The sequence below is a fragment of the Nomascus leucogenys genome, chromosome 17 (genome assembly GCF_006542625.1).
Source record: "Nomascus leucogenys isolate Asia chromosome 17, Asia_NLE_v1, whole genome shotgun sequence".
Lineage (NCBI taxonomy): Eukaryota > Metazoa > Chordata > Mammalia > Primates > Hylobatidae > Nomascus > Nomascus leucogenys.
The window spans coordinates 91,234,859-91,301,604 of NC_044397.1; the positions used below are offsets into that span (position 1 = coordinate 91,234,859).

The window sequence follows — 66,746 nt, forward strand, 5'->3', positions numbered from 1 at the left end:
TCCCCGGGCCTCCTCGGACCCGGGGCCGCAGCCCGGGCCGCACTGGGAAGAAGGTGTTGGTGGCCGCGGGCGCCCGCAAAACCCGCACTGGAATCCACCCGGTCGGAGCAGGACGGGAGCGCTGCGCTGCCAACGCGCCCGCCCAGGCCGGGGAAACTGAGGCCCAGCGGAGCGGGGCTTTGCTCAGAATCCCACGGCTGGGAGGGCGCTGCTGGCTCTGGTAACCTCGGGCGAGGCCCTGCCCCTCCCCGGGCCTCCCTGGCCCATCCTGCCACTGTCCTCCAGGTCAGGGCTCAGACAGCCAGGAGCCCTGGGCGGGAGGAGGGAGAGGCCTGGCCTGACCTTGCCCCGGTCCAGGACATGAAAGACCCATTCATGGTCGCAGAAGCCTCGGTGGCAGCTGAGCCACCGGTGGGGGTGGGGCCTCCCTCAAGGCCTTTGTCCCCGAGGTCTCTCTGCCTAGAACGCCCTCCCTGCACACCCCTACCCCCACCCCCCTGCTTGGATCTATGGTCCCTCTAAGGCCTCCATGTCACCTCCTCGAGGTCCTCCTGGACCTCCAGCCGGTCTGTCTCAGCCTGCAGTTCTGTGCCCACTGGTTTCTGTATCCCCAGGCTAGACAAAAGGCACAGGGCAGATTTGTCTTGTTGACAGTTCAGTCCAGTATCTGGTACACAGTGGGTGCTCAATAAATGTTTGCTGAATGACTAGTGTGTAGAACTGCCCAGCTGGGCACAGCCAAGAAGGCAGGAGAGGGAGGGGATGCCAGGGGCTGGGCACAGCGCAGGGAAGGGAGTGTGGGTGGGAGGATGCAGATTCTAGACCCCAAGCCTCGGAGCTGGGGCTCAGCCCCCTCCCTTGTGGAGCAGGCCTCAGTGGCCCCCAGTGGGCAGGACACAGGGCGGGGTGGGGGCTGGACACCAGCAGGTGCCTTGGCTGATTTGCCTGGGGTGCTAGGGCGGCCGGAAGGCGGGAAGGGCAAAACCACGAGCAGGAAGGGCTGGCTGCTCCCGGAGGTTTGTGGTCACCAGGATGGCCCTGGGAACATGCCCAGGAATTGGAAGACCCGGGCTGTCTCCATGGGTGCCAGGGAGCCTGCAGATTGCCATGGGTGGCCTGGGGAGCAGGGTTCAAGTCCTGATACCCAGTCCCCACTGAGTGGCTGCTGGAAGCCAGTGCACAACCTGTCTGGACCCCCTGGATGGCGCGGAGCCAGGGATGGGGCATAGTGGCCCCAGCACTCAGTAAGTGTGCAAGAAAAGTCACAAGCTACATAACAACAAAGTGCTGGCTGGGCTCAGTGGCTCATGCCTGTAATCCCAGCACTTTGGGAGGCCAAGGTGGGAGGATCGCTTGAGGCCAGTAGTTCAAGACCAGCCTGGGCAATGTAGCAAGACCGCGGTCTCTACAAATAATAATAACAAATTTTTTTAAAAAATCATCTATCCTCTCTCTCCCCCATTTCTCTATCATCTATCTAAATTATAGAAAAACAGAAAAGAGGCCGGGCACGGTGACTCATGTCTGTAATCCCAGCACTTTGGGAGGCCAAGGTGGGCGGATCACCTGAGGTCAGGAGTTCGAGACCAGCCTGGCCAACATGATGAAACCTCATCTCTACCAAAAATACAAAAATTAGCCAGGCATGGTGGCAGGCGCCTGTAATCCCCACTACTTAGGAGGCTGAGGCAGGAGAACTGCTTGAACCCGGGAGGCGGAGGCTACAGTGAGTCAAGATCATGCCACTGCACTGTAGCCTGGGTGACAGAGCAAGACTCCATCTCAAAGAAAGAAAGAAAGAAAAAGATAAGAAAAACAGAAGAGACAAGAAAATATAAGTGTTTACAGAGCATCTACTGTATTGAGAGAGGCCAGAGCGACCAGGACAGCACTCAGTCCAGTGGGGGAGACATATAGGATCACATCCACATGGAAAGGTACTTTGGACAGGAAGGGGCACTGAGGCACGGAGAGCAGCCCCTGCTGTCCTGAACTCATTCGAAGGGTCGGGAAGGTTACAGGAAGGTCTCTGAAACCTCCAGGCTCTGTCCTGGGGTCTCAAATTCATGGGGGAACCTGCAGTCCTCGAAGAACTCCTTTCTGGGCCAGGTCCCACAGGGCGCTGGCGACAGAGGGGCAGGTCTGGGAGTCGTGAAACATGGAGATCTCTGCAGCCAGTTTGCTCAGGTTCAAAACCCCCTGACGCTCTCTAACTGGGTGACCTTGGACAAGACCTCCCTGTGCCTCAGTTTCCTGAAGTGTCGAGTGAGTGTTGCTAAATGGAATACTTGTGGATTGAAGAAATGATCTCGTCTATGAAAGGGGCCACCCAGACTGCAGGGTTCCTGACAGCCTCATTGACCCCATGGGCTGGGTGTGATTGGGGCTGGATCCTGGGGATGCGAGTTTGAACAGAGGGGACCAGGAGAGGAAGTTGGGGCGGCTCAATTAATAAGTCCACCACCTGGACCAAAGCAGGGTGACCCCCTTGGGTCTCCCCCCACAACTCACCCAAACGCCACCCACCGGCTCCGCCCTCCGCTCCGCTCCGCGCCGCGGTCGCTCCGGGCCGGGTTTTGCGCGGCTCCAGCCCGGCTTTGGGGAGGTGGGGGGTTGCTGGAAAGGGGGGGCGGAGGTGGCAGAGCCGCGAGTCGCAGCGGCGGCCGCGGCGGGCGGAGGAGATGCGGCCGCGGCGCGCCCCCGGTCCGGCCGCCGCACAGCGCCCCCCCCGGAGCCGACGCCAGCGCGCGGGGGGCCGGGGCTGAGCCCCCTCCCCCAGCGCAACGCCGCTGGCCCGGGGGCGGGGAGAGCGCGCCCCCCCAGCACCCCTCCCCAGCCGGGGATGCCGGGCTGAGCGGCCCGGCCGGGACAGGTGCGCGCACGGACCCCCCCAGCCCGCGCCCTCCCGCCCTCGCGCCTCCCGCCCGCGCACTCGCGGCGGCCGCGGCTCCGAGGTAAGCGCCCCGGGGCGTCTGCGGAGGGGGTTGGGGGAGGCGCGGGGATGGGGGCGTCTGTCGGCACGCAGCTGGGGGGGCCGAAAGGCTGGCTGGGGTGGCCGGGTCAGGCGCTAGGATTGGGGGGCCTGCGGGCCCTGCCACTGGAGGGGACGGATTTGGGGCCAGGGAGGGGGTTTGGGGAGCGCTAGAACGAGGGGGGGAATCTCTCAGCCACACCACTGGGGAGGGGACCAGATTGGAGAGGGGGTCGCTGGCCGTATGGAGGGGTCCGGTGGGGGTCCGGTGGCATCACTTTGGAGGGGCTGGATTTTGGCCTGGGGCGCTCCCTGAGGCTCCATTATGGGGGTGTCTAATGGCACCGCAACGTGGGGGGGGGCGCTTGGATTGTTGACTGGGGGCCTGTATGTGCAGCTAGGTTGGGGGTTCTGTCGGCACCGCAGCGGGTGGAGATTTTGTCCTGGGGGGGCCCGGAGGAGATACAATAATGAGGTTCGCGGCTGCGCCGCTGGGGAGCTGGATTGGGGCCCAGGTGGGGGGTTCGGGGCAGGCAGGGGGCCTGTTGGTCGGGGATTGGGGGTGGCGTTGGGGGGCGGGGTCCTGAGAGCCGAGTCGAGGCGACCCGGAGCTGGGGTGGGGGTCCTGGCGGCGGGAGGCCCCTCCGCCCCACTTCGCTTCCGGCAGCCGCACCTTGGGCGCCCGAGTCCTCTCCGGCCTCCTGTGCAGCCCAGAACAGGACAAGTCCCGGGTCCAGGCCGCAGGGCAGGGGTCGCAGTGGTGTTGGAAGGGAGGGCCGGCCGGTCCGGATCCCCCCCGCTGCAGTGGGGGCCTTGGGGTTCGGGGACCCCCAAGAGCTGACAAAAGGACAAAGAAAACGTCTATCTCCAAGCGCGCCGGGATGGGTGGGGGGCGCCGAGTGTGGCCCCCTCCCGCGGGCGCTGATTGGTCCCCGGGGCGAGGGTCACGTGCCCTCCTCTCCTGCTCTCCGCCTCTGGGCGCTCTCCGAGTTTGGGGCATCTCCCAGAGGGGGCGCTACCGTCATGAACCCCCACCTCTGCCCGGGCCGGGTTAATGCTGGAGCTAGGAGCGTTTGCGGGAGTCCTGGGGTTGGGGGAGGGATTCGCAGACCCTCGCCCCCGCCCCCAGGTGGCCCTCTCTCTCTCGCTGAGATCTTTGACATCCTCTACCTGAGGCTGTCATCTTTGACCCCTAGACTGGAGCGGAACGGGGGCTTGGAGTTATTGGGGTGCTCTGAGGCTTTGGGGTTCTGGGTTTGAGTTTAAGGAGGGAGAGAGGGACTCATGGCTGCGGTGGCTGAAGGGGGTCCCTGCCCCATTTGCAAAATTGCATTTCGGTCTGTTTTTCTGTGTTCCTTCAGCTTGTCAGAAGGTCCAAATTCCCTCTCCAAAATAAAAATTCAGGACCCCTGGGGCATCCCCCTTGCCCTGAAACCCCTTTCCCACATCCCAGGAGACCGGTTTCTTTCAGGGGCGGGACTTCAGGATGTACCTGAACAATTGCTTTAAACTCTACTTATGAAGAGTACAGGTTGTGGGGTGACGGAGGGGATGGCTGGGGCCAAGGCTGAGTTGGAACCCATCTGGGAGAGGGTCTTAAACTCTCCGGGAAGTTGTCTGGGAGTCACTGCCACCCACACAGAGATGCCTCGGATATTGGGTAGGTGGCAGCCTGGCGTCAGCCTCTTGTCTGTTCTGAACCGGCCCATTCCCAACAGCAGGTGGGGAAACTGAGGCCCGAGGAAGCCGCTGAAACCCAAGAGCCCTCCTGCATCCCAGCTCCTCGCCGAGGGTTGCCCTGAATGAAGCTCTGCTCCTCCCTTCTTCCCCTTGACTCTGGGCTATGTAGGATTCAGACCTGGAGCTTTGAGAGGAGGCGCTTCGCTGTGTGGCCTCAGGCTGGTCCCTAGTCCTCTCTGGGCTTTAGTCACCCCAGGAGATGCGCTTTGGTTTTGGACTGGAGTGGGGGTAGGTGAGGAAGAGAGGGATCACTTGAGACTGTCTTGATCTGTGCCTGCCCCACTTTGACTCTGGTTCCCTCACCAGGCTCCGCTGGGGCTGAGCCCCGACAGGATCTTAGGGTCCGTGTCGCCTCTTCTGCTTTGAAGTGAGTTGTCTCCAAGCCTAGGTGTCCAGTCCCCCCAGGAGGGGCCTTTCCCCCTGAGAACTCAGTCCTCGCCTCTGTCCGATGGGCATAGAAGGGGCTGGAGATGTGGCATGTCTTCTGCAGTGGCCACACCGGGCTGGCGGCCAGTGTTTGCTGGGGTTACCCAGACTGGGCCTGGAAGATAGAAATCAAACTGCCCTTGGAAAGGTGACCATGACGTCAGCCTGCAGGACAGGTGAGCTGGATCCCTGGGGACTGAAGGATTTTGCTGGTCACCGCCCGTCTCCCGGGAAGGAAGGTGTCCCGAGCTGATCCTGGGCGTGGCCCTGTCCTGTGGGCCCAGAAAGGGAGATGCTGGAAGGAGAAACTTCCAGGGCAGTGGTCAGGACAGGTGGGACCAGGGAAGGCTGCCTGGAGGAGGGAGTACTGGGACTGGGCTTGAAGGAGAAGGATTCTGCCAGGAGGAGAGGGGACAGGCATTGCAGGCAGAGGGAACAGCAAGGATCATCACAGTGGGGTATGTTGGAGGAGCCCTGAGTGGCTGGACTGTTTAAGAGGACCGTGAGGTAGGCAGTAGCCTTGAATGCCAAGCCGAGGAGCGAACTTTATCCTAAGGGCAATGGGGAGCCATGGAAGGTTATGGAGCAGGGGAGGGGCATGAGTCACATTTCAGATCTTGAGGAAGGGTAGCTACGAGGAGACAGGCTCCTTGGAAACCAAATGCGTTGCTGGAAGGAGTGGTGAGCCGCCCCCCGTGGGAGGCAGGCCAGAGGGGTTGGACGGCTGTCTTTCCAGAACCCTGGATTAATAATCCTGATATTGGTCAGGCCCAAGTGATCTCCTGGATTTTTTTTTTTTTTTCAGTTTCCAGGTACTGTGGGTTTTCTGAACTGCTGTGGTATTTAAGATACCAGGGTTCTGAGATTCTCGGTATTTAAGGGGTTGTGGGCTCTCAGGCTGTGACTCCTCCAAAACCCAGCTGTGATTTGGTTGGGCTGTGGCTTTCTCTTGGCCATGGTGGTGCGTTTCTTCCCTCCCTGTCTTCATGTAGCAGCAGTAGGGAAACTGAGGCTCAAAGCAGCCCAGGACTCAGGTACCAGCCACCAGCCCCACGTCCTCTGGCTGAATTATCCCAAAACAGACCCTTCACCCTAGAGACCCTCACCATCATGAACGGTGGTGCTGGCCACGGATGTGTGGCCATAGCAACCCAGGCACGCAGTCCTCTTTCGTTATCACAGTCCTTCATCACCTCTCTTCCAGGGACATCCAGATGAAGTGGCAGACATTAGGACAAGTAAGAAAGTGGTGGTGGCTCATGCCTGTAATCCCAGCACTTTGGGAGGCCGAGGAGGGAGGATCACCTGAGGTCAGGAGTTCAAGACCAGCCTGGCCAACATGGTGAAACCCCGTCTCTACTAAAAAAAAAAAAAAAAAAAAAAAAAAAAAAAAATTAGCTGAGCATGGTGGCAGGTGCCTGTAATCCCAGCTACTCGGGAGGCTGAGACAGGAGAATCACTTGAACCCTGGAGGCGGAGGTTGCAGTGAGCCGAGATCATGCCATTGCACTCCGACCTGGGCAACAAGAGCAAAACTCTGTCTCAAAAAAAAAAAAAACAAGAAAGTTACATGAGGCCGGGTGCAGTGGCTGACGCCTGTAATCCCAACACTTTGGGAGGCCGAGGCAGGAGGATCACTTAAGGCCAGGAGTTCAAGACCCGCCTGGTCAACATGGTGAAACCCCGTCTCTACTAAAAATACAAAAATTAGCTGGGCATGGTGGTGCACGCCTGTAATCGCAGCTACCCAGGAGGCTGAGGCAGGAGAGTCGCTTGAACCCAGCAGGCAGACGTCGAAAGGAGCCGAGATCGTGCCACTACACTCCAGCCTGGAGAACAGAGCGAGACTCCGTCTCAAAAAAAAAAAAAAAAGGAAAAGAAAAAGTAAGAGACTTAGGAGGCTGGGGACCACCTTTATGACTCTTTGGCAGGGACACGGGGCCCCACTACTTGCCACCCTCGATGCCCCTTCTCCATCTGGCCCCAGGGTCCAAAGGTGGCCACCCCAGGACCCCACTGGGAGGTAAGGCCCGCTCTAGACTACATTTCCCAGGATGCACCATGGCCCGGCTAAGCCAGCCTTCTAAGGGCGGACCTAGGAGGGAGCTTCCCAAATACAGGAGCCCAGAGGAGGATTGTGGGTTCTCAGGTGGGCCTGGTTCCAGTCAATTAGGTCAATCAGTTAGTTAACAAATGCTGCCAGTGGCCCCCATGTGCTGTGTCCTGTGCTGGGTGATGCTAGGATCCCAGAGGGGTAACCTTAACTCCGCTGTCTATTTGGAGGGCTTCCAGGCCAGAGGAAGAGAAACAGGGGCAGGCACTGGCCCCCTGTGCTATGTGGGTTTGGGGCTAGGAAAGAGGGAGCAACTGGGGCTAGGGAAAGCTGTACTCTGCCTCATGGATGAGGGAAGATGTACCAGGAAGGGGCATTGTAGCTAGGGCCATGATGGATGTTTAGGAGTTCAATAGGGGGTGGCCACATGTTTTCTGATGATTGCAGAAGAACCTCCCTCCCTTGAAGGCCATGGACTCAGAGTCCCTGGGGAAGTTGAGGTAGCCATTCTGAATTATCGCCCTTATAGGCAGCCGTAGCATTTGGATCAGACTGACTTGAGATTGAATCAATTTCTTCTCACTTACTTGTGCCCCCTCTCTGAGCCTCAGTTTCCCCATCTGTAAAACAGAGGTTGCTATTCTGCCTCCCTTAGGGTTGACCATGTAAACAAGAGGATGCAGGCAAAATGCCAAATATAGTTCTGTTGGGTTTCTGACTCCAGAAAAAGGAACATCCTTGCAAAGCAGAAACGTGGGGCTTCTGGCCATGATCTCATTTGGAGCTGTGGAAGCATTGCTTGCATTTAACAAGTGGACTGATGTTTAGTGAGCACCTATTAAGTGCCAGGTACCTCGGACCCAGTAATGACCAAGGCAGACTACTGCGTCCAGCCCTTGTCGAATTCCCAGCTGGGCAGGGGGCAGGGGGCAGGGGAGCACAGACACTAACTAGAGAAAGGGCAAGGTCAATCAGGTATAGTCAGTGCCCTGAAGGCAATTATCTTGCAAGTGGCTGAGAAGGGCAGGGCTGTGTTCACTGAGGCTGTCGGTTAGGGTGTCTCTGAGGAGGTGACATTTGAGCTGAGACCTGGAAGATGAGAAGGAGCTGGTCATGCAGAGATTTTGGGAAGCAGCACTCCAGGCAGAGGGCACGGCCGGTGCAAAGGCCCTGGGGCAGGACCTCACCTGGCATGTTGGAGGAACACCAAGTAGGCCAGTATGGCTGGAGCAGAGCGCGGAGGGGAGAGTGGGAGGAGGGAAGGGCAAGGAGAGTACGGGGCCAGTCATGCAGGGCCTTGTGGGCTGCAGTGAGGACTTGAGCTTCGACCCCCAGGGAGGTGGGAGCCATGGAGGGCTGCGGGAAGAGGAGGGACGGGACCTGACTCTTGGTGCCCTCTGGTGGCAGCTTTGGGGAAGACAGACAGGGGGCGAGGCTGGAATTGAGGACCAGGTCCTGGTAATAATTGATCGGGGCCGGCCAGGCAAGGGTAATAGAGGGGGGATAAGTGGATGGACAGGGGACAGATTTTTGGAGTCACCCAGAAAACTTGCTGAGATGGATGTGCAGAGGCTGAAAGCCCCTTTCTCTGGGGGCAGGGCAGTGCTGTGGTTAAGAGCTCAGCGTCTGGACTCCTGGGCCCGGGTTCAAATCCCAGCTTGGCCATTTCCGGGCTGTGCGACCTTGGCCGCATCCCTTGCCCACCCTGGCCCCGAGTTTTCCCACCTGTGGAATGGTCAGAAGAGCCCCTGTCACCTACCCTGCTGGGCTAAGTGAGGGACAGGGCTGCGAACACGGGGTAGGCACCCTGTAAGTGTTTGCTGTTGTCCCTCTTTGAAGGTCGGAGCTTCAGGCTCTGGGGAGCAATGAGGCACAGATGGGGGTGACAGGTTCCCTGAGATGACCCAGCAAACTGGGGGCCCCTTCCCCTCGAACACTATTCTCCACAGTCTGACGGTTCTCAAGCCCCATCCCCCAGCGCCCACGTCACTCTGCCAGCCCCTCCACCATTCCTGAGCCCTGACTCACCAGGACTTGTGGTCCGCTCTGACCCCGGGGCCTTTCCCCTGGGACCTATTTCCCGCCTTTGTCTTCTTCAAGTTCATTCGCCAGGTCTTCCGTTCCCAGCAGCACTTGGCACTCCCTGAGACCCCCACCCCCATTCCCCACCACCTCTCTCAGCGGGGCCCCCTCCAGGCCTCTCACACTGGTCCCGGCCACTTGGGGATCCCCAGCCTCTGGGGAGGGGCAGTGACTGGAGGAATTCTGGGGGAGGAGTTCAGCAGTGGGGGGAAGGGCGCCCAGAGCCCCGAGTTGGAGGGGAAGGGCTCCTCATTTTCTGCACCTAGATCAAGCCCCCAAAGGCCGGGCCATCTTTCTTCCTCCCTAAGTGGAGTCCCTATAACAGAGCCTTAGTCCCCTCCGAACCCCACAACTGGGTCTCAAGCTCAGGACCCAGCCCTCTGTACTTCCTCCCAATTGGGTCTGAAGGGACAACCTGTCCGTCCCCAAACCTGCTTGGGAATCTGTGGGTGCTCGACGCCCCAGCCCCAGCCTGGATTCCCTTGGAGCCCCAGCCCCCTTGAGCCACCCCCTCCTGGGTCCGTTAATTACCTGCTGGGTATAAATGACACTTCAATTTCCTCTGAATGGTGGTTGCAACCCCCCCAGCCACCCATTCCTAATTACAAGTTGCTGTTTCCGACTTGCCTCCTGGTGGCCCACTTTCAAAACAGTGATTAAAATTAATTACCTGGGAGCCCCCTCCCTGGAGGGGAGAGCCCCAGGAGCCCCGGAGATGCATCCGTGTCCCCACTGGAGGTTCTGCATGGGCTCCCACACCCTGGCTTCCCGAGTGGCCTGGGGACAGGGACAGCGTCTCTCTGGGTCTCTGCTTGCTTATCTGTGAAATATTTCAGCTGGCCAGATGCGGTGGCTCACACCTGTAATCCAACACTTTGAGAGGCCGAGGCGGGTGGATCATTAGAGATCAGGAGTTCGAGACCATCCTGACCAACCTGGTGAAACCCTGTCTCTACTAAAAATACAAAAATTAGCTGGGCATAGTGGCGCGTGCGTGTAATCCCAGCTACTTGGAGGCTGTGGCAGGAGAATTGCTTGAACCCAAGAGGAGGAGGTTGCAGTGAACCTAGATGGTGCCACTGCACTCCAGCCTGGGTGACAGAGCGAGACTCTGTCTCAAAAAAAAAAAAAATTTAGGGTGTGCCACCATCATGGGCAGGTGGCACATTGTGAGCACTTGGAAAATGTCAACAAGAGGTGGCCTCACACAGTGGCTCACGCCTTTAATCCCAACACCTCGGGAGGCTGACGCAGGAGAATTGTTTGAGCCCAAGTTCAAGACCAGCCTGAGTATCATACCCATTCTCTACAAAAAATACAAAAAATTAGCCGGGTGTGGTGGTGCACACCTGTAGTCCCGGCTACTCAGAAGGCTGAGGCAGGAGGATCCGGTGAGCCTGGGAGGTCGAGGTTGCAGTGAGCCGAGATCATGCCACTGCACTCCAGCCTGGGTGACAGAGACCCTGTCTCAAAAAAAAAAAAAAAAAAAAAAATGTCAGCAAGAAGCAAGATCACGTTTGCATCCATGGTACACTTATGTGCTATGTGACCTCAGCAAAATGGCTTAACCTCTCTGAGCTTCAGTTTTTCCATCTGCAAACAGGGATGAGGGTGCTGGTCTCTGAGGGTTGATGCTGGCAGGAAATAAGTTCATATGTGGGAAAAGCATGGCGCATAGTAGGTGCACCCTTCCTAAATCTGATCTTGAATTCCTGCTCTCCTGGCCTGCTGTGAGTTGAATGTGGAAGGTGGCTCAGGGTAGAGTCCCATCCTCTGCAAAAGAGACACTCGGCATTAATTGAGTGCTTCCTGCATGCTGGGCTCTGTGCCAATCCCTGGACACACACAACCCTGAGCCTGGCTGAGTCTCCAGCCATATTGGTGCACAGTAGGTGTTCAAGAAGTCTGGAATGAACATATCCTTGCAACTATTTTAATATTTATTTATTTATTTATTTATTTATTTATTTGTTTATTTGAGACGGAGTCTTACTGTCGCCCAGGCTGGAGTACAGTGGTGCGATCTCAGCTCACTGTATCCTCCGCCTCTCGGGTTCAAGCGATTCTCCTGCCTCCGCCTCCCAAGTAGCTGGGATTACAGGCGCCCGCCATCATGCCCGGCTAATTTTTGTATTTTTAGTAGAGACGGGGATTTCACCATGTTGGCCAGGCTGGTCTCGAACTCCTGACCTCAGGTGATCTGCCCGCCTCGGCCTCCCAGTGTCGGGATTACAGGAGTGAGCTACCGCGCCTGGCCAACTATTTTATTTTTAAATTATTATTATTATTATCATTAGTATTATTATTGGAGTCAGGGCTCTCACTCTGTCGTCCAGGCTGGAGTGCAGCGAGGCCATCACAGCTCACTGTAGCCTTGATGGGCTGTGATGATGGTGTGAGTGATCCTCCCACCTCAGCCTCCCAAGTAGCATGTCGTACCACACTCAGCTAATTATTATTTTTTAGAAATGGGGTCTGGCTGTGTTGCCCCGTCTGGTCTCGAACTGGCCTCAAGAGATCCTCCTGCCTCAGTCTCCCAAAGTACTGGGATCACAGGTGTGAGCCACCTGGCCCATCCTCCCTGGAACTTTTTTATAAGTGGAGGCTCTTCCTGGGACATTCATTCAGCTGATTTGTTGAGCACCTACTGTGTGCCAGGCCCCATGCTGGGCACTGGGGTCACAGCAGTAACTGAGACAGACCCCTGCCCTTGTGGAGCCAATATTTTTATCCTCATCTCTCAGAGGAGGAAACAAGCTCGAGACGGGAGGGTTCTAACCCAAGGCAGCACAGCAGTCACGACAGTTAATTAAGCACCTATCATGGGTCGCTCATTTACCCCTCATGAGAAGCTGATGTGGATGGTTATCATGCTTGGTTCGCTGATGGGGAAACTGAGGCTCTGAGAACTGAGGACTCGGGAGGGAAGGTCAAGAGTGGAGGGGAGGCCGGGCGCGGTGGCTCACACCTGTAATCCCAGCACTTTGGGAGGCCGAGGCAGGCGGATCATGAGGTCAGGAGATCAAGACCAACCTGGTTAACATGGTGAAACCCCGTCTCTACTAAAAATACAAAAAATTAGCCGGACGTGTGTGGCGGGCGCCTGTAGTCCCAGCTACTCGGGAGGCTGAGGTAGGAGAATGGCTTGAACCCGGGAGGCGGAGCTTGCAGTGAGTCGAGATTGCGCCACTGCACTCCAGCCTGGGCGACAGCTAGACTCTGCCTCAAAAAAAAAAAAAAGAGTGGAGGGGAGGCCGGGTGCAGTGGCTTAGGACGGGCACAGTGGCTCACACCTGTAATCCCAGCACTTTAGGAGGCCGAGTTGGGCGGATCACTTGAGGTCAGGAGTTCAAGACCAGCCTGGCCAACATGGTGAAACCCCATCTGTACTAAAAATACAAAAATTAGCCAGGTGTGGTGGCATGCACCTGTAATTCCAGCTACTCAGGAGGCTGAGGCAGGAGAATCGCTTGAATCCGGAAGGCGGAGGTTGCAGTGAGCCTAGATTGTGCCACTGCACTCTAGCCTGGGCAACACAGCGAGACTGCTTCAGAAAAAAAAAAAAAAAAGGTGGAGGGGAGGCTCATAAGCCGCCTCCCAGGCTGGGCAGAGATGAGTTAACCGACATCCAGTAGGATGGGGGACACGGGGGCCTCTCTCTTCTGCCCCATCCCCATGCCCGGGCCCCAGGGACTCCCTCCAGCCTTCCTGCCAAGTTCCTAGACAGCCCTAGAGCCTGGCTGGGCTGTGATGGAGGCGACCGAGGCAGCTGGAGGGGCAGCTGTAAGCAGAGCCCGTAACCAGACCTGGATGGCCCTGGGGCCCGGCTGCCGGGACCAGGTTACTCGATCCCCCGGGGGACGCTGGCCCCGGAGCCAGAATCCTGGGGCGGCCGGGACGATAGGGAGCTCCTTGTATGGAACTGGAGACAGACATCCCACCCCCGTCCCTTGTGTTGTGGCAGATGGAGAAACGGAGGCTCCAAGCCTGCCTGGGATCACTGTCTTTTATCTTGGAACAGAGAGGCCCAGAGAGGGTGTGTAGCTGGCCTAAGGTCACACAGCAAGGTCATTTAACCTAAAGTGAATGCCTGTGTGCCAGGCCCTGAGCTAGTGTCTTTATTTTATGGACAAGAAAAAAAAAAGAGGCTGGCCGGCCACAGTGGCTCACACCTGTAATCCCAGCAATTTGGGAGGCCGAGGTGGCCCGATCACTTGAGGCCAAGAGTTCAAGACCAGCCTGGCCAACATAGCGAAACCCTGCCTCTACAAGAAGTACAAAAATGAGCTGGCCATGGTGACGCACACTTATGATCCCAGCTTACTGGGGAGGCTGAGACAGGAGGATTGCTTGAGCCAGGGAAGTTGAGATTGCAGTGAGCTATGATGGCACCACTGTACTCAGCCTGGGCGACAGAGCAAGACCTTGTCCTTAGAAACAAACAAGAAATGAAGCTGAGTGTCCTGTCTGAGTGAAGGGGAGAGCCCCCGGAGTCCTTTCTGTGACGTGCCAGCCTCCCCATCCACCTTGACCTCCTGTCCCTTCCTCTAGTGGTCCCAGTCTCCATGCTTTTTCCTCTACAGTTCCTTCCCCTTGGAGCACCTTCCTCCCCTTGTCACGGGGTCTCCCCTTCGACCTTCAGGCTTTAGCTCAGATATCCCCTCCTCTAATCATTCCTCATGTTTTTATGGTCATGCTTATTATTGTGAGAAGCTATCGAGTTCCGATATTGGTTGACGTGTGTAGTGTATCCCCGTCTCCCCATGGGACTGGGAGCCCCATAAGGGTAGGGCTTTGTAGCTGTCTCGGTCACGGCTGTGTCCCCATGCCCGAACACATGTGTCTGGTATACAGCTGGTGCCCAATAATTACTAATCCAATGAGTAAGTGAATGACTTCCAATCTGGGGTACAGGGAGCCAGAGCTGGATGCAGTTGCTTCCAGGTTGGCGGTTGAGTGAAGATGAGGGCGGGGTGGTTGTGGCTGGGGGAACCCATGGAAACTGAGGCCCAGCCAGGGCAGTCAGAGAAGGCTTCCTGGAGGAGGGGACACGCATGCATGGCCTTGACTGGTGAGCAGGAGTCAGCTGTAGAGCTTGGAGGACAGAGAGTGAGGTTACTATGCCTGGCTGGGTGGGAGGGCAGCTGGGCCTTGAGAAGGCTAAAAAGGTTCCCCAGCAGAGGGGACAGCCTGAGCCAAGGTCTGCAGGGAGAGGCTGGAAATGCCTGATAGTAGGTGAGGGCAAGAAGAAGCTTCAAGTTATTCCCAGGGCAAGAGATGTCCTTGAACACTGAGGTATAAAAAAAATTTGGTTCTAGGCCGGGTGCGGTGGCTCACGCCTGTAATCCCAGCACTTTAGGAGGCCGAGGTGGGCGGATCACGAGGTCAGGAGATCGAGACCATCGTGGCTAACATGGTGAAAACCCGTCTCTACTAAAAATACAAAAAATTAGCCAGGCATGGTGACGGGCGCCTGTAGTCCCAGCTACTCAGGAGGCTGAGGAAGGAGAATGGCGTGAACCCGGGAGGCGAAGCTTGCAGTGAGTTGAGATCGAGCCACTGCACTCCAGCCTGGGTGACAGAGTGAGACTCCATCTCAGAAAAGAAAGAAAGAAAAAAAGAAAGTAGAACTTCCCTGCTAAGGCAAAAAAAAAAAAGGGCCGGGCGCGGTGGCTCACATCTGTCATCCCAGCACTTTGGGACGCTGAGGCAGGCGGATCACCTTAGGTCAGGAGTTCAAGACCAGCCTGGCCAAACATGGTGAAACCCTGTCGCTACTAAAAATAAAAAGTTAGCTGGGTGTGGTGACAGGCACCTGTAATCCCAGCTACTCAGGAGGCTGAGGCAGGAGAATCGCTTGAACCCGGGAGGTGGAGGTTGCAGTGAGCCGAGATCGCACCAGTGCACTCCAGCCTGCGCAAAAAGAGTAAGACTCCATCTAAAAAAAAAAAAAAAAAAAAAAAAAGAATTTTAGCTACAGACCAGCTATCAGGAAACAAAAAAGATGTAGAAAAAAACATATTTCACCTGCCACATATTGGTTCAGATGATACTCTTTCTTCCTCATGGAGGTGCTTTAGTGTTGAATTTTAAATCGCCCACAGTGTACAGAGATGGGGAAACTGAAGCCTGGAGAAGGGAAGTGACTGTCTGCGGTCAAACAGCTGAGGCAGAGCTGGGGTTTGAACCTGGGCTGTGCGGTTCTGGAGCCAAAGCTCTTCTTCTGGGACCTCTTCAGCTGCCAATGTTTTCTGTCCGGGCCTCAGTTTCCCCGGACCTCAGTTCCTGGGCCTCAGTTTCCCCAACCAGCCAGTGAGACTGGACCGAGCAGGGCAGGGCAGGATGGTTTGTCGATGGTGCCCCTGGTTCACTGGGATCTTTGTTGTTGTTTTTTTTTTTTTTTTTTTTTTTTGAGACAGAGTCTCACTCTGTTGCCCAGGCAATGGCGCAATCTCTGCTCACTGCAACCTCCGCCTCCCGGGTTGCCGTGATTGTGCAATGGCACGATCTCGGTTCACTGCAACCTCTGCCTCCCAGGTTCAAGCAATTCTCCTGCCCCAGCCTCCCGAGTAGCTGGGATTACAGGCGCGCGCCACCACACCCGGCTCATTTTTCGTATTTTTAGTAAAGATGGGGTTTCACCATCTTGGCCAGGCTGGTCTCGAACTCCTGACCTCAGGTGATCCACCCCCGGCGCCCTGGGCCTCCCAAAGTGTTGGGCTTACAGGTGTGGCTGACCATGTCTGGCCTCATTATTTTTTTCTTTTTCTTTTTCTTTTTTATTTTTTGAGATGGAGTGTCGCTCTGTCGCCCAGGCTGGAGTGCAGTGGTGCAATCTCAGCTCACTGCGACCTCTGCTTCCTGAATTCAAGCGACTCTCCTGTCTCAGCCTCCTGAGTAGCTGGGACTACAGGTGCATGCCACTGTGCCCAGCTAATTTTTCTATTTTTAGTAGAGACGGGGGTTCACAATATTGACCAGGCTGGTCTCAAACTCCTGACCTTGTGATCCGCCTGCCTCGGCCTCCCAAAGTGCTGGGTACAGGCGTGAGCCACCGTGCCTGGCCCCAGGCGATTATTTTGTTTGGGGAATCCATACATGAAGCTGCCCCTCTCAGAGTCTGTGATGCACGTGGGTCCCCGCAGGATCTTGCTCAGGTGCAGGCCTGGGTGAGCGGGCCTGGGCCTGGGATTCTGCATTTCTGACAGTGGGGTCCATGCTGCTGTTCTGAGACCCACACTCCCAGCAGCACACGGGCCTGAGTGTGATGGGGGAGGAGAGGAGGGCATAGCGTAGGGAGGGCGGAGTCGTCTGGGTTCCAGGAAGGTCGAAGGGGAGCCTCTCTTAGATGACCTGAAGTGAGAAAGTGAGTTGTGTGTGTATCTGAGGGAACTCACAAAGCAGAGGGCACAGCCTGGGGTAAGGCCCTAGGGCAGGACCATGCCTGGCCTGTCGGAGGAACAGCAAGGAGGCCCGTGTGGCTGCAGCCAAGTGATGAGTGGGAGGGAGGGAGAAGGGGAGGGTAGACAGGGCATGGGGCAGGTCGTACAGGGCCTTGTGGGCTGCAGGGAAGACTCCGGCTTTGACCCCGAGGCAGGTGGGAGCCATGGAGGGATAAGGGCAGAGGAGAGACGGGACCTGACTCGTGTGCTCAGAGGCGTCCTCTGGTGGCTGCTTCGGGAAGGACAGCCTGGGGATCAGGGCGGAGGGGACTGGGCTGGGCTGGGCTGGGCTGGGCTGGGCTGGGCCAGGCCGGCGGGGAAGGGAGTGGCCACGGTATGGACGGGAAGCGGTGAGAGTTCTGCGTCAACTCGAAGGCAGAGGCCGCAGGAGTGGCTGATGCTGGCTGTGAGGCTGGTGGAATGGGGTGTGGAGGGGAAGTCAGGATGAGCTCCAGGTGTGGCCTAAGCCATCAGCTGAGACGGAGGACGCAGGAGAAGTGGGGCCGGGTGGGGGCACATGGCCCATCCGTTCACCCCGATTGGATCGGTAACCTCAGTGCCACTCCAGCGAGAACCCCATTAGAGTTTTGTTTTATTTGTTGTCTTGGAACTCACAACGGGATCCTAAAACTTACACTGAAGCCTCGGGGGCCAAGAGCAGCCCAGACACACCGGCCTGGAGGAGAGAAGGTTGGGGGAGAGTTCCCCCAGGAAATTCAGGCCCATGACGGGGTGACAGTAGCTAGGGCGGTGCGATTCTGGGGTCGTGCCCAGCATGGCTGAGGGTGAGACTTCATGAGCCCTGTGTCTGGAGCGGCTGAGGGGAAGCTGTACCCCGAATCCAGAGCTGGGGTAGGCCTGGCTAGAGTCAGGACGGTGGGTGTCATCGGGTATAGACGGGGTTTAGAGCCCCAGGAGTGGACAAGGCCGCCCAAGAGGGGCGTGAGTCGAGGGAAAAGAGAGACGGAGAGCTGGCCCGTTGAGGGGGGCGCAGGACAGAAAGGTGGGAGTGAGGCTGGCGAGTGTAGGACATCGGGGGCCGCCAGAAGACAGAGCTCCCAGGAAGAGGAGCTGAACTAGGGGGTCCCCGAGGACGTTTCCATTCCTGAGCCTCAGTTTCCACATCTGCACAGTGGGCTGTGTTTGCAGAGCTGGAGTGACAGCCGGGGGCCCCCTGGAGGGAACTGTTGCTTTGCGGCCCCTCTCCCCCAACAAGGAGCCCCCGTAGAGGACATGCAAGTCCCCAGGGTTGCAGGCAGGAGCCCTCCAACCCCTGGGGCACGCAGACATGTGGGTGCACAGGTGCCCGGGAGAACCCCGCACGCCACAGGGTGCACCCGCCAGCCCCGTGGCTTCCTGTGACCAGGTGTCCGGCAGCCGCAGGGTGGCAGGTGGTGGGGCCGCTTCCAGGCAGGCAGGCGCCGAGCGGCTGCTGGCAGAGGCTCCTCGAGTTTCACGGAGAGAAGCAGATGGTCTTGGTGGTAGGGGGAGGCGCACAGGCCTCGGGTAACCCCAGATCGAGGGGGTAAACTGAAGCTAAGTAGATGGGGTTCGTTGTGAACTGGCCTGGACTCCCCGCAGTAAACATTTGGGGTTCAGTTGTGTGTTATTATCAAAATAAGTAAAATTGAGCAGGATCTGTGGGCTCCGCTGATCCCTGACTTCAGGCAAATGACTTTACCTTTCCGTGCCTCAGTTTCTGAGTCTGTATAAGGGACCTATTAAGAGAACTCACCAGGCTGGGTGCGGTGACTCACACCTGTAATCCCAGCACTTGGGGAGGCTAAGGAGGGTGGATCACTTGAGGCCAGGAGTTCAAAACCAGCCTAGGCAACATGGTGAATCCCCATCTCTACTAAAAATACAAAAATTAGCTGGGTGTGGTGGTGCATGCCTATAATCCCAGCTACTCAGGAGGCTGAGGCAGGAGAATTGCTTGAACCTGGGAAGGCGAAGTTGCAATGAGCTGAGATCATGCCACTGTACTCCAGCATGGGCCACAGAGCGAGACTCTGTCTCCAAAAAAAAAAAAAAAAAAAAAGCACTCACCCCTTGGGGGTGTTGTGAAGATTAAATGGGTTAATTTAAGTACTTATGACAATACTTGGCACCTAGCAAGTGCTTTGTGTTTGCTAGGTGTTTTTTGTTTTTTTTTTTTTTGAGGCGGAGTCTCGCTGTGTCGCCCAGGCTGGAGTGCAGTGGCGCGATCTCGGCTCACTGCAAACTCCGCCTCCCGGGTTCACGCCATTCTCTTGCCTCAGCCTCCCGAGTAGGTAGGACTATAGGCGCCCGCCACCACGCCCGGCTAATGTTTTTTGTATTTTTAGTAGAGACGGGGTTTCACCTTGTTAGCCAGGATGGTCTCGATCTCCTGACCTCATGATCCGCCCACCTCGGTCTCCCAAAGTGCTGGGATTACAGGTATGAGCCACTGCGCCGGCCTGTTGTTGTTATTTTATTTTATTTTTTTGAGACAGGGTCTCACTTGGTTGCCCAGACTAGAGTACAGTGGCCCAATCATAACTCATTGCATTCTTGAACTCTTGGGCTCAAGCGATCCTCCTGCTTCAGCCTCACAAGTAGCTGGGACTACAGGCATGTGCCACCACGCCTGGTTAATTTTTTATTTCCTGTAGAAATTGTGAGGGGGTGTCTCACTATGTTGCCCAGGCTGGTCTCAAACTCCTGAGCTCAAGCAATCCTCTTACTTTGGCCTCCCAAAGTGTTTTACAAAATTAATACAAAAATTAACCGGGCGTGGAAGTGCACACCTGTATTCCGAGCTTCTTGGGAGGCTGAGACACAAGAATCACTCGAACCTGGGAGGTGGAGATTGTAGTGAGCTGATAGTGAGCCACTGCACTCCAGCCTGGGCCACAGAGTGAGACTCTGTCCCCGCCCCCGCCCCCCTGCCCGCCAAAAAAAAAAAAAAAAGCCAGGCATGGTGGTGCACACCTATGGTCCCAGCTACTCGAGAGGCTGAGGCAGGAAGATTGCTTGAGTCCAGAAGTTCAAAGCTGCAGTGAGTGGTGATTGTGCCACTGTACTCCAGCCTGGGCAACAGAGCCAGACCCTGTCTCTTAAAACAATGTTTAAAGAAATAGTTTCTAGAGTTAAGTATTATTCTGATAAAACTCAAGATGAGGCTGGGCGCAGTGGCTCACACCTGTAATCCAAGCACTTTGGGAGGCCGAGGTGGGTGAATCATGAGGTCAGGAGATCAAGACCATCTTGGCTAACATGGTGAAGCCCAGTCTCTACTAAAAAATACAAAAAATTAGCCGGGCGTGGTGGTGGCAGGAGCCTGTAGTCCTAGCTACTGGGGAGGCTGAGGCAGGAGAATGGCGTGAACCCAGGAGGCGGAGCTTGCAGTGAGCCGAGATGGCACCACTGCCCTCCAGCCTGGGCGACATAGCAAGACTCCATCTCAAAAAAAAAACAAAAAAAACAAAAAAACCAACAACAACAACAAAAAAAACCCCACAAGATGAAAGACACACCATGTCACACCCATTAGGATGGCTACTGTCAAAAAACTGGAAGGTAGCCAGGTACAGTGGTTCACACCTGTAATCTTCACACTTTGGGAGGCCAAGGCGGGCAGATCACCTGATGTCAGGAGTTCGAGACCATCCTGGCCAACATGGTGAATCCCTGTCTGTACTAAAAATACAAAAATTAGCCAGGTGTGGTGGCACGCGCCTGTGGTCCCAGGTACTCGGGAGGCTGAGGCGGGAGGATCGCTTGAACCTGGGAGATTGTGGTGGACTGAGATCGCGCCACTGCACTCCAGCCTGGGAGACAGAGCGAGACTCCATCTCAAAAAAATAATAAGAATGAAGGGCATGGTGGCTCACACCTGTAATCCCAGCACTTTGGGAGGCTGAGGTGGGCGGATTGCATAAGGTCAGGAGTTGAAGACCAGCCTGACCAACATGGTGAAACCCCGTGTATACTAAAAATACAAAAAAAAAATTAGCCGGGCATGGTGGCGCGCACCAGGAGTCCCAGCTACCTGGGAGGCTGAGAAAGGAGAATGGCTTGAACCCGGGAAGCGGAGGTTGCAGTGAGCTGAGATCATGCCACTGCACTCCAGCCTGGGAGACAGAGGGAGACTCTGTCTCAAAAAAAGGAAAAAAAAAAAAAAAAAAAAAAAAAAAGGAAGGAAATCCTGACACAGGTCACAGTGTGGATGCATCTTGAGGCACTCACGCTCAGTGACAGAAGCCAGACGCGAAAGGACAAACACTGTGTGATCCCACTCCTAGGAAGTGCCTAGAGGCATCAGGTCCACAGAGACAGCAGGATGGGAGGTGCCAGGGGCTGGGGAGGGGGGTGAGGAGTGAGTGTTTCATGGGGACAGAATTTCAGTTTGGGAAGTTGAGAAAGTTCTGGAGATGGTGGTGGTGATGGTTGCACAATTATGTGGGTGTTCTTAATGCCAGTGAACTGTGTGTACTTAAAAACAGTAAGGGCCCACCAGGCGCCGTGGCTCACAACTGTAATCCCAGCACTTTGGGAGGCCGAGGCGAGTGGATCACCTGAGGTCAGGAGTTCAAGACCAGCCTGGCCAATATGGCGAAACCTTATCTCTAGTAAAAATACAAAAATTAGCCGGGTATGGTGGCGGGCACTTGTGATCCCAGCTACTCGGGAGGCTGAGACAAGAGAATTGCTTGAACCCGGGAAGCTGAGGTTGCAGTGAGCCGAGATTGCGCCATTGCACTCCAGCCTGGGCGACAGAGCAAGACTCTTGTCTCCAAAAAAGGAAAAAAGAGCAGTCACCCCTTGGGGGTGTTGTGAAGATTAAATGAGTTAATTTAAGTACTTATGACAATGCCTGGCAGTGCTTTGTGTTTGCTAGGGGATTTTTTTGTTGTTTTAATTTAATTTTATTGTATTATTTTGAGACAGGGTCTCACTCAGTCGCCCAGACTGGAGTACAGTGGACCAATCATAACTCATTGCATTCTTGAACTCCTGGGCTCAAGCGATCCTCCTGCTTCAGCCTCACAAGTAGCTGGGACTACAGGCATGTGCCACCACGCCTGGTTAATTTTTTATGTTCTGTAGAGATTATGCGGGGGTGTCTCACTATGTTACCCAGGCTGGTCTCAAACTCCTGAGCTCAAGTGATCCTCTTGCCTTGGCCTCCCAAAGTGCTTTACAAAATTAATACAAAAATTAACCGGGCGTGGCAGTGCACACCTGTAATCCCAGCTTCTCAGGAGGCTGAGACACGAGAATCGCTTGAACCTGGGAGGTGGAGGTTGCAGTGAGCCGAGATCATACCATTGCACCCCAGCCTGGGCGACAGAGTGAGACTCTGTCCACCTTCCCCTGCGTCCCCCCCACAAAAAAAATAAAAAGCCAGGCATGGTGGTGCACACCTATGGTCCCAGCTACTCAGGAGGTTGAGGCAGGAGGATTGCTTGAGCCTGGAAGTTCAAGGCTGCAGTGAGTGGCGATCGTGCCACTGTAATCCAGCCTGAGCAACAGAGCCAGACCCTGTCTCTTAAAACAATGTTTAAAGAAATAGTTTCTAGAATTAAATATTATTCTGATAAAACACAAGATGAAAGACACACCGTGTCACACCCATTAGGATGGCTACTGTCAAAAAACCGGAAGGTGGCCGGGCATGGTGGCTCACACCTGTAATCCTCGCACTTTGGGAGGCCAAGGTGAGTGGATCACCTGAGGTCAGGAGTTCGAGACCAGCCTGGCCAACATGGTGAATCCCTGTCTGTACTAAAAATACAAAAATTAGCTGGGCCTGGTGGCACGTGCCTGTGGTCTCAGGTACTTGGGATGTTGAGGCGGGAGGATCGCTTGAACCCGGGAGGCAGAGATTGTGGTGAACCAAGAAGATGCCACTGCACTCCAGCCTGGGTGACAGAGCGAGACTCCATCTCAAAAAAATAATAAGAATGAAGGAGGCTGGGCGTGGTGGCTCACACCTGTAATTCCAGCACTTTGGGAGGCCGAGGTGGGTGGATTGCATGAGGTCAGGAGTTCAAGACCAGCTTGACCAACATGGTGAAACCCCACGTGTACTAAAAATACAAAAAAATTTAGCCGGGCGTGGTGGCGTGCACCTGCAGTCCCAGCTACCTGGGAGGCTGAGAAAGGGAAATCGCTTGAACCTGGGAGGCGGAGGTTGCAGTGAGCCGAGATGGCACCACTGCACTCCAGCCTGGGCGACAGAGCAAGACTCTGTCTCAAATAATAATACTACTAATAATAGTTAAATGAAAATGGTTAAGATGACAGCTTTTATGTTATATATATTTTAGCCATTTTTTTTAAAGGCACAGGGCAGACAGAGCTCTTAGTTAGGTTCTGGGGTAGGGGCTAGAAAGGCCTCTGTCATGAGGGGAGGGTCTGTCATGAGGGGAGGGAGGGTAGGCCGAAGTGGGGTCTGAGGTCAGCGGCCTTGAATCCCAGGGAGAGGCTGGGGCCTGGACAGGCCGAAGTGGGTCTGAGGTCAGCGGTCCGGGGCTGGGCGGCAGCCGGGGGTCTGAGGTCAGCGGCCTTGAATCCCAGGGAGAGGCTGGGGCCTGGACAGGCCGAAGTGGGGTCTGAGGTCAGCGGCCTTGAATCCCAGGGAGAGGCTGGGGCCTGGACAGGCCGAAGTGGGGTCTGAGGTCAGCGGCCTTGAATCCCAGGGAGAGGCTGGGGCCTGGACAGGCCGAAGTGGGGTCTGAGGTCAGCGGCCTTGAATCCCAGGGAGAGGCTGGGGCCTGGGCAGGCCGAAGTGGGGTCTGAGGTCAGCGGCCTTGAATCCCAGGGAGAGGCTGGGGCCTGGACTCAGGGGTCCCTGGGAGCCACAGGAGGCTGTAGAGCAGGGGAGGAGCCAGGGAAGGAAATTCTGAAGGAAACAGGGCCGTGCCCTCAACACACGTGGAATCCGGGTGTTCGCTGAGTCACAAATCCTGGAAGCTCAGGGTCGTGGAGAGGAAGTCCAGCCGCGCTATGCAAGGTCTTCCTGTTTTTGGAGGAGGCAGGCACCCCAGGGCCGGTCGTCGCGAATCACCTTCACCTCCAGGGGCTCAGAATCCCTGAGCCACAAGGCCAGGGCAGGGCTGGGGGATACCCCTGCTGCTCAGACAGGGAAATGGGCACGGAGCTTGCCCAATACTTCCCAGAAGGACGAGGCTGCTGAGCTTCTCATTCGGGGCTCCGGGACCTGGACTGTACCCCTTTCTGGTAGGGGGTGCCCTGAACTGGGACCTTCAGCATGGAGGGCGGGGGTTCAGAGGGTGAATTCCATGTCATTACCTGGATGGGAGAGGGTCTCCACACCACACACCTAGAAGTTTCTGCAAAGTTACCTTGAATGGAAGTCGGAAGCAGGCCCCCTTGAGAGGTAGTGAGATGCCTGTCATGGAGGTGTGCAAGCGGAGGATGAAAAGGCTGGACTTGGGAAGGAGGTCAGACCTACCAGGGTTGAAGAGGCCCTTGACATGGGGAATATTCTGTGATTCTGTAGTTATGTAGTACTGTCATTCCCAGCTTGTGGCTTTTTTTTTTTTTTTTTTGGATAGAGTCTTGCTCTGTTGCCCAGGCTGGAGTGCAGTGGTATGATCTTGGCTCACTGCCACCTCCACCTCCTGGGTTCAAGGGATTCTCCTGCCTCAGCTCTCCAGTAGCAAGGATTACAGGCACACGCCACCATGCCTGGCTAATTTTTGTATTTTTTTTGTAGAGACAGAGTTTTGCTATGTTAGGCGGGCTGGTCTTGAACTCCTGACCTCAGGTGATCCTCCCACCTCGGCCTCCCAAAGTCTTGGGATTACAGGCCTGAGCCACCTCACGCAGCCAGCTTGTGGCTTATAAAATTCCAAGAGCCTTTGACTCTTTTTTTTTTAGCCTTTGAGTTTAACATTTTTGTGTTTTAATTCTAAGAATTTTTATGCATGTGTTTGAGATTGCATTTTTAAATATATGTTTTAGGATATTTGTATCTATTATTATAATTATTATTATTAGTTTTAAATTTCCGAATGCAGTTTTGTTTGAAGTCGTTTCCTGGGCTTTCACACACACGTGGCCATAAAGTTGTTCTGATAATTAAATCAGTGCTGTGTATTATTATTATTGCCATTATTGTTGTTATTAATTATTATCCCCGTGGGGAATTTTTCTGGGATTTGAAGGAGCGTCTTCGGCTCTCGCGCGCCGTCTTGTGGCCGAGAGCGGGACTGCAGGCCGCTCACCTCGCCGCCCCTTGCCCGCAGGCGCCACCTCCTGTCGCCTGGCCCTCGCCATGCAGACCCCGCGAGCGTCCCCTCCCCGCCCGGCCCTGCTGCTTCTGCTGCTGCTACTGGGGGGCGCCCACGGCCTCTTTCCTGAGGAGCCGCCGCCGCTCAGCGTGGCCCCCAGGGACTGTGAGTCTGGGGGTGTCTTGGGGCGGGGGTGGAGTCCCTTGGGAGTATCTCGGTTCCCAGTTGGGTCTGCTGCCCCCACTGGGGGACTCAACCAGTTCAGGAGCTACCCCTAGAAGGGGCATGACCTCAGGCCACCCTCTCTTCACCCCCAGCCCTTGCTCACACCCCTCTCCACCCCCTCACTCAGACCTGAACCACTACCCCGTGTTTGTGGGCAGCGGGCCCGGACGCCTGACCCCCGCAGAAGGTGCTGACGACCTCAACATCCAGCGAGTCCTGCGGGTCAACAGGACGCTGTTCATTGGGGACAGGTATTGCTGGGGACAGCGAGGAGGCGTGTGACGAGCAGAATGAGCGAGGGGGAGAGAGAGAAGAGGCGGGGGCAGGGAGGAGATGGAGCAGGTCGTGCAGGGCCTGTTGGGCCATTGGGAAGACAGGCTGTGACCCGGAGGAAGATGGGAGCCACGGAGGGTTGTAGGTAGAGGAAGGACTGGACCTGACTTAGATGCTCACACGCGCCCTCTGGTGGCTGCTTCTGGGAAGGGGTGAGAATGGAATCCAGGGGACCAGGGTGGAGGGGACTGGGCTGTCCAGGCTAGCTATGATTGAGGCTGGACCAGGTGGAAGCTGTTGTGGGGAGAAGCGAGTGTGAGATTACGGGGCTTCTGGGGATGGGCTTCCCAGAAAGGAGAGAGACCGGACAGATCAGATGCTTTGGAGAGGATGAGGAGGATGCAGAAGTGACCACTGGGCTTAACTACACGAGGTCACCAATGACATTGAGCAGGGCGGCTTCCTCGGCAAGGGTGTGAGGGGAGAGAGCCTGGTGGGCGCCTCGGAGGCGCTGAGTCGGGCACCTGATCTAAGGCCATGGGACATGGTGTTGGGGGCAGTCCGTGGGGGCAGTCTGCTGGCGCCCTTAGAGGGGGGGGTGTGGTCGGCGCTGGAGTTGCTCGTGTCAGAGACATTGGCATGTCCCTGCGTGCCCCCGTGTGCACACCACATTGGCAGTGGGAAGGATGGAACGGGAGAGGGTGGCGGAGCCCCCATGTCTCACTAACTATGCCCCTCCCCCAGGGACAACCTCTACCGGGTAGAGCTGGAGCCCCCCACGTCCACGGAGCTGCGCTACCAGAGGGTGAGGAAGGGGTGCAGGTGGGAGTGGAGGGGTAGAGCCAGAGGGACGCGGCACTGCACCGGGGAGCTGGGTGGATTCAGCCCTGCACGGCGGGGTCACTTAGAGCTGCTGGGACCCGGTACCCCCTCACCAGCTCTCTCTGTCTGCAGAAGCTGACCTGGAGATCTAACCCCAGCGACATAAACGTGTGTCGGATGAAGGGCAAACAGGAGGTGAGTTGGCCCTGGCTCGGTCCCGGCCCCTGCGAATCAGCCCTGGCATTACCCATGCCCCGCCCCAGTCAGGCCAGGCCACGCCCACTCCACCAGCCCTGGCCACGCCCCAACCCACCCCAATCTGCTCTGGCCCCGCCCAACGGCCAGCCCTGGCCACACCCCCAAACAGCCATGTCCACGCCCACGTCCCCACCCAATTGGTCCTAGCCCGGCCCCCAACCTAGCCACAATTAGCCATAACCACGCCCCAAATCGTTGTGGCTATGCCCACACTTCCGCCCCAGTCAGTCCTACCACCACCCCCAGCCTCATTCCAACAAGCCCAGGCCATGTTCACACGCCACCCAATCGCTCACACTCCACCCAATCGATCAGATCCCCATCCCGACCCTTCCCTATCAGCCCTGCCCGCCCCCCACGCCCCCGGCCCGCCCCAATAAGCCCAGGCCACGCCCACCCTACCAGCTCTGGCCACGCTCCCAACCTGGCCCCGATCAGCCATAACCGTGCCCACCACGCCTCAGGTAGTTCTGGTCACGACCATGCCCCACCCCAATCGGCCCTGACCACACCCAGGGCGGATCCTTCTCCTCCATCCCAGGTTAGGACACTCTGCTGTTGCCATGGTTATGCCCACAGTCTGACCATGCCCACCATCCTGGCCTTGCCTGCACTGCTGATACCAAGTGTTTCCCTGTCTGGGCCGCACCGTGTGCCCAGCCAGTCCTAGGTTCAGCCCCTGCCTTGGCCACGTCCCAAGGAGGGCCCCAGCCTTGGCCATGCCCACAACAGACCCGCCCTCCACCCACACAACTCAGGTTCTGGCCACGCCCATGACCATGACCACGCCCACATCGCGCTCCCCACTTCCTCCTGTCCCCACCTCAGGGCGAGTGTCGAAACTTCGTAAAGGTGCTGCTCCTTCGGGACGAGTCCACGCTCTTTGTGTGCGGTTCCAACGCCTTCAACCCGGTGTGCGCCAACTACAGCGTGAGTCTTCAGACTCCCTGCACCCCAGGTCCAACCTCCAGGCCTCTGCTCGCCCGACCTCCGCTGGCCATGGCTTTTCCCCAGGCCGTGTCACCTCCTCCAGGAAGCCTTCCTGGATATACTCTCCCTGCCTCCTCCCCCTGAGCTCAAGAGGAGTCCACGCTGTCCAAACGAGGCCTGTACAGGGGGCCAGGGAAGCCGTAGCTACTTAGGCAATGAGCCAGTTACAGGTCTAACTAGGGATTGACTCTTAAACCCATTTACAGATCAGTAAACTGAGGCCCTGAGAGGTTAAGTGAATGGCCAAGGTCACACAGTAATCCATGGTGGATCAGGATTCCCCCTGGAGTGGGGGGCAGAGGGAGCCAGGGGCTGCTAGGCGGGGTCAGGAGATCTGTCACTTAGGCCCCATGGTCCCTGCAGATAGACACCCTGCAGCCTGTCGGAGACAACATCAGCGGTATGGCCCGCTGCCCGTACGACCCCAAGCACGCCAATGTTGCCCTCTTCTCTGGTAAGTACCCCCCCAACCTCCATCTGATCGGCCCCAGCCACTGGCAAGACCTGGCATTTTCTACTCCAGCATCTGGGTCATTTAGAAGGCAGCTGGATGACCACTTGTCCCAGCTGTGACATGGGCAGACTCTCAGCCCAGGTTTGGGGCTCAGCTGGGATTGAGGCTCAGTGGGGTTTGGGGCTTAGCCAGGGTCAGGGGCTCAGTTAAGGTCAGGAGGTGGGGCTTGGATGGGATCAGGGCTCAGCCTGGAGACAGGGGCTCCCCTAGGCTCAGGACTCAGTCTCAGAAAATCGAGTTTCGACCCACCCAGCCCCTGGCCTCTGTGGTCTCATCTCTTGCCTGCCTTCCCCACCCCCATCCAGACGGGATGCTCTTCACAGCTACTGTTACCGACTTCCTAGCCATTGATGCTGTCATCTACCGCAGCCTCGGGGACAGGCCCACCCTGCGCACCGTGAAACACGACTCCAAGTGGTTCAAAGGTGAGACCAGGAAGGGCAGTGGGCCCAGACCTGACAGGGCCCAGAACCTGACATTCATCAAATCCCCCCACCAGAATAAGAGTCCCAGAGGAGCTTGGTGGGGGGATTTCCACCACATCTTTGGAATCTGTTGGCCTTTTTGAAGACTAGAAAGCTAGAGGAACAAGTTTAGTTGGGTCTAAAGTAGAACCCACTGGAAGTGGGTGGCTTAGAAGCCCAAAATGGAACCACAGAAAAGATATAGCAGGACTCAGCTCTTCAACACATGAGGGAGGAAGATAACAAAAAATAGTTGATGTTGCCATTTGCAGCAAGAGACACAGCGATTTTAGGCTTCTGACCTCCCTTCCCCTGCAAAATACCAAACTTTGAGTCTGTTTCATATTGTCTGGGTAACCCGCCTAGGTCCCCCCTTCACCATAAAAGCCAGGAGTTCTTAGCCACAGAAACCCCCTTCGTCATGTCAGGGGCTGAGTTCTGACCCCTCCTGTCCTGCAGAGCCTTACTTTGTCCATGCGGTGGAGTGGGGCAGCCATGTCTACTTCTTCTTCCGGGAGATTGCGATGGAGTTTAACTACCTGGAGAAGGTGAGCCCAGTGCAGTGGGGCATGAAGTTGAGAGGCTCTGATCATGCGAAGTGAGGGGGCAGAGGTGGATCCATGAATCCCTGCATAGGGTGAGAGGGTCCTGCCCTCCATTTCTGGTCCCCAGGGCCTCCTTTCCAATCATGATCAGGCCCTGAGGCTGAAGGCATCTGCGAAGCAGCCGTGGAGCACTCAGCCCTGACGAGGGACTTGAGTTGGAAGTCAGATACACCTGGTGCTCTTGCTATTCACCTGTCCACCCACGAAGCCACAATCGCTTATCCATCCTTCATCCCCTGTCCATCCGTCTACCTGCTCACCCTCCCACTTACCCATCTGCCTGTTCTTTAGCCCACCCACACTTTCATGACCCCATTAATCCATCTACTCATCTGCCCACCCACTCACTCATCCACCCACTACCATCCATCTGTGCACTCATTCATCTGTCCATGCATCCATCCACCCATCAATTCATCCAGCCACCCTTCCATCCTATCCATCTATCCGTCCATCCATCTATCCATCATCTATCCATTCACTAATCCATTCACCCATCCATTCATCCATCCATCCATCCCATCCACCCATCCATCCATTTATCTACCCATCCACCCACACCCCCCCCCCCTATCCATCCATCCATCCATCCATCCATCCATCCATCCACACATCCATCCATGCCATCCATCCACCCATCCATTCATCCATCTACCTATCCACCCATCCATCCATCCATCCATCATCATCATCCATCCCTGCCAACCATCCACCCTCCATCCATCCATCCATCCATCACCCATCATCATCTGGCCACCCATCATCCATCCATTTATCGGATGCCATCCATCCACCCCCCACACCCATCCATCCATCCATCCATCCATCTTCCGTCCATCCATCCATCCACTCACCCATCCAACCATCCACCCCCACTCACCATCCATCCATCCTCCATCCATCCTTCCTTCCATCATCATCCATCCACCCACTTATCCATCTATTAATTCATCCACTTATTCACCTATCCACGCATCCATCCAATCCATTCACCTAGCTTTCTCTCCATCCATCTGTTCATCCATCCACCCACCCATCCATCTACTTATCTACCAGTTGCTTGATTACCTCGTCTTCCGTCATCTCCTCCATTATCTGTCATCCTTCTTCAGAGGTATCTATTGATCCATCCACCCACTCATCCCTCCATTGTAATCGTCCATCTATCTTCTCATCCACTCATCCATCCATCCAGGCAACCAGGCAGTGCTGAAGTGCACAGACTGCCACTAACTACTATTGTGACCTTGGACAAATCACTTCCTTTTATCTGCACCTCTTATCAGTGTCCCCACATGTACAATGGGGGGATATCAGTAGGCCCCGCTCGGGAAGAGTGTAAAAGACGTCAGAATAAAATGTGGCACTGCGTGGAAACAGTGATGATTATGGCCATCACTGTTGCTATTATCATCATTGACATTCCCACCGGGGATTTCTGCCAGGGAAGCCGGTGCCCAGAGAGGAACGGTGACTGGCCGGGGTCCCACCAGAGCCAGGGTCAGACTCCTCCATCCCGGCTTGGGTGGTGGGTGGCACAGCCTGTGAGCAGGCCTTCCTGGGACACAGAGCTCAGGCCCCCGTCTGTCCACTGTCACGCCCAGGTGGTGGTGTCCCGCGTGGCCCGAGTGTGCAAGAACGACGTGGGAGGCTCCCCCCGTGTGCTGGAGAAGCAGTGGACGTCCTTCCTGAAGGCGCGGCTCAACTGCTCTGTGCCCGGGGACTCCCATTTCTATTTCAACGTGCTGCAGGCTGTCACGGGCGTGGTCAGCCTCGGTGGCCGGCCCGTGGTCCTGGCCGTTTTTTCCACGCCCAGCAACAGGTCAGCGCCCACCAATGGGAGCGAACTGGGAGCCTTTGGTGGGCATGGGTAGACAGGGCCTGCATTCACTCCTCAGATATGCCCTGGGTCCTAGGTGGGGCACCACTGGATTAGACCCCTGAGAGGCCTCGGCCCCAGGCTGGCGTGGGACAAACTGACACTGACCCTCCTAAGTCCTTTTGGTCAGAACTGGGCCAAAGATGTCCTCATCCTCTGCCTTTGGGGAGACGAGCAGGGAGGGCTTCTTGGAGGAGGGGACACTGGAGCTAGGCTTTGGGTGTGAGATGGAGGAAGAGGGAAGGGTGTTCAAAGTTGGAGAAACAGCACGTGCAAAGGTCCTGAGGCTGCAGTGAGTTCAGTATATTTAAGTAATCATGAGAGAGTCTGTGTGGGAAGGGAACTAGGGGAAAATGCACAACAGGAGGGCAGGGAAGTGATCGGATGGATCAGGCGAGGCTTTGTGGGCTGCAGGCAGAAACTTGGACTTTTTCCCTGAGAGCACTGGGGAGCCATGGAAGAGTGAAGAGCAAGAGGGATGAGATCAGATTTGCATTTTTTTTTGGGGGGGGGCGTTTGGTTTGGTTTTTTTTTGAGACAGAGTTTCACTCTTGTTGCCCAGGCTGGAGTGCAACGGCACAATCTCGGCTCACCGCAACCTCCGCCTCCTGGGTTCAAGCAATTCTCCTGCCTCAGCCTCCCTAGTAGCTGGGATTACAGGCGTATGCCACCACGCCCAGCTTATTTTGTATTTTTAGTAGAGACAGGGTTTCTTTTGGTCAGGCTGGTCTCAAACTCCTGACCTCATGATCCACCTGCCTCGGCCTCCCAAAGTGTTGGGATTACAGGCGTGAAGCCGGGCGCGGTGGCTCACGCCTGTAATCCCAGCACTTTGGGAGGCCGAGGCGGGTGGATCACAAGGTCAGGAGATTGAGACCACGATGAAACCCCGTCTCTACTAAAAATACAAAAAATTAGCCAGGCGTGGTGGCGGGCGCCTGTAGTCCCAGCTACTCAGAGAGGCTGAGACAGGAGAATGGCGTGAACCCGGGAGGCAGAGCTTGCAGTGAGCCGAGATTGCGCCACTGCACTCCAGCCTGGGCGACAGAGCAAGACTCCGTCTCAAAAAAAAAAAAAAAAAAAAAAAAAAAATACAGGCGTGAGCTACTGCACCCGATCAAGATTTGCGTTTTTAAAAAGCCTACTTGTGGACTGGGCACAGTGGCTCACGCCTGTAATCCCAGCACTTTGGGAGGCTGAGGAGGGCGGATCACTTGAGGTCAGGAGTTCGAAACCAGCCTGGCCAACATGGTGAAACCCCATCTCTACTAAAAATACAAAAATTAGCTGGGTGTGGTGGTGGGCACCTGTAATTCCAGCTACTCGGGAGACTGAGGCAGGAGAATTGCTTGAACCCAGGAGGTGTAGGTTACAGTGACCTGAGATCACACCACTGCACTCCAGCCTGAGCGACAGAGCAAGACTCGGTCTCCAAAAAAAAAAAAGCCTGCTGGGGAGTGGGTTCTAACAGTGGCACTGGGGAGGCAGGACATCCAGTTAAACAGGGATGGGGGCCTGGACAGGGGTGGCCTCATAGACCCTGAACTGTGGTCCAATCTGAGATGTTACTCAGGAGGAGCGGCTGCATTCGACAGATGCGGGAGGGACAGGGGACATCTCTGGCCTAGGAAGACTGAAGATTCACTGGCTTCTGCAGACAGAGGCTCCTGCACGCGCTTGTCCTAGATGGGGCCTCCCACCGTGCTCACCAAACTCTTTCATCCCAACCCCTCAGCATCCCTGGCTCGGCTGTCTGCGCCTTTGACATGACACAGGTGGCAGCTGTGTTTGAAGGCCGCTTCCGAGAGCAGAAGTCCCCCGAGTCCATCTGGACGCCGGTGCCGGAGGATCAGGTGCCTCGACCCCGGTGAGAACCCCCTCCGTCCTGAGTCATGTGCCCAGATGAGGCCCTGATCCCCAGGGCCAAGGGCTGGGGCTTCCGGTTGGCTATTTAGCTGATGCTGAGTTCAGCTGTACCCATTATGCAGTTGGGAAAAACTGAGGCCGGGTGTGGTGGTTCACGCCTGTAATCCTAGCACTTTGGGAGGCTGAGGTGGGCAGATCACCTGAGGTCAAGGGTTTGAGACCAGCCTGACCAACATGGAGAAACCCTGTCTCTACTAAAAGTACAAAAACTGGCTGGGCGTGATGGCACATGCCTGTAATCCCAGCCACTCGGGTGGCTGAGGCAGGAGAATCGCTTGAACCTAGGAGGTGGAGGTTGCAGTGAGCCAAAGCACTCCAGCCTGGGCGACAGATTGAGACTCCGTCTCAAAAACAAAACAAACAAACAAAAACCTAAGGGCCGTTGGGCAAAGCAGTGGGTACCTCTGGTGAATCAGGCCCCTTTATGAGGACCTTTACATTCGTCCTGACCACACCCTTGTCACCCCCAGGCCCGGGTGCTGTGCAGCCCCCGGGATGCAGTACAATGCCTCCAGCGCCTTGCCGGATGACATCCTGAACTTTGTCAAGACCCACCCTCTGATGGACGAGGCGGTGCCCTCGCTGGGCCACGCGCCCTGGATCGTGCGGACCCTGATGAGGTCGGTGCTGGAGGGGCAGGGCGTGGCAAGGGGAGACAGGATGGGGTAGATTGAGAGTGAGAGGATCCAGATGCTCAACACAGCTGAGCCCTGGCTTCCGGCGCTGCCCAGAGAGCTGGAGATGCAGAGAGACAGAGAGGGAAAGATGGAGAGACACTTGGAACGAGAGAACAAAGAGAGAGACAGAGAGGGATCAAGAGGTGACAGATGGGGCTGGGCACGGCGGCTCGTGCTTGTAATCCCAGCACTTTGGGAGGCCGAGGCGGCCAGATCACCTAAGGCCAGGAGTTTGAGACTACCCTGGCCAACATGGAGAAACCTCGTCTCTACTTAAAATACAAAAATTGGCTGGGCGCGGTGGCTCACGCCTGTAATCCCAGTACTTTGGGAGGCCGAGGCAGGCGGATCACGAGGTCAGGAGATGGAGACCATCTTGGTTAACACGGTGAAACTCCGTCTCCACTAAAAATGCAAAAAATTAGCCGGGCGTGGTGGCAGGCACCTGTAGTCCCAGCTACTCGGGAGGCTGAGGCAGGAGAATGGCGTGAACCCGGGAGGCGGAGCTTGCAGTGAGCCGAGATCACGCCACTGCAGTCCTGCTTGGGCGAAAGAGGAAGACTCCGTCTTAAAATAAAATAAAATACAAAAATTAGCCAGGCGTGGTGGCGGGCGCCTGTAGTCCCAGCTACACGGGAGGCTGAGGCAGAGAATCACTTGAACCCGGGAGGCGGAGGTTGCAATGAGCTGAGATTGCGCCACTGCACTCCAGCCTGGGTGACAGAGTGAGACTCCATCTCAACCAAAGAGACAAGGCCGAGGAGAGCCTGGTTTGGGGTTGTTTCTAAAAAGGGCGAGTGTGCCCAGGTGCCTGTGTGATCACCCATGTCCCCGGCATCCATGCACACATGCACTTATTGCTGTCACATGTGTTGGTGTGTCAGCATCTCTATGCACCTGTGTAACTCTGCCTATGCCCGTGTTGGTGGCAGGTGGTGATATGGGGCCAGCCTGACCCTCCCCTGCCCTGTCCCCCAGGCACCAGCTGACTCGAGTGGCTGTGGACGTGGGAGCCGGCCCCTGGGGCAACCAGACCGTTGTCTTCCTGGGTTCCGAGGCGGGGACAGTCCTGAAGTTCCTCGTCCGGCCCAATGCCAGCACCTCAGGGACGTCTGGGCTCAGTGTCTTCCTGGAGGAGTTTGAGACCTACCGGCCGGACAGGTAAGTCCGGGCAAAGGTGGGGAGGGGTCGCCAGCAGGAGGGGAGTTGGGCTGAGATGCCCTCAGCCTCACCGCTCTGCTTGTCCCCAGGTGTGGACGGCCCGGCGGTGGCGAGACAGGGCAGCGGCTGCTGAGCTTGGAGCTGGACGCAGCTTCGGGGGGCCTGCTGGCTGCCTTCCCCCGCTGCGTGGTCCGAGTGCCCGTGGCTCGCTGCCAGCAGTACTCGGGGTGTATGAAGTGAGTGTCCATTCCAGGCCGGCCATGGGCGGGAAGCAAGGGAGGATGGGCATGGGGAGGGAGAGCTGGGTTCCAATCAAAAGCCCAGTGATGTCCTAGTCATTGAGCTGGGCAGAGGGCACGGCCCGTGCAAAGGCCCGGGGGCAGGACCACTCCTGGTGTGTTGGAAGAACAGCAAGGTGGCCGGTGTGGCTGGAGCAGAGTGAGCAAGGGGGAGAGAGGAAGGGAGGACGGGAGGGGATGGGAGGGGACAGGGCGGTTTATGCAGAGCTTTGTGAGCCTCAGGGAGGACTTGGGCTTTGACCTGGAAGGAGGTGGGAGCCATGTAGGGTTGCAGGCAGAGGAGGGACTGGCCCTGACTCAGGTGCTTACAGGTGCCCTCTGGTGGCTGCTGCCAGGAGGAGACTGCAGGGGAAGGAGAACCAGGGACCAGGGTGGAGGCTGTTTCCCTGTCTCTAAAATGGGAGGAAAGCTAGGATGCATGCCAGTGCTGGCACACGCCTGCGCTCCATGTGAGCCATCAATGCAGAGGACCCTGCTTCCTGCCCGCCGTTATTGCAACGATGACCCAGTAGCTCCGAGTCCAAGGACGCAGCCTCTGGCACGATGCCTGGGCTCCCATCTCAGCTCTGCCACTTGGGCAAACATTTCCTTTCTCGAGCCTCAGTTTGCTTATCTGTAAAACGGGGAGTGAACAGTGCCCTGTACACAGATTTGTTCTAAGGACTCCAGGAGTTGCTATTAAGAGGAGGGACTGGGCTTGGTAGCTCACGCCTGTCATCCCAGCACTTTGGGAGGCCAAGGCAGGAGGACTTCCTGAGCCCAGGATTTCGAGACCAGCCTGAGCAACACAGCATAGTGAGACCCTGTCTCAAAAAAAAAAAAAAAAAAAAAAAAAAAAAAAAAAAAAAAAAAAAATGCAAAAATCAGCTGGGCTTGGTGGCACACACCTGTGGTCCTAGCTACTCAGAAGGCTGAGGCAGGAGGATCACTTGAGCCTGGGAGGTTGAGGCTGCACTGAACTATGATCATGCCACTGTACTCCAGCCTGGGTGATAGAGCATGACCCTGTCTCTTAAAGAAAAAAAAAAAATTAAATTAGAATAAAAAAATTTTTTAATTTAAAAATAAAAAACGCCAGGCATGGTGGCTCACGTCTGTAATCCCACCACTTTGGGAGTCCGAGGCGGGTGGATCACCTGAGGTCAGGAGTTCGAGACCAACCTGGTGAAACCCCGTCTCTGATACAAATGCAAAAATTAGCTAGTTATGGTGGTGCACGCCTGTAATCCCAGCTACTCGGGAGGCTGAGGCAGGAGAATCGCTTGAACCCAGGAGGCGGAGGTTGCAGTGAACCAAAATCCCGCCACTGCAGTCCAGCCTGGGCGACAAGAGCGAAATTCCGTCTCAAAAATAAATAAATAAATAAATAAATAAAATAAAAATAAAGGGGCAGGTGCTTGGAACAGGGCCCACAGGTCACCATCACCATTGGGGTTGTGTAAGTGACTTGGACACTTGTCCCATTCGGTCCCTGGTCTGCTCTAGGAACTGTATTGGCAGTCAGGACCCCTACTGCGGGTGGGCTCCCGACGGCGTCTGCATCTTCCTCAGCCCTGGCACCAGGTACTGCGGGAGAGGGAGGTGGGTGGAGGGTGTGTCAGACCCGCCCATGATCCAGGATCCCCCGATCTCTGACTGTGAGAGGGGCCTCTGCTGACGGTGCCTCCTCTCCCCATTAGAGCCGCCTTTGAGCAGGACGTGTCCGGGGCCAGCACCTCAGGCTTAGGGGACTGCACAGGTGAGTTGGGGGGACGGCAGGCTAAGCTAAGACCCCCATCCCCCACTACCATGGGGGAGGGGAGGGAAGAGGCTGGAGGACCCTCGACTCCTCCGGGAGGTGGTGGGGAAACTGGACTCCATCAGAGAACTTTAGAAAGGCATGGGGTGGGCCGGGCGCGGTGGCTCACGCCTGTAATCCCAGCACTTTGGGAGGCCAAGGCAGGCAGATCACGAGGTCAGGAGATCCGAGACCATCCTGGCTAACACAGTGAAACCCCGTCTCTATTAAAAATACAAAAAATTAGCCGGGCGTGGTGGCAGGCGCCTGTAGTCCCAGCTACTCTGGAGGCTGAGGCAGGAGAATGGTGTGAACCCGGGAGGCGGAGCTTGCAGTGAGCCAAGATCACGCCGCTGCACTCCAGCCTGGGCGACAGAGCGAGACTCCATCTCAAAAAAAAAAAAAAGAAAGGCATGGGGTGGTCTCATGTATTGAAGAAGGAGATAGGGGAAGAACAGAGACACCAAGAAACAGACAGGCTTTGACAAGGACGAAGAGACAACAGAAGGCAGACAGACAAACTTCAATAGGACAGAAGGGGCCAGGTGCGGCGGCTCCTGCCTATAATCCCAGGATTTTGAGAGGCCAAGACAGGACGATCACTTGAGGTCAGGAGTTCGAGACCAGCCTGGGCAACATAGTGAAACCCTGTCTCTAAAACAAAAACCCAAAAACAATCCAGACGTGGCAGTGCATGCCTGTCATTCCAGCTACTTGGGAGGCTGAGGCGGGAGGATCGCTTGAGCCCAGGGAGGTGGAGGCTGCAATGAGCTGTGACCAGGCCACTGTACTCCAGCTTGGGCAACAGAGCAAGAACCTGTCTTTTTTTTTTTTTTTTTTTTTTGAGACAGAGTCTTGCTCTGTCACCCAGGCTGGAGTGCAGTGGTGTGATCTCAGCTCACTGCAACCTCCACCTCCCGGGTTCAATTGATTCTCCTGCCTCAGCCTCCTGAGTAGCTGAGATTACAGGCACATGCCACCATGTCTGGCTAAAATTTGTATTTTAAGTAGAGATGGGGTTTCACTTGTTGGCCAGGCTGGTCTCAAACTCCTGACCTCAGGTGATCTACCTGCCTCAGCCTCGCAAAATGCTAGGATTACGGGTGTGAGCCACCATGCCTGGCTGGGATCCTGTCTTTAATAAAACAAACAGGTAGCTGGAGGCAGGGTTGCAGTGAGCTGCACCACTGCACTCTAGCCTGGGGTACTGTCTCAAAAAAAAAAAAAAGAAATTAAAAAATAATAAAAATAAGACCAGGCGCGGTGGTTCATGCCTGTAATCCCAGCACTTTGGGAGGCAGAGTGGGCGGATCACAAGGTCAGCAGTTAGAGACCAGCCTGGCCAACATGGTGAAACACCATCTCTACTAAAAATACAAGAATTAGCTGGGCGTGGTGGCAGGCACCTGTGGTCCCAGCTGCTCGGGAGGCTGAGGCAGGAGAATCACTTGAACATGGGAGGCAGAGGTTGCAGTGAGTTGAGATCACCCCACTGCACTCCAGCCTGGCACACAAAGCAAGACTCCTTCTCGAAAAAAAAATAAATGAATAAATAAAAATAAAAATAATAAAAAAGAGGACAGAGGGCCCGAAGGAGGTAGGAGGGGTGCCCAGGGCCGCCCCGCCGGCCCCACTAACACCCCTTTGCTCCCCGGCCAGGACTCCTGCGGGCCAGCCTCTCGGAGGACCGCGCGGGGCTGGTGTCAGTGAATCTGCTGGTGACGTCGTCGGTGGCAGCCTTCGTGGTGGGAGCCGTGGTGTCCGGCTTCAGCGTGGGCTGGTTCATGGGCCTCCGTGAGCGGCGGGAGCTGGCCCGGCGCAAGGACAAGGAGGCCATCCTGGCGCACGGGGCGGGCGAGGCGGTGCTGAGCGTCAGCCGCCTGGGCGAGCGCAGGGCGCAGGGTCCCGGGGGTCGGGGCGGAGGCGGCGGCGGTGGCGCCGGGGTTCCCCCTGAGGCCCTGCTGGCGCCCCTGATGCAGAACGGCTGGGCCAAGGCCACGCTGCTGCAGGGCGGGCCCCACGACCTGGACTCGGGGCTGCTGCCCACGCCCGAGCAGACGCCGCTGCCGCAGAAGCGCCTGCCCACCCCACACCCGCACCCCCACGCCCTGGGCCCCCGCGCCTGGGACCACGGCCACCCCCTGCTCCCGGCCTCCGCTTCGTCCTCCCTCCTGCTGCTGGCGCCTGCCCGGGCCCCCGAGCAGCCCCCCGCGCCGGGGGAGCCGACCCCCGACGCCCGCCTCTATGCTGCCCGGCCCGGCCGCGCTTCCCACGGCGACTTCCCGCTCACCCCCCACGCCAGCCCGGACCGCCGGCGGGTGGTGTCGGCGCCCACGGGCCCCTTGGACCCAGCCTCAGCCGCTGATGGCCTCCCGCGGCCCTGGAGCCCACCACCGACGGGCAGCCTGAGGAGGCCACCGGGCCCCCATGCCCCTCCGGCCGCCACCCTGCGCCGCACCCACACGTTCAACAGCGGCGGGGCCCGGCCCGGCACAGACTTGGCCCACCTCCTCCCCTATGGGGGGGCGGACAGGACTGCGCCCCCCGTGCCCTAGGCCGGGGGCCCCCCGATGCCTTGGCAGTGCCAGCCACGGGAACCAGGAGCGAGAGACGGTGCCAGAACGCCGGGGCCCGGGGCAACTCCGAGTGGGTGCTCAAGCCCCCCCCGCGACCCACCCGCGGAGTGGGGGGCCCCCTCCGCCACAAGGAAGCACAACCAGCTCGCCCTCCCCCCACCCGGGGCCGCAGGACGCTGAGACGGTTTGGGGGTGGGTGGGCGGGAGGACTTTGCTATGGATTTGAGGTTGACCTTATGCGCGTAGGTTTTGTTTTCTTTTGCAGTTTTGGTTTCTTTTGCGGTTTTCTAACCAATTGCACAACTCCGTTCTCGGGGTGGCGGCAGGCAGGGGAGGCTTGGACGCCGGTGAGGAATGGGGGGGCCACAGCTGCAGACCCAAGCCCTCCCCCACCCCTGGAAAGGTCCCTCCCCGACCCAGGCCCCTGGCGTGTGTGGGTGTGCGTGCGTGTGCGTGCCGTGTTCGTGTGCAAGGGGCCGGGGAGGTGGGTGTGCGTGTGCGTGCCAGCGAGGGCTGCTGTGGGCGTGTGTGTCAGGTGGGCCACGCGTGCAGGGTGTGTGTCCACGAGCCACTATCGTGGTGGCCCCAGCGGCCTGGGCGTTGGCTGAGCCAACGCTGGGGCTTCCAGAAGGCCGGGGGCCTCCAAGGTGCCGGTTAGGAGTTTGAACCCCCGCTCTGCAGAGGGAAGCAGGGACAATGCTGGGCTTTCAGGCAGGGGACACGGGGAGGGCCTGCCCAGAAGTCACATCGGCAGCAGCTGTCTAAAGGGCTTGGGGGCCTGGGGGGCGGTGAAGGTGGGTGGGGCCCCTCTGTAAATACGGCCCCAGGGTGGTGAGAGAGTCCCATGCCACCCGTCCCCTTGTGACCTCCCCCCTCTGACCTCCAGCTGACCATGCATGCCACGTGGCCGGCTGAGTCCTCCACCCTCTCTGGAGTTTGCCTCCCCCAGCTCCCTCCCCATCAATAAAACTCTGTTTACAACCACCGGCCCCCATGACTCTGGCTATGCTCTGCCTCCTGGGGGTGGCACAGGTGGGGGAACCCTCAAAAGTCAAGGCAAGGCCAGGCGCGGTGGCTCACGCCTGTAATCCCGGCACTTTGGGAGGCCGAGGTGGGCAGATCACTTGAGGTAAAGAGTTCGAGACCAGCCTGGCCAGCATGGCAAAACCCCGTCTCTACTAAAAATACAAAAAATTAGCCAGGCTTGGTGGCGGGTGCCTGTAATCCCAGCTGCTCGGCCGACTGAGGCAGGTGAACCGCTTGAATCTGAGTCAGAGGTTGCAGTGAGCTGAGATCACACCACTGCACTACAGCCTGGGTGACAGAGCAAGACTCTGTCTCAAAAAAAAAAAAAAAAAAAGGCTGGGTCAAAATAAATCTGGGGAGCTGAGTATGGAAACATGGAGACTTCAGGGTCCCCATCTTCATCTGCATAGGAGCCAGTTTCTTTTTCTTTTTTTTTTTTTTTTTTTTTTTTTATGAGACGGAGTCTTGCTCTGTCACCCAGGCTGGAGTGCAGTGGCGCGATCTCCGCTCACTGCAAGCTCCGCCTCCCGGGTTCACGCCATTCTCCTGCCTCAGCCTCGCCGAGTAGCTGTGACTACAGGCGCCCACCACCACGCCCGGCTAATTTTTGTATTTTTTTTTTAGTAGAGACGGGGTTTCACCGTGGTTTCGATCTCCTGACCTCGTGATCCGCCCGCCTCGGCCTCCCAAAGTGCTGGGATTACAAGCGTGAGCCACCGCGCCCGGCTCTTTCTTTTCTTTTCTTTTTTTTTTTTTTTTGAGACAGAGTCTCGCTCTGTCACCCAAGCTGGAGTACAGTGGCGTGATCTTGGCTCACTGCAACCTCTGCCTCGTGGGTGCAAGCAATTCTCCTGTCTCAGCCTCTCGAGTAGCTGGGACTACAGGCACCCGCCACCACGCCCGGCTAATTTTCGTATTTTTAGTACAGACGGGGTTTCATCATATTGGTCAGGCTGGTCTCAAACTCCTGAAATCAGGTGATCCGCCTGCCTCGGCCTCCCGAAGTGCTGGGATTACAGGCATGAGCCACCACGCCCAGCCAGCCTTATGAATTTTGTTTTAAGTGGAACAAGAAGCCATCAGAGAGTTTTAAGCAGGGATGTGATCTGATTTCATTTTAAGAGATCGTTTTGTTACTGTGTCACTGCATTTCACAAGCCTTCCTTCCTCTCAGCCCATGTTGATTAAGACCAACTAACGGCTGGGCTCTGGAGACAGGGCAGGGCACAAGACAGACTGAGTGCAGTGGCTCACGTCTATAACCCCAGCACTTTGAGAAACTGAGAAGATTCCTTGAGCCCAGGAGTTTGAGACCAGCCTAGGTAACATATAAAAAAATTTTAAAAATTAGCCGGGCATGGTAGCATGTGCCTGTATTCCCAGCTACTCGGGAGGCTGAGGCAGGAGAACTGCTTGAACCCAGGAGGTGGAGGTTGCAGTTAGCCGAAATCACATCACTGCACTCCAGCGTGGGTGATAGAGGGAGACTCCATCTCAAAAATTATTAGCCAGGCATGGTGGCATATGCCCGTAGTCCCAGCTACTTGGGAGGCCTTGAACCCATGGTCAAAGCTACAGTTAGCTATGATTGCACCACACAGCTCCAGGCTGGGTAACAGAGCAAAATGCTGTCTCCAAAAAAAAAAAAAAAAAAAATGACAGGGCATGGTGGCTGACGCCTGTAATTTCAGCACTTTAGGAGGCCGAGGCCAGTGGATCACATGAGCTCAGGAGTTCAAGACCAGCCTGGGCCACATGGCAAAATCCTGTCTCTATTAAAAATACAAACATTAGCCAGGCATGGTGGTGCATGCCTGTAGTCCCAGCTACTCGGGAGGCTGAGGCGAGAGAATGGCGTGAACCCAGGAGGCGGAGCATGGAGCTTGCAGTGAGCGGAGATCACGCCACTGCACTCCAGCCTGGGCAACAGCGCGAGACTCTGTCTCAAAATAAAAAGAAAAAAAATAGTCATAGGTGCAGATAAAGGTGACGCCATCATACCTAAATATTTAGAACTCAACAAGAATGCAAGCACTCTGTAGCCAGGTCCATGAGATGCAGCCAAAGCTGTTCTCAAAGGGAAATTTGTAGCCTCCAAATGCATTTAATAGGAAATGAGGAAGAATGGAAACAATAGCATGGATGTCAGATTCAGATGAAGAGAAAAAAGGGCAGAAGGAGCCCTTGGAGATTTGAATTCAGCTTCATAGATGGGGAAACTGAGGCCAAGAAAAGTTAAGTCACTTGCCAAAGGTCACAAAGCAAAGGTGTTCATGACAGAGCTGGAATTCAGAACCAGGTTTGGTTCCCCCCAAGCCACTGTCTAAGGACCGTAGAGGCTTTTGGCATTACTCACTATCAGATCGTATTTTTAAAATGACTTCATTTAAAAAAAGCAATATCAACATACCATGAAGTCAAGACAAGAGTTTTTTTGTTCTTTTCAGTGAGCTTCCTGGTTGCTCAAGTTTATGGTAAATACCTCCTCTTGCTCAAAGAGCTGTCCCTGTCCCCAGGAATGGTGCCTTGCAAACCTTGATCCTTGAACTCTGGGTTGGGGGAAGTGAGGATGCAACTAGAGAGACTCTTGGATGCCCCCCAAAATCAGGAAACAAGGAAAGAAAAACCTGGGTTTTAGAAGCAGGGTCAAAAAGGGGTTGAACAGGAAACAATTTCCAGGAAGCAATTTTGTAATCCTGACCCCTCCCCTTCCCCTGCCTGGCTTAGGCTCAGCCCCTATCAGGAACTGGACGGGGGTGGGGACTTCCCCAGGGTTGGTTCCCCTGCCCCCAGTCCAGGCAGGTATAAGGCCACCTCCGCAGGCCAGGACAACCCAGAAGCAAAAGAGAAGAGCCACCATGTCCTCCTGGAGCAGACAGCGACCCAAAAGGTAGGTCCCCACACTACCTGTCCTAGGCAGGTTTGAACGCCAGGCCATGTGGAGATACAGGACATTCCAGCTAACCCACAGAAGTCACAGGGAGCAGATACAGGCCTGATGGCTGGGACAGATCAACCTTAACTGTGACAGAAAGATTGGCACACACACACACCCACACACCCCCGCAGAAGCCCAGGTGGGCATGGGCAGCAGGGAGCCGGGGGAGGCTTCTTGTTAGAGGCCTGGGGCCACAGTGACCAAGGCTGTCCAGACCATGTCTGATGGCTGCCGGGCCAGGGAAGCCCTGGAGGAGGTGGGAAAGCCCCAGCCTTCCAAGGGTTATGGTGCTAAGTGTAAACCACTGCTTCCCAAGGCCAAATGCCCACCCTCAGACCTGGCCAAAGCAGGACACGCTTTTCATGTTCAGAGGCTGCCGTAAGCTATGATCATGCCAATTCCCTCCAGCCTGGGCAACTGAGCAAGACCCTGTCTCAAAAATGTGAACCTGAACATCTGTCTTCCTCCAAGCACCCAATTGGTCAAGACTGTACAGAAAGACCAGGATCCCAGAGCAGAGAAGTCTTCATGGAAAAGAGGGCATTGGAGCTGGGGCTTTGAAGGATGAATAGGAGTTCACATCAAAAAACAGAGCCAGGGAGACAAGGACTGACCCAGAAAATAAGCCAGATCAGAAGAAACTAGCCAGTTGGACTGTGAATAATTAACAGCTCATGGGGGCTAGGCTGGTGATGGGGAAGTGTATTCATATTATGCGGGAGTTACACTCAGAAACTAAACTTTCCTAGAATTATAATTCTCCCTGGAACAGGGGCCACTTCTGGCAGCTGTTGGGGGTGAGGGTAGAAGCTGGAAGAGGAGGAGGAAGCAACTGCCCTAGTCCAGGTAAGAGATGAGGCAGCATAGTCCAGGCTGGTAGCCGCAGAGATGGGAAGAAGTGGGCAGATTTGCGGGTGTATTTTCACCTAGCTGAGTGTATTTTCACTGTGGTTTAGTAAGCATCTTCTGTTACTGCCTGCAGCCCAGGAGACATTCAACCCCATCTTTCTAGAACTCTGTCCCTGCTGCTGCTGTTGGCAGCCTCAGCCTGGGGGGTCGCCTTGAGCCCCAAAGACTGCCAGGTGTTCCGCTCAGACCATGGCAGCTCCATCTCCTGTCAACCACCTGCCGAAATCCCCAGCTACCTGCCAGCCGACACCGTGCACCTGGCCGTGGAGTTCTTCAACCTCACCCACCTGCCAGCCAACCTCCTCCAGGGCGCCTCTAAGCTCCAAGAATTGCACCTCTCCAGCAACGGGCTGGAAAGCCTCTCGCCCGAATTCCTGCGGCCAGTGCCGCGGCTGAGGGTGCTGGATCTAACCCGAAACGCCCTGACCGGGCTGCCCCCGGGCCTCTTCCAGGCCTCAGCCGCCCTGGACACCCTGGTGTTGAAAGAAAACCAGCTGGAGGTCCTGGAGGCCTCGTGGCTGCACGGCCTGAAAGCCCTGGGGCATCTGGGTCTGTCTGGGAACCGCCTCCGGAAACTGCCCCCTGGGCTGCTGGCCAACTTCACCCTCCTGCGCACCCTTGACCTTGGGGAGAACCAGTTGGAGACCTTGCCACCTGACCTCCTGAGGGGTCCGCTGCAATTAGAACGGCTACATCTAGAAGGCAACAAATTGCAAGTACTGGGAAAGGATCTCCTCTTGCCCCAGCCGGATCTTCGCTACCTTTTCCTGAACGGCAACAAGCTGGCCAGGGTGGCAGCCGGTGCTTTCCAGGGTCTGCGGCAGCTGGACATGCTGGACCTCTCCAATAACTCGCTGGCCAGCGTGCCCGAGGGGCTCTGGGCATCCCTAGGGCAGCCAAATCGGGACATGCGGGATGGCTTTGACATCTCCGGCAACCCCTGGATCTGTGACCAGAACCTGAGCGACCTCTATCGTTGGCTTCAGGGCCAAAAAGACAAGATGTTTTCCCAGAACGACACGCGCTGTGCTGGGCCTGAAGCCGTGAAGGGCCAGACGCTCCTGGCAGTGGCCGAGTCCCAGTGAGACCGGGGGCTGGGGTTGAGGGTGGGGGTCTGGTAGAACACGGAAACCCACTTAGCAAATAATCTTGCCTTTGGCTGGGCGCAGCGGCTCACACCTGTAATCTCAGCACTTTGGGAGGCCGAGACGGGCGGATCACGAGGTCAGGAGATCGAGACCATCCTGGCTAACACGGTGAAACCCTGTCTCTACTAAAAATACAAAAAATGGCCGGGCGCGGTGGCTCACGCTTGTAATCCCAGCACTTTGGGAGGCCGAGGCGGGCGGATCACGAGGTCAGGAGATCGAGACCACAGTGAAACCCCGTCTCTACTAAAAATACAAAAAATTAGCCGGGCGTGGTGGCGGGCGCCTGTAGTCCCAGCAACTCGGGAGGCTGAGGCAGGAGAATGGCGTGAACCCGGGAGGCGGAGCTTGCGGTGAGCCAAGATCGCGCCACTGCACTCTAGCCTGGGCGACAGAGTGAGACTCCATCTCAAAAAAATAAAAATAAAAATAAAAAACAAATAATCCTGCCTTTTACAGGTGAGACTTGGAGCTGTCCATTGTGGCTGGGACCCCGTTTCACCCACCCATGCTTCCTAGAACACACGATGGTCTTTCCTTACCCATGCCCAAGGTGTGCCCTCTGTCTGGAATGCCATTCCCTGTTTCCCAGATCTCTGGAACTCTGGGTTCTCCCAGCCCCCTTGTCCTTCCTTCCAGCTGAGCCCTGGCCACACTGGGGCTGCCTTTCTCTGACTCTGTCTTCCCCAAGTCAGGGGGCTCTCTGAGTGCAGGGTCTGGTGCTGAGTCCCACTTAGCTTGGGGTCAGACCCAAGGGGTTTAATAAATAACTCTTGAAAACTGGATCGGATGAATTGGCTTTCATTGTGTTCCTAGCATCTTCTCAAATCAACTTCCTAGGACTCCAGGGTGAAGGAGGAAAAGAGGCATGGCCCAGGCCCTGGGGTGCGGGATATGGTCTCCCTAGGGGATGACAGTTGGGATCAATGGCCTGTGACTTCTCCTCTCCCTTCCCCCATCCTGGGACCTAACTAGAAATAAAACCTTGACCGTTGCCCGGGTGTCATTTTACCAGTGGATTTCTGCCAGGGCTTGTGTCCTGGGAGAAGGTTTAAGTTAAACCAGATTGCCCAGGTCTCCAAACAATTTGTCATGCTGGCCTGAGATCATCTAAGGGGGCACCTGCACCGGGCAAGGTTGCAGGGGCGGGATGGGGCTGAAGGGATGGGCAGGGTCCCGGGCCCACCTGCTGATACAGCATTGGCCATGTGGGGGCTGCAATCAGATTTGGGAGACCCTGGGGCTTGGGGGCATGTCCAGTTTTCCCAGCTCCCTAGAAAATGACCACGCAGCCTGGCGCCGTGGCTCACGCCTGTAATCCCAACACTTTGGGAGGCTGAGGCAGGCAGATCACCTGAGGTCAGGAGTTCGAGACCAGACTGGCCAACATGGCAAAACCCTGTCTCTACTAAAAATACAAAAATTAGCCAGGCATAGTGGCACGTGCCTGTAATACCAGCTACTTGGGAGGGTCAGGCAGGAGAATCACTCGAACCTGGGAGGCGGAGGTTGCAGTGAGCCAAGATCGCGCCACTGCACTCCAGCCTGGGTGACAGAGTGAAACTGTGTCTCAAAAATAAAAATAAAAAGACCATGCCTACATCTGTGGTCATTCCAGGCACGGCAATGAAAAGGCAGGGTTCTGGGGTCCAGCAAGGCTGAGTTTGAATAGGATCCCTGGCCGGGCGTGGTGGCTCATGCCTGTAATCCTAGTACTTTGGGAGGCTAAGGCAGGCGAATCACGAGGTCAGGAGTTCAAGACCAGCCTGACCAATATGGTGAAACCCCATCTCTACTAAAAATACAAAAATTAGCTAGGTGTGGTGGCAGGTGCCTGTAATCCCAGCTACTTGGGAGGTCGAGGCAGGAGAATCACTTGAACCCAGGGGGCGGAGGTTGCAGTGTGCCGAGATCGTGCCAGTGCACTCCAGCCTGGGTGACAGAGTCAGACTCTGTCTCAAAAAAAAAAAAAAAAAAAAAAAAAAAAGGAATAGGATCCCTCGCTTGCTATGGTATGCGGGGCAAGTGATTTATGATCTCTGAGCCTCAGCTTGCTCATCTGTGAAATGGGGATTCTAGGGAAAGGGCAGGCCTGGCTTCTGGCTTAGTTAAGGGGCAGATTAAGAAATAAAAAGAGGCTGGGTGCAATGGCTCACACCTGTAATCCCAGCAATTTGGAAGGCTGAGGTGGAAGGATTACTTGGGGCTCAGGGGTTGAAGACAAGCCTGGTCAACACAGGAACATCTCGTCTCTCCAAAAAATTTAAAAAGTTAGCTGGCCGTGGTGGTGTGTTCCTGTGGTCCCAGCTACTTAGGAGACTGAGGCGGGAGGATCACCTCAGCCTAGGAGGGTAAGGCTTGCAGTGAGCTATGATCACACCACTGCACTCTAGCCCTGGGCAACCGATCAAGACCCAGTCTCAAAAATCGATAAATAACAATAATTAATAAGAAAAGTCAGCAGCGAGTTGGCCAAGGTCACTCAGCAGGGCTATGGGGGCTGTGATCGCATGGACTGTCTCTATGGCAACAGCAGTGAGGGTGACAGGTGGCCAGACTTGGTCCGGGAAAGTATAATAGCTCAATCTTTTGAATCTAGCGCTCCCGAATTGCTATGGCAACCATAGGGCCCTGGGCTGGCTCAAGGAGAGGGCGAGGGAAGCCTGGAGCCACGCCCCCTGGGCACGCCCCCGCACGGCCTCTCCCCATTGGTCAGTTCCGGAGGGCCCCCCCCCCCACTCCGCGAGCAGCTATAAGATGAACGGGCGGGACCAGCTGGAGGAGCGGAGACTTGAGCCTGGGGTCAGCGGAGACACCTGGGGTCTGAAGCCGCTCGCGCCCAGGTGAGTGCCCTGAGGGCGGCGTCCAGGAGCGCCCCCGGGGCTCAGGAGAGGAGCTCCAGATAGGGTGGTTGGGCGAAGGTCCGGCGGCGTGGGACGGGTACGACCGGCCAGAGCAGGTGGCTGGGACCCTTGGCCCAGTTGGCCCCAGCTCAGGACCCAGTTGGGCGAGGTCCAGGCCTCAGAGGACGCGGGGTGGCAACCGGAGGGATCGCAGGCGGCAAGTCTGAGGCCTGAGGTCGAGCTCCCCCCTCTAACTCTAGCTGGCTGCGTGACCTTGGGACCAGCATGGACCTGCTGCGTGCCTCAGTTGCCCTGTCTGTCAAATGAGCTGTGAGTGGACTAGGACCCAGCAGCTACCACCTCCAGCCGTCTGGGGTGCTTGGGCAGTTCTGGGCCTAGGCAGGGGCCGCAGGGGTAGCAGGGACCTCCCCCATCTTACAAAACAGGAAACAGCCCAGAGAGGTGAAGGTGCTTGCCAAAAATCCCACAGCTGGCCAGGTGCAGTGTCTCATGCCTGTAATCCCAGCACTTTGGGAGGCCGAGGCAGGCGGATCACTTGAGCCCAGAAGTTTGAGACCAGCCTGGGCAACATGGCGAAACCCCGTTTCTACTAAAAATACAAAAATTGGCGGAGCATGGTGGCACGTGGGTAATCCCAGCTAACTGGGAGGCTGAGGCAGGAGAATCACTTGAACCTGGGAGGCGGAAATTGCAGTGAGCTGAGATGGCGCCACTGCCCTCCGGCCTGGGCGAGAGAGATTCTGTCTTTAAAAAAATAATAAATAAAAATAACACTGCAATTAATGGTAGCATTTGAACCCAGGTCTTTCTCACCTCAGAGACCATGCTTCGAGTCACTCCAGCAACCCCACCTTGCCAGAGGCTCATTATTGGACACCTTCTGTGTACAGAGCTCTGGACATGCATTGTCTGAGCCCCACAGAATGCCCTATTATGCAGATGAGGAAACTGAGGCCCCAAGAGGTTTGAGAGTTGCTAGAGTCACAGAGCCCAATTTGACAGGATCTGACGCCTGGGCAGGTGCTCCCTTTACTCAATCCTGCCCCGCAGGGTGAACCTGTTTGCAGCACGATGTCCGAAGACGAGGCGGCTCAGATCCCCAGACCCAGTGTGTGGGAGCAGGACCAGCAGGTGAGGGCTGCCCCTCCCATGGAGTGGGGACACAAGGAATTGTGTGGGACAGTCCCTTCTAGGAGCGTTTCAGGCCAGGTATCCCGCCCCACTCCTCTTCTTGCTGGGAAAACCTGAGTCATAAAGTATTTTGGTCCATGGAGGGAATGGTCTATTTCCTAGTGGGGGCTTAATGAGGCCCTGGGAGGGGAGTGTCTCTCAAAGACACCCAGCTGGCTTCTGTGGGCCCTACCCAACCCTTTCCCTCTCCTCGGATCCCTGGGTCTCCACCTGTATCCTTCTGTCTCCATGTCCACCATCATGGCGCCCTCAATAACAACAATAATAAGAGCAGCAATCACCGTATCGGTCGCAGTTCCAAGAGTTTCACACATATTGGCTCCTTGAACACCCATCACAACCCTAGTAACGCATTTCATAGATAGGGAAACCAAGGCACAGAACAGTTCAGTTGCTTGCCCAAGTTCACACAACTTGCAGGCAGCTGAACCAGAAGTGAACAGAGGCCACTGTGCTCCAGGGGCAGTGCTCGGAACCCCCAGAATCTAACATCTCCTCCCTCGAGCAGACAGATCACAGTCGACCCTTTAACAACATGGGTTTGAACTGCACAGGTCAGGCTGGGTGCGGTGGCTCACGCCTGTAATCCCAGCACTTTGGGAGGCCAAGCGGGCAGATCAACTGAGGTCAGGAGTTCGAGACCAGCTTGGCCAACTTGGTGAAACCCTGTCTCTACTAAAAATACAAGAATTAGCCCTGTGTGGTGGTGGGTGCCTGTAGTCCCAGCTACTCGGGAGCCTGAGACAGGAGAATCGCTTGAACCCTGAAGGCGGGGGTTGCAGTGAGCCGAGATCACGCCACTGCACTCCAGCCTGGGTAACAAGAACGAGACTCCATCTCAAAAAAAAAAAAAAAAAAAAAAAAAAAAAAAGCCAGGTGCGGTGATGGCTGTCTGTAATCTCAGCTAATTGGGAGGCTGAGGCAGGAGAATCTCTTGAACCCAGGAGACAGAAATATGCAGACCTTTTTCAACCAAATGCAGATAAAAAAATATATAGTATTTGGCCAGGTGCAGTGGCTCATGCCTATAATCCCAGCATATTAGGAGACTGAAGCAGGAGGATCGCTTGAGCCAGGAGTTCAAGACCAGCATGGGCAACACAGCAAGACTCTATCTCTATAAAATAAAATTAGCTGGGCACAGTGGTGGGCACCTGTAATCCGAGGTACTTGGAGACTGAGGTGGGAGGATTGCTTGAGCCTACGAGGCTGAGGCTGCAGTGAGCCGTGCTTGAATCACTGCCCTCCAGCCTGGGCAACAGAGCAAGACCTGGTCTTTATTGAAAACAAAAAAACTGTGACCAGGTGCAATGGCTCAGGCCTGTAATCCCAGCACTTCGGGAGGCTGAGGTGGGTGGATCACCTGAGATCAGGAGTTCGAGACCAGCCTGGCTAACATAGTGAAATCCTGTTTCTACTAAAAATAAAAATAAATTGGCTGGGCGTGGTGGCTCACGCCTGTAATCCCTATACTTTGGGAGGCCAAGGCAGATGGATCACCTGAGGTTGGGAGTTTGAGACCAGCCTGACCAACGTGGAGAAACCCCATCTCTACTAAAAATACAAAACAAAATGGGTATAGTGGCACATCCCTGTAATCCCAGCTCCTCAGGAGGCTGAGGCAGGAGAATCACTTGAACCCAAGAGGCAGAGGTTGCGCTGAGCCGAGATCGCACCACTGCACTCCAGCCTGGGTGATAGAGCGAGACTCCATCTTAAATAATAATAATAATTGCCAGGTGTGGTGGTGGGCGCCTGTAATCCCAGCTACTTGGGAGGCTGAGGCAGGAGAATTGTTTGAATCCAGGAGGAGGAGGTTGCAGTGAGCCGAGAAGGTGCCACTGCACTCCAGCCTGGGTGACAAGAGTGAAACCCCATTACAAACAAAATTGTAATGCTCTGTGTACGCCATGGGAAGAGGAGCCTGTGCATGCAGGAACCATGACACTCTCACATCCGCATTTATCTTCACCGCCTCTAGAGTACACCGCGGTGCTCAGTACTCCATCCTTCCACTCTCCCATCCCTCGTCCTGGCCCAGAGAGGGGAAGTAGGTTGAGGTGTGGCTGGGGTCCCACTTCCCCCAGGGTCTCCCTGATGCCGACCCTTCCCGCAGAACGTGGTGCAGCGCGTGGTGGCTCTGCCCCTGGTCAGGGCCACGTGCACCGCGGTCTGCGATGCTTACAGCGCGGCCAAAGACAGGCACCCGCTGCTGGGCTCCGCCTGCCGCCTGGCTGAGAACTGTGTGTGCGGCCTGACCACCCGTGCCCTGGACCACGCCCAGCCGCTGCTCGAGCACCTGCAGCCCCAGCGTGAGTGCCCCGGCCCGTGTCCCCAGGAGCTGTGGCTTGCCCGCCCCGCCCCCGTCCCGTCCCATCCTCCTTGGTCTATCTGCATGACATTCCTGGGGGTCATCTTCAGCCTAGCCACCTGTCCCACTGCCATGCCACCTCTCCTCAATCTCTTCACTTAAGTCTCTCTTTAATCTGATCACCAGCCGGGCATAGTGGCTCATGCCTATGATCCCAGCACTTTGGGAGGCCGAGGCAGGAGGCTCACTTGAGGCCAGGAGTTCAAGACCAACCGGGGCAACATAGCGAGACCCTGTATCTCAAAATTTTTTTTTTGTTTGTTTGTTTTTACATCTGGCTGGGTGTGGTGGCTCATGCCTGTAATCCCAGCACTTTGTGAGGCTGAGGCGGGTGGATCACAAGGTCAGGAATTCAAGACCAGCCTGGATAACATAGTGAAACCCTGTCTCTACTAAAAATACAAAACTTGGCCAGGAGTGGTGGCACGCACCTGTAATCCCAGCTACTCGGGAGGCTGAGGCAGGAGAATTGCTTGAACCTGGGAGGCGGAGGTTGCAGTGAGCCAAGACCGCACCATTGCACTCTAGCCTGGGCAACAGAGTGAGACTCCATCTCAAAAAAAAAGAAAAAAAAAAAAATCTGATCCCCTGACAGGCGCGGTGGCTCATGCCTGTAATCCCAGCATTTTAGGAGTCCGAGGCAGGCAGATCACTTGAGGTCAGGAGTTCGAGACCAGCCTGGCCAACATGGTGAAACCCCATCTCTACTAAAAATACAAAAAATTAGCTGGGCATGGTGGTAGGCACCTGTAATCCCAGCTCCATGGGAGGCTGAGGCAGGAGAATCGCTTGAACCTGAGAGGCAGGGGTTGCAGCAAGCTGAGATCGCGCCACTGCACTCCAGCCTGGGTGATAGAGCTAGACTCTGTCTCTAGATAAATAAATCTGATCCCCTGGCCCTCTGCCCTTACCTGTTTACTGGCGGGGCCCCTCCTCTCTGTCCCTATTCCGTCTGTCTCCCTGTGTCCCCTCATTTGTTGGCCTGAGGTGGCTTGGGTCCATTTGTCTCTCCAGGCCCCCTCCCCTCTGCGCCTGCCTCTGCCTGTCCTCAGCCCCGCAGCCTCCACTCTGCAGTTCTCACATCTCTGTGGACCCCTGAGCCGATGACAGGCAGGGGACTACAGGACCCTTGGCCTCTAGTCTGACCCAGGAAGAAGGTCACCTGAGGGTCCTAGCTCAGCACCTCCTCACCTCCCTCTCAGCCAACTTCTGTGACCTTGAGTCTGTCCGCTGGGCCATCTGAGCTGGGCACGGCTGAAAAGTCACCTCGGTGCTGGGAGAACAGGGTGGGTGGCAGGGCCCAGGCAGGAGGGCAGAGGAGGCAGTGCCCAACCCAGTGGCCTACCCATACACTCAGGGCCCCCAGTCTCACCTAGGGAGGCAGGCAGGTCCCCCTGTGATCTAAGCCTTCTCCCCATCTCCCTCTCCTAGGCTCTCCAGGAGCCACAGGTATCTGCACCATCGTCTTTGGTGTAAGCGGTTTCTTGGTGTAAGGTCTCAGGAAGCCTGTCCATCTCCCGGTGTGGGTCTCATTTCCATTATTCTGTTTTGTCTCTCCCGGTCTCTCCTGGTCTCCTTCCTTCTCTGTCTCTGCTTCTCTCTCTAGCATTCCCTCCCTCTACAACTCTCACTGTTTCCCTATCTCCCTCTGTGTCTCCCGGAGTCTCATTCCCCACCTCTCTCCCTTCAGTGGCCACCATGAACAGTCTCGCCTGCAGGGGCCTGGACAAGCTGGAGGAGAAGCTTCCCTTTCTCCAGCAACCTTCAGAGACGGTACCCCGGACAACTAGACATGGGGACCTCCAGCGGGGGCAGGCCAGACTAAAGGCGGGAGGGAGGGAGGGATGGTGCCAGCCAGGCTGTTAGTTAACTCGAGAAAAAACAGCCAGGTTAAGATAACTGCAACATGTGTGTGTGTGTGTGTGTGTGTGTATGTATATATACATATATGTATATATACATGTATGTATATATGTATATCTGTATAGTGTATGTATATCTGTATAGTGTATATATGTGTATATATGTATAAGTGTACATATGTATATACGTATACGCGTATATATACGTATGCGTATATGTGTATATATACGTATATGTGTATATATGTGTATGTATATGTATATATATGTATGTATATATCTATGTATTGCTTGTATTGTATTGTATATATCTATGTATATATATACGCGTATACGTGTATACATATATACACGTATACGCATATATACGTATGCGTATATATACGTATGCATATATGTGTATATATACGTATATGTATATGTGTATATATGTGTATGTATATGTATATATATGTATGTATATATCTATGTATTGCTAGTAAGGGCGGGTAACTCCTCAAACCTGTGAAGGAAGGGTTTATCACTATTTATAGGGGAAACTGAGGCACGGAGCCAGGAAGAAGTCCAGGGATCTTTGATTCCCAGCCCCAGGGAACTAGGGTGGCAGAAATGGAGCTGGAGTCCCGCGGTTGCCTGGAGTGGGGGGGCCCTTCCTTCCAGGTGGTGACCTCGGCCAAGGACGCGGTGGCCAGCAGTGTCACGGGTGTGGTGGACCTGGCCCAGCGAGGCCGGCGCTGGAGCGTGGAACTGAAGCGCTCCGTGAGCCATGCCATGGATGTTGTGCTGGAAAAATCAGAGGAGCTGGTGGATCACTTCCTGCCCATGACGGAGGAAGAGCTCGGTGAGGACGACACCCTCAACCCTAACCCCTGAGTCCTGCCCCGTCCCCATCCCCCCATGGTACGGATCAGAGAGGTCTGAGACTCACCCAAGGTCACACAGCAGATCAGCAGGAAACATACAACTCGAAACCAGGCCTGTCCTCTCTCCCAGTCACTTCCATGGACCCCAACCTGCATCCTGCCAGGAGTCAGAACACCCAGACCCTAAGGGCATACAGGGCTTTTAGACTTGAGGTCCCAAACTGGTGGCCCCCCAAATGCCTATACAACATGTTTTAAATATTTTCATTCTTTGCATGCATTTAACAACCAGATTTTGCATTACATGTCCCAATTCTTGGCTTGTTTTGAAAAACTAGACACACTGCCAGGCACAGTGGCTTACGCCTGTAATCCCAGCACTTTGGGAGGCCAAGGTGGGCAGATCATGAGGTCAGGAGTTCAAGACCAGCTTGGCCAACATAGTGAAACCCCGTCTCTACTAAAAATACAAAAAATTAGCCAGGCATGGTGGCAGGTGCCTGTATTCTCAGCTACTCGGGAGGCTGAGGCAGGAGAATCACTTGAACCCGGGAGGTGAAGGTTGCAATGAGCCGAGATCGCGCCATTGCACTCCAGTCCGGGCGACAGTGCAAAACTCCGTCTCAAAAAAAAAAGAAAAAAAGAAAAACTAGACACAGCCAGAATATTGTCTGCCCCTTCAGATGGTTTGTTCAGCCCCACTAGTCTCCAGTGGTTATGTCGTATCTACTTTGATGGTTTTTGGTACCTGCCTGGCCCTGGAGACCATGTGAATGTCCAACTCCAGCCTTACAGCACTGGAAGAATGTATGGGCTTACCCCAACCTTAGCAGAAAAGCAGGGAGGCAGCCGGGCGCAGTGGCTCACACCTGTAATCCCAGCACTTTGGGAGGCCGAGGCGGGCCGATCACGAGGTCAGGAGATCAAGAACACCCTGGCTCACACGGTGCAAACCCCGTCTCTACTAAAAATACAAAAAATTAGCCGGGCCTGGTGGCAGGCACCTGTAGTCCCAGCTACTCGGGAGGCTGAGGTGGGAGAATGGCGTGAACCTGGGAGGCGGAGCTTGCAGTGAGCCGAGATTGCACCACTGCACTGCAGCCTGGGCGACAGAGGGAGACTCCGTCTCAAAAAAAAAAAAAAAAAAAAAAAAAATTTTTAGAGATGGGGGTCTTGCTATGTTGCCCAGGCTGGTCTCCAACTCCTGGGCTCAAGTGATCCCCCTGCCTTGGCCTCCCAAAATGCTGGGATTACAGGTGTGAGCCACTGTGCCTGGACTATGATATATTCTTTTTATTTTTTTCCACCATATCTTGTGTGGATTTTCTCTTTATTATTTTTCATTTTTTTAATTTTAATTTTTTTTTGAGACGGAGTCTTGTTCTGTTGCCCAGGCTAGAGGGCAGTGGCATGATCATAACTAACTGCAGCCTTCAATTCCTGGGCTCAATTGATCCTCCTGCCTCAGCTTCTCAAGCAGCTGGGACTACAGGCACACACCACTGTGCCCAGCCCTGGCTACTTTCCGTATTTCTTTTTTAGAGATGGGGTCTTGCTAGATTGCCTAAGCTGGTCTCAAAGTCATCCTCCCTGGGCTCAAGCAGTCCTCCCATCTCGGCCTCCCAAAGTGCTGGGATTACAGGTGCATGCCGCTGCGCCCAACCTATATTTTTAAAAGGCTGCTTAAAAGGCCGGCGCGGTGGCTCAAGCCTGTAATCCCAGCACTTTGGGAGGCCAAGGCGGGCGGATCACGAGGTCAGGAGATCGAGACCATCCTGGCTAACATGGTGAAACCCCGTCTCTACTAAAAATACAAAAAAATTAGCCGGGCGTGTTGGCGGGCGCCTGTAGTCCCAGCTACTCGGGAGGCTGAGGCAGGAGAATGGCGGGAACCCGGGAGGCGGAGCTTGCAGTGAGCCGAGATCGCGCCACCGCACTCTAGCCTGGGGGACAGAGCAAGACTCCGTCTGAAAAAAAAAAAAAAAAAAGGCTGCTTAAAAGAATGGTTAAGCAGGCCGGGCACGGTGGCTCATACCTGTAAACCCAGCACTTTAGGAGGCCGAGGCCGGTGGATCAGTTGAGCTCAGGAGTTCTAGACCAGCCTGGCCAACGTGGTGAAACCCCATCTCTACTAAAAATACAAAACTTAATCAGGTGTGGTGGTGCATGCCTGTGGTCCCAGCTACTCAGGAGGCTGAGGCAGGAGAATCGCTTGATTCTGGGAGGCAGAGGTTGCAGTGAGCTGGGATAGTGCCACTGCACTCCAGCCTGGGGGCAGAGCGAGACTCCATCTCAAAGAAAAAAAAAAATGGTTAAGCAGTTTGGGGCCAACGTGCCTGAGTTCCAATCTGGGTCTGCTTCTTGCATCCTGCAGGATCTCACCTCTCCCTTGCCTCGGTTTTCCTCCTGTGTAAAACAGGGCCCGCAATAGTGCCTACATCTTAGGGTTTGGGGAAGACCAAATGGGTTGATGTCAGTCAAGGGGAACTGTGAATGTGGGAACCTGTGGCTTCTGTACCCAGAGGTGGGTGAGCAGATGTGGAGGGGGTGGCTGTGCTGACCCCGCGCTGTCCCCGAATCCTGTCCTCCAGCGGCACTGGCAGCTGAGGCTGAGGGCCCTGAAGTGGGTTCGGTGGAGGATCAGAGGAGACAGCAGGGCTACTTTGTGCGCCTCGGCTCCCTGTCAGCGCGGATCCGCCACCTGGCCTACGAGCACTCTCTGGGGAAACTGAGGCAGAGCAAACACCGTGCCCAGGACACCCTGGCCCAGCTGCAGGAGATGCTGGAGCTGGTGAGAGCCCGCTGCCCGCCTCTGCTCCGGGATGCAGGCCAATCAGCATGGATTGAGCGCCAGCTGAATACCAGATCCCGTGCTAGCCTGAAGCAGGAGGCGGAGCTGGGTGCAGCTGTCTCCAGCTGCGTGTGTTCAGGGCTGGGGGACCCGGGCCTGGAGGAGCCCAGGGATGTCATGGCTCTGCCTGGAGAGTCAGGGAGGGGTTTTGTGGAAGAGGGGAAGGAGAAGCTGGAATTTATAGCAAGTTAGGGTAGGTCAGAAGACAGCCTTCCTCTTCTGGTGCCCTCCTCATCAGAATCCTCCCATCCTCAGCTCTTCCCTCCCCGCAGCAGCCACCAGAGGGCACCTGTGAGCCCCTGAGTCAGGTCTGTCCCTTCTCTACCCACAGCCCTCTATGGCTCCCACCTCCCTTGGGGTCCAAGCCCAAGTCTTCCCCACGGCCCTGCACAACCTGCCTCGGTCTCCTAAATGCTTACTGAGTCCAGATCAGTGGTCCTGGACCCCACCGCCACCCCTAGATCCCCCAGCTCTGAAGACCACCATTTCTGTCCTTGCAGATAGATCACATGCAGTTTGGGGTGACCCCCACCGCCCCGGCCCGCCCTGGGAAGGTGCACAAGCTGTGGGGGGAATGGGGCCAGCGCCCTCCGGAGAGCCGCCGCCGGAGCCAGGTGAGACTTTCAGGGCGCCAGGTGAGACCGCAGGAGTGCCAGGTGAGGTGGTGTCTGCCACCAGGCCGCGGAGGAAGAGGGAGAGTGACGGACTGTGGGTCAGCCCAGTACTGCTGGGAAACCCAGCTCAAGATATCTCAAACCAAGTGCTGAGCTCAGCTAGTTGAGGTGTCTGTGGGGGGAAACTGAGGCAGGTTTAAGTCCCATTGTGTGTTTTACTTATGTATTTATTTTGAGATGGAGTTTTATTGTTTTATTTATTTTTGAGATGGAGGGAGGTGGGAGGGGAGGGGTGTGTTAGCCCAGGCAAGCAATAGTCCCTGGCTTCCCACTCCTTCTCTCTTTCCCTCCCTCCACATTCTCTCCCTGAACCTATAGCCTATAAACCATCTCTCCACTTTCCACTTTATTTTTATTTATTTATTTGAGATGGAGTCTCACTCTGTCGCCCAGGCTGGAGTGCAGTGGCACGATCTCAGCTCACTGCAACCTCCACCTCCCGGGTTCCAGCGATTCTCCTGTCTTAGCCTCCTAAGTAGCTGGGACTACAGGTGCCCACCACCACGCCCGGCTAATTTTTTTTTATTTTTGGTAGATACGGGGTTTCACCATGTTGGCCAGGCTAGTCTTGAACTCTGCACCTCAGGTGATCCGCCTGCCTCGGCCTCCCAAAGTGCTGGGATTACAGGCATGAGCCACCGCACCCGGCCCCATTGTGTTTATGAAGGAGACTGAGTCAGGGCTGGGTCACGTTCTGTGTCTATGGGGGACAGGACTATGAGACAGGTTGACAGCCCCACTGTGGGTCCATCAGAGAAACCGAGGCAGGACAGCAGTCCTCCTGGGCTTCCATAGGGGAAACTGAGGTCCCCGCCCCCTGCAGGCAGAGCTGGAGACGCTGGTGCTGTCCCGCAGCCTGACCCAGGAGCTGCAGGGCACGGTAGAGGCGCTGGAGTCCAGCGTGCGGGGCCTGCCCCCCGGCGCCCAGGAGAAGGTGGCTGAGGTGCGGCGCAGCGTGGACGCCCTGCAGACCGCCTTCGCTGATGCCCGCTGCTTCAAGGACGTGCCAGCGGCCGCGCTGGCCGAGGGCCGGGGTCGCGTGGCCCGTGCGCACGCCTGCGTGGACGAGCTGCTAGAGCTGGTGGTGCAGGCCGTGCCGCTGCCCTGGCTGGTGGGACCCTTCGCGCCCATCCTTGTGGAGCGACCCGAGCCCCTGCCCGACCTGGCGGACGTGGTGGACGAGGTCATCGGGGGCCCTGACCCCCGCTGGGCACACCTGGACTGGCCGGCCCAGCAGAGAGCCTGGGAGGCCCAGCACAGGGATGGGAATGGGGACGGGGACGGGATGGGTGTTGCCGGGGACATCTGCGAGCAGGAACCTGAGACCCCCAGCTGCCCAGTCAAGCACACCCTCATGCCCGAGCTGGACTTCTGACCCATGGGCCAGTGGAGGCGGGGAGGAAAGGCCACCTGCACGCCCCGATCCCTGCTGCCCCCTGGTGGCCACACGTAAGCATGAGGCCTTGGCCTTGACCCTTCTTTGGAATCAGGCCCAACTCAGGATCCCTCACCACCGTTTTGGTATTGGACTCTCCCATTTTTTCCTTGAACACATGGACAAAGAGGCCCAGGGGGAGCAGGGCCGCGAACCCAATTCAGGCAAACCTGAGCCACAAGCTGGGTTCTTCACCTATGTCCTGTTCCCCAGCTCCATGAAGCTCATCCAAATCTTTCTGAGGGGCTGGGCACAGTGGCTCACGCCTGTAATCCCAGCACCTTGGGAGGCTGAGGCAGGTGGATCATCTGAGGTCAGGAGTTCGAGATCACCCTGGCCAACATGATGAAACCCTGTCTCTACTAAAAATATATATATTAAAAAGCCGGGCATGGTGGTGTGCACCTGTAGTCCCAGCTAGCTGTGAGGCTGACGCAGAAGAATTGCTTAAACCTGAGAGGCGCAGAGGTTGCAGTGAGCAGAGATCACGCCACTGCAAACCAGCCTGGGTGACAGAGCGAGACTCCATCTAACAAAAAATAATAACAGCCTCCCCAAGAAATACACATTTTGCCCAATGCCTTCTGTTTGGGGCTTTGAAAAGTAGAGCCCTGACTGGGTGTGGTGGCTGACACCTGTAATCACAGCGGTTTGGGAGGCCAAGGTGGGAGGACTGCTTGAGCCCAGGAGTTGGAGGCTGCAGCGAGCCATGATCTTGCCCCTGCACTCTTGCCTGGGTGACACAGCAAGACCCTATCTCAAAAATGTTTTTAAAAAATACTTTCCAGGGAAACACACATTTTGCCCTATTTGGAACTTTGAAAAGTGAGCCCTCCTCTGCCCGTGGGCTGTCCTGCTCAGCCTGCCATACCCACTTGCTTTGCTGTTTGAGATTTGCCCCCAGAATAAAGGTCCTTTTTGTTGAAAGGCCCATGTGTGTGTTCCAGCCAGGGTGGGTCTCAGTCCCAGGGGGCTGGGGGCCACGGAGGTGTGTCACTGCAGAGACACGGAGAAGGGGGCGTGTAGAGCCAGAGTTCAAGATCTAGAAGAATGATGCTTCTCTGACCTGCCTGTCATCCTGTCTGGGATCCACCGTTACTGCCCAGCCCACGTGGGGTAAGCATTGCCACTTAAAATTAGCCAGGCACCACGGCTCATATCTGTAATCCCAGCACTTTGGGAGGCTGAGGTGAGAGGATTGCATGAGCCCAGGAGTTCTGACACCAGCCTGGGCAACACAGGAGACCTTGTCTCTACAAAAAATTGTAAAATGACGCATGGTGCGAGCCTGTGCCCCAACTACTCAGGAGGCTGAGGCAGCAGGATCGCTCGAGCCTAGGAAGTTGAGGTTGCTTTGATGGGTAACTACTCCACTCCAGCCTGGGCAACGCAGCGAGACCCTGTCTCTTAAACCAGAGCATTGCCCCTTCGGCTGCATGGAAGCTGTTCTCATCCTGGTACAGGTGAATTTCGTGGAAATTGCAGGGAGCAGAAAAGAAGGGGAAGGAGTCAGATGGGGCAGCTGTCTCTCCACCTCCTGGTCCTGCAGGAGCTGGTCTTGCTGTGGTCTCTCCAGCTGCACTGGCCAGGATGGGAAGACACAGGCAGGGCAAGGGCCATGGGCTGGTCTCAGGGGGTCCCTCCTGTCCTCTGACCGCATTCTTGGCTGCTCTTCCGATTTCCCTGGGGCTGGGCGGGGTGTTGGGAAACCACAGCTTGGTATGGTGAGGTCAGGGTGGCCCCTGACTTCCCTGGGACATAGTCCAGAGGGCAGCTCTGGGATCTCCGACCACTTCCACCAGCCAAATCTACCTCCCTGCTCCTGTTCTGGAACCTCCCACAGGTCCCCACTGCCCACAGGCCAAACTCTTCACCTTCCAGCTTCCTCCTCCAACCTGACCTGGATACTTCGCTCTCTTCCCATTGAAGTGGGCACATTCCCACCTCCGGGCCTTTGCTGAGGCTGTGCGGCCACCTGGAATACCCTTCCCACCCCCATCTGTCCCTCAGACACATCTCATACATCCTCAAGGCCCAGCCTCAATGCCGCCTCCTCCAGGAAGGCTTCCTGGACTCCATCCCAGCCGGATACTTCCCTCCTCCGGTCCTCCATAGGCCACCTTCTCAAGGTTTCTTGCCCTTTCCACCTTGACTTATAGCCCCATGCAGCCTTGCCCTCTCTTCCCACATGAGGCTGGGGGCTCCTGGCAGGGCCAGGCCTGTTGAGGATGATCAGAACAGCAAACAGGGATAGGCATTTTGGCAGAGGGAATAGCTTAGGGAAAGGCACAGCAGCAGGGAAATCAGTTTCACTGGAGCAGAGGTGAGGAAAAGAGAATGGGTTGAGCTAAGCCCTGGGAATTTTTTCTTTTTTTTTTTGCGGGGGGGTGGGTGCGGGGAAGGAGTCTCGCTCTGCCACCCAGGCTGGAGTGCAGCGGTGCGATCTCGGCTCACTGCAACCTCCACCTCCCAGGTTCAAGTGATTCTCCTGCCTCAGCCTCCCGAGCAGCTGGGATTACAGGTGTGTGCCACCACACACAGCTGATTTTTGTATTTTTAGTACAGATAGGGTTTTGCCATGTTGGCCAGGCTGGTCTCGAACTCCTAACCTCAGGTGATCCACCTACTTCGGCCTCCCAAGATGCTGGGATTACAGGCATGAGTCACTGTGCCTGGCCCATTAATTCACTTAATTTTTATTTAAAAATATTTTTTGGGCAGCCGGGCACGGTGGCTCATGCCTGTAATCCCAGCACTTTGGGAGGCTGAGGCAGGCGGATCACGAGGTCAGGAGATCGAGACCATCCTGCCTAGCACAGTGAAACCCCGTCTCTACTAAAAATTAAAAAATTAGCCGGGTGTGGTGGCGAGTGCCTGTAGTCCCAGCTACTCGGGAGGCTGAGGCAGGAGAATGGCATGAACCCGGGAGGCAGAGCTTGCAGTGAGCCAAGATCACACCACTGTACTCCAGCCTGGGCGACAGAGTGCGACCCCGTCTCAAATTTTTTTTTTCTTTTGAGACGGGGTCGCGCTCTGTCGCCCAGGCTGGTCTCAAACTCCTGTGCTCAAGTCAGTCCTCCTGCCTCGGTCTCCCTAAATGCTGGGATCACAGGGTGAGCCATGGGTATATATACCTGGCCTGAGGTATATATTTTTAAAAGGGAGATCCAGGAAGGCCTCTTTGAGGAGGTGATATTTGAGGAAAGATCTGGAAGGAGGTGAGGGATGTGGGAAAGGGTGCTGGAGGCAAAAGCAACAACACGCACGAAGGCCTTGAGGCAGGTGTCGGGGGCCAAGCAGGCACAGTCACGTGTGTCTTTGAGGGACTCCTCTGTCCTGGCGTGTTATGGGAACAGTGAAAAGGCCTGTGTGGCTGGAGCAGAGTGAGGAGAAGAAGGAGGGGAAGGTGGAGAGCGGACGAGGCAGGTTATGCAGGGCCTAGTGGGCTGTAGGAAGGGGATTTGGGCTTTGACCCCGGGCTCCCACCCCAGGGAAGGTGGGAGCCATGGAGGGTGCTGGGCAGAGGAGGGCAGGTCCTGGCTGGGATGTTTATGATCACTTTTTAATTTTTTCTCCCCACACACTGGGCTGTGGCTGCCCTTTGGGAAGGGGAGGGGCACCCAGAGCTCTCCCAGCCACCCTTGGGAAGCACTGGCTGGTAGGAGAGGTTGGGGGACACCTCCCCTTCTCTTTCCCCACTGTTTGTCAAACACAGCGTCGGCTCCAAGGAGACAGATGGCCTGGGAATCATCAGATCCTGTGACTGGACCCTCCCTCCTCCCAGCCCAGTGCCCAGAGCCACCCACGGGGTCTGCCCTCTCACCCCCAAAAACACAGGGCTAGGAACCCTGTCTCAGGGGCAGGTAGGAGGGGGACACAGCCCAGGGTGGGCGTCATGGCCATTCCTCTGTCCACCCATCCACAAACAGCCCAGCACATAGGCTGGGCTCAGCACAAAGGTTCCGGGTCTGGGTTTGAATCCGGTCCTCACCACTTCCTGGAACAGGACGCCTCCTCCAAGGAGCCTCCCTGGGTTGGCCCAAGCCCCCCAGGCTGGGTTTCCACTCCTGGGGTGCCCCCAGCTTGGCTGGTGCTCCATCTTGGTCTGCGTTTTGGCCCAAGTCCCTTCTGGAGAGTGACGGGCTCCCCTCCACACTGAGGACACCCCCTGCTCCTTGCCGAGACCCCGCTTCTGCCTGGGTAACGCGAAGGTAGCATTTGTTCAGTGCACGACCTCATCTCACAGAGGCTCAGATCACACAGAGGCTCACAACCACTCTCTGTGTTGCTCCATTGAGCCAAACGTGTATTAAGCACCAAATGTATGCAAGGCACTGTTCTGTGGGTAGAAGAGGGTGCCCTGTGGGAACCTGCGGGGAGGTGTTCCAGGCAGAGGGCACAGCCCATGCAGAGGCCCTAAGGCAGGGCCATGCCAGGTGTGCTGGAGGCATATCGAGGAGGCCTGCGTGGCTGGGATGAAGCAAGCGAAGGAGGAAGCTGGGGGAGATGAGAGCAGAGAAGAAGCTGGACGTTACGGGACGTGGTGCGGAGTATGAGGGAGAAAACGGAGGCACAAAGATGGTAACCGGCCAAGGCGTCCTGGCGCAGCAGGGATTTGAACTACACCCACCTCGTGGATGGAACTGGAGGCAGGACGGCACACAGGCGGTCCCTCGGGCCCAGGAGGGGAGCCCAGCTGGCCTGTGAGCCACTCAGCCTGATGCAAGCTGTGGGCAGGGAACAGGGGAAAGGTACTGGGCCCAGGCCCACGCTGGGCTGGGCAGGTGGCCACGTGACCGTCCAGGCCACCTCCCCCGGGCCCATTGGCTGCCTGCCCCTGCTGGCTGGGCCTGCGCCTGCCCCAGACCCTATAAGGCCAGGGAGCCGAGGGCAGAGCCAGCTGCCAGCCGGGCCGGTCCGTCCTCCAGGGAACCCTGCGCAGTCCAGGTGAGCGGGGCCGCGTCTGCTTCAGTGACACCAGGGCGAGGCCAGGCCTGCAGGTGGGTGTTGGGGGCTGCTCAGGCTTTCGGTGGGGACTGGGTGTGGGATGGGAGCCCGGGGAACCCCCATTCACGCACCTTCTCTGCCCCCTTCCAGCTTCTCACGTTCTTACTATGTCTGCTCCGGACGAAGGGAGACGGGATCCTCCCAAACCGAAGGGCAAGGTAAAGAGAGGAAACGGGGCAGATTCTTGCTGGGGCCTGGAGATACCCCAGAGCTGGGGAAGGTGACCTCCACAGTCCTGGGGTCTCAAGTCTGGAGAGGTGCTTCCCTGATGGGCTGGCGGGAGAGGTCTGGGAGCCATGATGCCAACCCCTTCCTTTCTGACCCAAGCTGGAGGCGGGGGACCCACGCAGACCTCGGCACCTTCCCCAGCGGGTGACCTTGGGCCGGCCTCAGCTCTGCCCCTCTCTCAGCCTCAGTTTCCCCATCTGTGCAGTGGGGATCCTGGAAGGAAAAGGTCTTTGGAGATCTGATAGACGATCTTTTTCTCTCTGCATGGGAGGCAGGCTGAGTCTGCCCATTGCCCAGGTGTGGAAACTGAGGCTGAGTGGCTGAAACACTTTCCCGAGGTCACCCGGGAGCAAGGGGCCGGGGCGGCACTGGGCTGATCGATCGATGCGTCCTCTGACCCCTGTCCCTGCCGAGGCTTGGCCCGCTCATCCTGCACACCCCCTCCCCCATGCAGACCCTGGGCAGCTTCTTTGGGTCCCTGCCTGGCTTCAGCTCTGCCCGGAACCTGGTGGCCAACGCACATAGCTCGGTGAGAGCCCAGCCGGCTGCTGAGCCCGCAGGAGTGCCTGCCGCCGAGGCTGCCCAACCACAGGCTCAGGGTGAGTGGCCGGCTCAGCTAGGGGCGCAGGGGGACTCTAGACATGGACCTGGGAGAAGGAGCTCCCCGGGCAGGGACTTCCAGCCATTTGGGGAGCCCTCCATATTTGTCTGTGTGCTCTCATCAGACACTAGGACATCTTGTGGTGGATGGGGAAACTAAGGCATAAATATGGGGGGTGAGTGGCCGAAGGTGGCTTTCAACCCAGCCTGTCTCCCTGCAATGCCCCCCACTCAGTCCCTCAGCCATTCCCCCACCCTGCACCCCATTTCTGATGCACCGTGGCCCGGGCTGAGTGACATCCAGACTCCCAGGGAGGAGGAACAGCTCCCCTGGGGTCACACAGGCCGGGGGCTCCCCAGCCTCCTGTGGCTCAGCTTGGGCTATCAGGGACAGTGACAGGGAACCCAGGGTTGGGGCGGCCGCCTGAGCTGGGCCTCCCTCTGGGCCCAGAGCCCCAGGCAGCTGACTTGTGCTCCACATACCTTGGCCTGGCGATAGGCAGCAGGCAGCTGTGGCGGGGGCGGGGCGGGGCGGGCTGGGCAAGGGGCTGCTCCCCCACCCCAGGCTATATGAACCCCGGGACCCAGGGTGGGCGTCCAGCACCCAGCAGAGGAAGTTCTACGGAGCCCTGCTTCAGGGAACAGCGGCCCTAGGCTTGGGGGGAGCCCCCAGCGGGGTTGGGGGGTGACCAGGTCTGGCTGGTAGCCGTGGATGTCACCTCCTGCTGTCCCTGGCGGGGTAGCTGAAACATTTGTGACCTTTCAGGCCGTGCCTGGCTATTGCGCAATGGGCACCCGGGGTAGATGGTTCTAACCTGCATCCTTCACCCTCCCTGACCGGCCCCTGTCCCCACAGTGGCTGCCCACCCAGAGCAGACGGCCCCATGGACGGAGAAGGAGCCGCAACCTTCGGAAAAGGTGAGAGGCATGTGCAGGGCAGGGTCTGATGTGGCAGGAGCCCTGGGGGTGCCCCCGCCTGGGACATTTCAGTTCCTGCCATCTGGGGGGCTGCTGTGGGCCTGAGGGAAGGCAGACAGCCTGGGGATCCCAGGCGGAGCTTCCCCCTCTGAGCCTCTATTTCGACATCTGTGAAATGGTTGCAGTGCTACCTCACTCTAATCACATAAGGTTCCAGTCTACGCAGGGTTGTGCCTGGCACGATGAGACCAAAGTGACAGCAGCGTTAAGCACTTTATTTCTTCTACTTTTATTTTTTGAGATGCAGTTTCGCTATTTCACCCAGGCTGGAGTGCAGTGGCACGATCTCAGCTCACTGTAACCTCTGCCTCCCAGGTTCAAGCGATTCTCCTGCCTCAGCCTCCTGAGTAGCTGGGACTACAAGTGCTCACCACCATCTCCAGCTAATTTTTGTATTTTTAGCAGAGACGGGGTTT

General features: G+C 56.4%; 3 protein-coding genes across 5 annotated transcripts; all 3 read left to right on the top strand.

Annotated features, from left to right (window-relative positions):
* Positions 1-2,615: 2,615 nt before the first annotated feature.
* SEMA6B (semaphorin 6B) lies at positions 2,616-40,374 on the top strand. 3 transcript variants are annotated; one of them, XM_030796229.1, is made up of 17 exons: positions 2,616-2,954; positions 24,955-25,104; positions 25,292-25,415; positions 26,182-26,242; positions 26,392-26,454; positions 27,346-27,447; positions 27,871-27,961; positions 28,327-28,446; positions 28,945-29,033; positions 30,695-30,912; positions 32,705-32,836; positions 33,366-33,515; positions 34,551-34,733; positions 34,823-34,969; positions 36,518-36,595; positions 36,712-36,770; positions 38,469-40,374. In XM_030796229.1, the coding sequence occupies exons 2-17, from the start codon at positions 24,984-24,986 to the stop codon at positions 39,362-39,364; spliced, it is 2,634 nt and encodes an 877-aa protein (XP_030652089.1). In that variant the 5' UTR covers positions 2,616-2,954; positions 24,955-24,983; the 3' UTR covers positions 39,365-40,374. The 3 variants fall into 3 exon arrangements, with proteins under 3 accessions (XP_030652089.1, XP_030652088.1, XP_030652090.1); XM_030796228.1 differs by lacking the exon at positions 2,616-2,954 and adding an exon at positions 4,175-5,313; XM_030796230.1 differs by lacking the exon at positions 2,616-2,954 and adding an exon at positions 23,647-23,923.
* Positions 40,375-43,193: 2,819 nt separating this feature from the next.
* On the top strand, positions 43,194-45,467 carry LRG1 (leucine rich alpha-2-glycoprotein 1). Its single transcript, XM_003280565.4, has 2 exons — positions 43,194-43,301; positions 44,332-45,467. Exons 1-2 carry the CDS (start codon positions 43,270-43,272, stop codon positions 45,341-45,343), a joined length of 1,044 nt encoding a protein of 347 aa, XP_003280613.1. The 5' UTR covers positions 43,194-43,269; the 3' UTR covers positions 45,344-45,467.
* A 2,724-nt stretch (positions 45,468-48,191) lies between these two features.
* Positions 48,192-60,441, top strand: PLIN5 (perilipin 5). The gene is made up of 8 exons (XM_003280564.3): positions 48,192-48,249; positions 49,321-49,401; positions 51,578-51,773; positions 53,523-53,605; positions 54,355-54,535; positions 57,149-57,348; positions 57,909-58,022; positions 58,906-60,441. Exons 2-8 carry the CDS (start codon positions 49,342-49,344, stop codon positions 59,455-59,457), a joined length of 1,386 nt encoding a protein of 461 aa, XP_003280612.2. The 5' UTR covers positions 48,192-48,249; positions 49,321-49,341; the 3' UTR covers positions 59,458-60,441.
* The last annotated feature ends 6,305 nt before the right edge of the window (positions 60,442-66,746 follow it).

Bases quoted from the DNA above. Each gene is read 5' to 3' on its own strand.
- SEMA6B (XM_030796228.1), top strand. From the start codon at position 5,160: ATGGGCATAGAAGGGGCTGGAGATGTGGCATGTCTTCTGCAGTGGCCA. The intron at 32,837-33,365 runs GTGAGAACCCCC...TGTCACCCCCAG, and splicing joins GATCAGGTGCCTCGACCCCG to GCCCGGGTGCTGTGCAGCCC. The intron at 36,771-38,468 runs GTGAGTTGGGGG...CTCCCCGGCCAG, and splicing joins AGGCTTAGGGGACTGCACAG to GACTCCTGCGGGCCAGCCTC.
- LRG1 (XM_003280565.4), top strand. From the start codon at position 43,270: ATGTCCTCCTGGAGCAGACAGCGACCCAAAAG. The intron at 43,302-44,331 runs GTAGGTCCCCAC...TACTGCCTGCAG, and splicing joins AGCAGACAGCGACCCAAAAG to CCCAGGAGACATTCAACCCC.
- PLIN5 (XM_003280564.3), top strand. From the start codon at position 49,342: ATGTCCGAAGACGAGGCGGCTCAGATCCCCAGACCCAGTGTGTGGGAG. The intron at 53,606-54,354 runs GTACCCCGGACA...CCTTCCTTCCAG, and splicing joins TCCAGCAACCTTCAGAGACG to GTGGTGACCTCGGCCAAGGA. The intron at 57,349-57,908 runs GTGAGAGCCCGC...CTGTCCTTGCAG, and splicing joins TGCAGGAGATGCTGGAGCTG to ATAGATCACATGCAGTTTGG.